Genomic DNA, 71,666 nt, shown 5'->3' with positions numbered 1-71,666 from the left:
GGGTAACGCGACCAGTGAGTATGGAGTAACCCGATCAGTGAGTATGGGGCCTGACAATGCCAGTATGAGCGAGTATGAGGCCTGATAATGCCCAGTCTGTAAGTATGGGGCCTGATAATATACCTGACCAGCGAGTATGAGGCCTGATGGTACATACCTGCCTAGTGAGTGTGGGTCTGATATATGCATACTCAAACAGTGAGTATACCTACTGTCTGTACAGACTGTATACATGTATGTTGCATACCTAACCGAGCAGTGTTTACTGTTTATGGAGTATTATGCATATGCATGCATACTTTATGGCCGGCCAATGGGCAGGCATGGGATGTGTCCGGTATCAGACTAGTTCAGCGAAGAGGGCTAACACTGCAATCTCTTCTTCGTGACAACGTTATTCGTGCAATCTCAGTTTCGTGATCTAAATGACGGCTATAGCATCACGCGATGTGTTAAGATGTAGGAGATGCCCGAGAAAACCGTATGTCTTGCTGCTCTAGCCTTGCAGCAGCAGTCAGATTAACGAACATAAACAGACAGATAGACAGACAGGCAGACAGACAGACAGACAGACAGACAGACAGACAGACAGACAGACAGACAGACAGACAGACAGACAAAGAGACAGACTGCACAAACAGGCAGACAGATAGCCAGACTGCGTAGACAGACAGACAGACTCCGCAAACAATAGATAGACAGACTGTGCAGACAAACAGACAGACGGACAGACAGCCAGAGTGGACAGATAGACGGACAGACAGACTGCGCAAACAGACAGTCATACAGACAGACAGAAAGACAGACAGACAGACAGACAGACAGACAGACAGACAGACAGACAGACAGACAGACAGACAGACAGACAGACAGACAGACAGACAGACAGACAGACAGACAGACAGACAGACAGACAGACAGACAGACAGACAGACAGACAGACAAACAGACAGACAGACAGACAGACAGACAGACAGACAGACAGACAGACAGACAGACAGACAGACAGACAGACAGACAGACAGACAGACAGACTGTGCAAACAGACAAACAGACAGACGGACAGACAGGACAGGCGGACTGTGCAGAGAGACAGACAAGCAGACATATTTACATACAAACGGATACGTAGGCAGACAAACACAGGCTGACAGATGGACAGACGGACGGATGGATATTTGAAACAAAGAATGGGCAACTACAGAGAGGCAGACGGAGACTTAGACAGACCGCACAAGTATTTGTAATGCAAAGTAGGTCTGCAAGTACCAGGGACGATTCGGACCGGGCCGGAACACGCTATGACCGTCCAGCGCAGACCGCGGCCTCCGCCACTGCCGGCCAGTCAGCCATAAACAAATTCGGCGGCCTTGTGCCAATTCCCGCGCGCGGTTGACACAGAGCCGGCGCTGTGCTGGGAGCTGGACGATTCCTAGAAGAAGACCAGTCTGCTGGGTCCGAGCAGCTGCTCAGTGGGACATGGACGAACCTGTGGGGCTTGTCAGACGAACTGCTGGTTCAGAGCAGGACGAACCGCCGCTCCCTAAGCGGACGAAGTGGTAGTTGTGAGTCTGAAAACGATCATGTGAACCGGGCGAACAGTTTGTTATGAGTGAAAATGAGCCCAGCCTTGCACAGCGCGATTACGTAGGCGTAGCATTGCTCTGACACTTGTGGTCTCCTGCGGCCATGACTAGTGCTCCGTTTTCCCACTGACTCAAAAGCGCTGGAAGACTTCCGAGGCTGCTCAGAAAATCGGCCGCAAGGCTGACTAAAATTCACAGGGAAGTAGACATTCCCCGATCTCGAAGTGTTTACGCATGCGCTCAATGCTCCCCACTCTAGAACAGTCGACTTCCGTGTTACAGATGTTTCCAATAAAGTGATTACCAACTACTCATTACATAAAAGATGTTTATTCAACTGCCAGACACTGACATTTCCCATAACTGCAGAGTGGCATGACGTCAATAGCTGACTGTGCAATCCGGGGTAAGCTCGAGCGACACCCCGTGCAGCGCTGCTCGCTGACATCGCACCCGGCCCGTCGCGGTGACGCCGGCGCAGCTGTCTGGTGTCAAGTGACCCGACTGACCCGACTGACCGGCCGCCGGCAGGTCACATCGCCTATCACGGCGTGGGAGCGCACGCGGCGTCGGACGAGCGCCGCTACCACGGCTACTACCAGTGGGTGGCGTTCGTGCTCTTCCTGCAGGGCGTGGCGTTCTACGTGCCGCACTGGCTATGGAAGTTGTCCGAGGGTCGCCGGCTGGCCTCCCTCCTGCAGGAGATGCACGTGCCTGTGGTGGACGCCGAGGACCGCTCGACGCGCCTCACCAACACGGTTCGCTACCTGCGCACCTCCCTGGGCTCCTACAGCAGCTACCTGACGCGCTTTGTCCTCTGCGAGCTGCTCAACGTGGCCAACGTCATCGCCAACATCTTCATCACGGACCGCTTCTTGGGCGGTCAGTTCCTGCGGTACGGACCGCGCGTGCTGTCCCACTTCATCACGGGCAGCGGCACGAGGGCCAGCCCCATGAGTGAGACCTTCCCCAAGCTGACCAAGTGCAACTTCCAGCTGGTGGGAGGATCTGGGAGCGTCGAGACTATCGACTCGGTGTGCGTGATGCCGCTCAACATCCTCAACGAGAAGATCTACATGGTGCTGTGGTTCTGGCTTGCGCTGCTGGCCGTGGCCAGTGTTCTGGCCTTCACCTGGAGGGTGGTGGCCATGTCGGCCACGGCTCTGCGCGTGCCCATGCTGCGGGCCACGGCGCGGCTGGCCGACCCGCGAGACGTGGCCGAGGTGGCCGAACGGCTGCCGCTGGGCGACTTCTTCCTGCTGACGCTGCTGGCCAAGAACATGGACTCGGTGGCGTTCCGGCAGTTGATGTCGGAGCTGGCGCGCGAGCTGGGCCCGGCCAGTGCCAGGGTCATGGCCACCATACCCAAGGAGATCGCCGACTCGCAGACGCTCATCAGACAGGCTGTCGAGAAGCGAGGGGCTGCCGTCGAGTAGCGACTGCCCGGTCTGCACCTGCAGGGGAGCCAGTGCAATACTCTGACCTTAGGGGGACGCTCAAGGCTCTAGCTCTAGCTTTAGTCGCCAACAAGAATGATTGTACAAATCAGGAATGACTTAACTCGAAGGGCCAACTATTGGCGATTGCTGCAGAATAGCAGTTGCGCAAGTTATGCAACTAGTTACGTAGCAGGGAATGATGCAAAGGTGCAGATGCATTACCCATGCCTACTTTATATGAAAATAAGTGTTGAAAAATAAAGCACAGAAATACAACTATTACCGTATCCCCATCAATGCCGGCCTGTGTATGTGTAGGTGCACGCTATTTGTATCGTTTGTAGGAACGTGTTCTTGCACTGCTGCATTGTTAGACCTGACTCATTTATAGTTTGTACCTTGATTTTAGGGTTTATTCTCTAAAAAGGACGACTACCAGAGCTACCTATATGGTGAGTTGGCCAAGCTCAACTTATTGTCAACATTGTGAATTGACCACATGTCAAGGCCACTGACAAATAAACGTTACCAAGGCCAAATGTTTCAGTTCGTGTTGCACTGCATGCAGCTAAGCCGAGAAAGAAACGTATTGATGCCAGACAAATATGTTTTTTTTTTTTTAGTGCAGAGCAGTTCTAATGACACCTAACTGAATGAAGCGCAAATGTTTTTGAGCGTTATCAGTGGTTTTAAGTGTGTGTCAAACACAATTAGACATGGCCTTTCCATCCCTCACACAGACCACAAGCCACCCTGTCGTTGTTGCGCCGTTCCGCCAGCTGCACGCGGTGAGCCGCTCTGCTGGCTCGCGCTCGCCGCCGGCGGCATGGGCAGCCAGCCGGTGCGGCGTCGGGTCACAGTCCCATATGTGCGTAGCGCGGACCGTACCGTTACGACTGGTCGACTGGGCGGCTGGCCGACTGCCAGCGATGGGCGGCGCCGCCGGCGGCGGCGCGGCGGTGATGGCGACTGAACGAGCCGCCGCGAGTCGGATGATGGGAGGATCAGTCTGTAACTTTGGTGGAAAGGGGATGATGAGGTAACTTAGCTTTAGTTGATGCTCTCCCGGAAGAAAAACAAACACAGTTGATGCTTGCGAACATCTCCGTACCTTACGCTGCAATGCATAGGAAGAGTCCGACCGGTCATATCAACATGCGGGAGGCCGTCAACACTGGTCTTTGTTGATTTTCCCAAGCAGCGGAAACAGGCACACGACTGTGGGCTTACCATAACATACCATCGGTGTCTAGGATACAAATACCGCTCTTTACTTCAGGCGAAACAACACAATTTTTGAGTCAGTCAACTGAACCTGGGGCTGCCCGCTAGCAACCGTAGCATGATATTCGTTGAGGTAAAAATTAATTTAAAAACAGCACCAAGGCTAATGTTGTTTGCTTTCCTTCCCAGCCGTCATGAGATCATGCCCCACGTCATTTCCTTCCTATGACGGGCGGCAGTGGCGTGCAGGTGTTGGCCTGGCGTGTGACCCGGCTCCGGGGTCCGCCCAGCCGGCACCACGGGTATCGGCCTGGCGCAACCGGTGAACGGTGGGAGGCGGGCACTGGGCTGACAGGAGCCGGCACCGTCCCACTGTGGGGTTTTTATCGATCCTAGCACGAATTTATTTATATCGCATCCTCCGCTACCTTAACTAATTTTATTTCACCTTCAAATGGTTAAGCTTAGGGTGTATGATCCCTGACAACATGGTTGGCTCTCCTGCTTGACCCCATCCCTCCCCCGCCCCCTCCCCAAGGACTTAGCACTGAAGCGTTTTCGGCTAGCAATGCATCGTGGGCGTGGAAGCGTTAAAAAAGTAGAACGAAACTACAATCGTTTTAGAAGTAGATATTTGATCATGTCTAGCCCAATCACCAAAAGGCATTTCGGGCTCAACCTTTGCACTTTGTTAGTCCTTGCACTTAAAGAGGGAGGGGGTCGCACAGACTTCTGTCCTCGACTTTTTCGACTTTTCGCATACTAACTCAAGCAAAACGTGGCGGATCACGACGAAACTTTCTATACCTTCGATTCGATCAATGTTACTCACACACTTAAAATTTCATGACCTTGACCTTAATAAAAATTTGACCTGTGACCTGTTTCACCAGACCATGTCAGGCTGGTATCGATTTGGCGCTTATCAGCGCACATTATCGGCGCGTTTTCAGTCTTGTTGTGGTTGTTAACTCTCCAAGGTATGAAATGCTGTTTGTTCTTTGCATTTTAAGGTCACGTTAAGGTCAAATCAAGGTCATTTACCTTAGATGACCTTAGTTGACTTTTTCAAGTTATACAATTTTTCTAGATAAGTGCTTGGAGCTTATTTCGAACTTAACACCCATTTGAAGATTTAAGTAGTTTTGGTGCCTAACGGAACATGCTACGAAGCCGTCAAAGGTAATTGACGCCTACCTTCTATGGATAGCCGGCAAGACACCTACTGGTCGGGCCTGACCTGACCCGGCCTAGCATGAAAACATCATCCTTGATCAAAACTAGCTTGAAATTCGTGATTAGCACCCCAAAACCTCCAACCTCACTTTACAAAGTTACAGCATTTTTCGATTTACCTATATCAAAGCTCTGTACTGAAGTTCAATAAGGTGAACATTGGCGGCGATAGCCAATAAAATGGACGCAGCGTTGCAAGGGTGTTGTTGTTTTGTTCAAAAAGAACATTTGGCGATAGAAAAATAATGTCAACATGGTATCACCCCCTTCCTCCCTCCTCCCAACTCCTATACTGACCGGAAACCCCCAGGCGGTGTGCTGCGGTCGGGTAACCCGCCGCGGCGCGGCCCGGCGCCGCGGCGGGTTACCCGACCGTCTGCTTTGACGTCTCATAGTGACTGGTTTAGGCAAATTTCGGCAAAAAATGAGAGCTGCCCCCGATGCAGAAATTATTGGAGAACATTTTGATATACATTTCCACGCGTAACACCGCGTATCAAACTTTGTAAGGCAATAGTTTGCTTGTCAACTCTCTGAATCAAGAAGCATTTTAACATTTTTAGCATTTCGGTCAAAAATTATACATTTGGATGAATTTTGGAAATTTTCGTGCATACCATCATCTTCCTTATAAGTCAAAGATAATGAAAACATGTCGCAACTATAACCTGCTGTTCAGGGAAACGAGTGAGAGGGCGTTTTATTGTAGTGTGCTTTTTCGCTGTATGCAGGTAGCACGACGCTGGTCAGGACGAAGCTACACTTTGAGAGTTTTTTTGAGGCATAAACAATCATTTTACAGACGATTTAAGGTGTGATTCGGATGCGCTGGACAATTCTACGTGGGATGAATAACAAAAAAGTGGAAATCGAAATACTTTAACTTGCCACTTAATGCGTGCTAGGATGGCATAAGTCCCCACGGTGCGTCCCGTCCCGTCAGTGCCCGTCCGAGCGCCGCTGACAGTTCTGACAGCTGACCCCAGCACCACTCGGCTGCCTGTGTGCTACCCACACGTGTAGCTCCTGCCACTGTTTGCCACGTCTGACCACGAGCACGTGTGAGAGGGCTCAGCGCGTGGGGCGGTCAGCAGCCCCGACCCACGGGCAGACAAGGAGCGCGCCGGTCGCAGACGCGGCCGGAGGCGGGCGCTGGGGCTGCCGCTGCGGGCGTCTGTTTATAGAAGCGCCGGTGCGGGCGCGGTGATGGATGGAGAGACCCTGCGACCCTCGGCCGTGCAGACGCCGCGCTGGAGTGTGGGGGCAGAGAGGACAAAAAGAGGGAGGGAGGGAGTGTGTGTGAGGGAGGAAGAGAGAGAGAGAGAGAGAGAGAGAGAGAGAGAGAGAGAGAGAGAGAGAGAAAAGGGAGAGAGTGACAGAAAGAGAGAGAGAGAGAGAGAGAGAGAGAGAGAGAGAGAGAGAGAGAGAGAGAGAGAGAGAGAGAGAGAGAGCGAGAGCGAGAGAGAGACATACGCCAACAGACAGAGATTTAGGAAAGACAGACAGATGGAGGTGGCTGTTGTGTTGTAATTATATGCCATCTTGCGCTAATTACCCGTGCATTTTCCAGAGTCTGGAAACATGCATAAAAAATCTCCTACAGTCCCCGTCTTGCCTAATGTCTGTGTTTAAAAGGAGCGTAAATACCTACATCAGACAGAAGCAGGCTTATTTTTCATCTGGCACGCCTTATCATGTGTTTGTTCTTTCTCTCCCTCCCTCTGCCTCTTCTCACTCAACCCCCTTCTCTCTCTCTCTCTCTCTCTCTCTCTCTCTCTCTCTCTCTTTCTCTCTCTCTCTCCCTCTCTCTCTCTCTCTCTCTCTCTCTCTCTCTCTCTCTCTCTCTCTTCCATCTCTCTTCATAACAAAATAGGGACGTGTTTCCTCTGCTCCAAAGTCCGAATGCTCCGCTGAGGACTGAGGTCATCTAAAAGAGACCGTTACCACGTACACAAGATAAAAGATTCTGATGAGGCATCCTTAGCTGTGTCAGTGTGACTTGCCTGCGCTGTTGCTCTCACCGGGGCCAGCCTAGGCTACCTCGCTTGAATTTGCATTAGGAAAATGGTCAACATTTCATATTTGCACAATTAGGTGGGTACAAGTCAAAATGCATGATAGTAAAGTAGGTCATCGATATCAAAATTCCGAGATAGGTATAAAAATTATAGCTTCTAATGACCTCGCTACATTCTGAGACTTTCAAAGGCCTCCGTCATCTAGACTGTAGCTCTGACACGGTGACAAAGTTGCAAAAAGTGATTTGAGGCTGGGTCATTCGAAGTGACCTGGTGACCTGACCTTGAAAGGTAAGAGGTTCAAACTTGCACTTCATGTGTAAAATTGATGAGTGAAAAGTCACAAGATATGTGGTATTCGACGCAGCTTGACAAGGCGAATGCGTTGGTACCACTGCCATAGCTTTATAACTATTTTTGTATAAGCTATTCGCAAAAGCTAAAACCTCAGCTCGGGGTCGTTGACCTGACCTCTGACCCCAGGTCATCATAACTATTTTTCTATTTTTCCCTAGGTCGAACACTACACAACCGTCCTCGTAATTTGTCTTTATCTCTTCAACTCCATTTTTGGCAGCTATTTGAAGTTAATCTATGACTCCGAAGTTTGTCGTACAGGGTTCTACGAAATCGACTCTGTGACGTCATCAAGGCGGCTAGGTCCAACTTCTTTACTTCAAAAGGTGCCAAACTGATGGAAGAAAAGGTTGTAAAAGTTTAGGCTTACTATCTCTAAGCGTTAGAGAGCTATCACCAATATTCGCGAAGCGAGAAGTCGGCCCAAAGCGAAGGCAATGACAATATAGGTATGTTGCTGGCTTAGGTATTGTTAGATATTTTGACCACGGTATTCGAGAGCCAAGAAAGAAACAAGCGATGGAAACACGCCATAAAAATCGGTTCAATCGTTCCGAACGGTAACCATGATAGTGGTCATGAACATAAAAATATCATGGAGCCTGTGAATGGCCTAAGTGAAGAAATGACAGTTGAGCCTGATGCATTTGGCCTGCGGCCAATGAGCTGCTTTGCGGCATTCGTTAGGAATTGTGTCCCCCAGGACCGAACTGTCCAAGTTCAGAGTTGTTCGGAACAGAATTGTTCTAGCACATGGTTCTGCTGGGTGAGAGGGCCCCTTCGAGTCAACATCGGGCTGCTTCGGGCAAATCTACTCTGGGAAAATCAAAATCACTCAGGACTTATACGGCCTTGCTCAGGACCAGCATTGCTCAAAGCTAGAGCAGGGTCAAGGGTCAAGGTCACTCCTGGTCAAAGGCATCGCACTTAGTGATCACTCCTGGTTAACGTCAACCATGGTCGGAGCTGCTCCTGCTGTTCAGGAGTGCTCCTCGTCAAGGTCATCCCTGGTCGGAGCTGCTCCCAGTGGCGGATCCAGGGGGGGGGGCGGCAAAATGGGCATTTGCCCCCCCCCCAAACGGCATGATTTTAACATTACGCCTATGGGCGATGCATGGAAAGAATCGATAAATTTTTATGGTTTGCCCCCCCCCCCCCAAACCTCTGAGCTGGATCCGCCTCTGGCTGCTCCTGTTCAGGACGGCTCCTGGGCCTCGTTTCATAAAAGGAATTACTTACGGCGTTCCGTCAATTATGCCAGATTTGGCGTATTTGATGCCAATTCGGTTTCATAAAGCCGGAGACCGGAGTAATTCACGCCATCGAAATTACGGAGCTTCATTTACGGCAAATGCTCGAATCCGGACCAATTGATGCCATTTGGGTTTCATAAAACGACGTAATTAACGCCAAATATTTTATCAAGTTCTTGATATCAGTGGTGTAAACTACGCACAAAAATGTTACGGGAATTTGAACTAATGTGAAGATTCGAAGCTAATTTCTAATATATTTTATAATGTTGAGCCCGGTGAGGAAGAAAGAACAGCCAAAATGAGAAAAAGAAACTGCAAATCTTCTGTACCAGTCGCTTTTTGTGGCCACTACCGGAATTTTGTTTATTCGCCGCGTCGCGCCACTTTCGTAGTTAGGCACTTCTGCTTAGCTGGCTTTCTGCTGTTTTTAATATATTGATTTAATAAAGGATGGCCATCAATATCAATTTTGTTTTTTCATAAATAATTTTTAAGATTTAAATTAAACATAATTGTTTTATAATTTCTCGTAAAAAAGTAAGTGTTGACATGAAATTGTAAATTGTAGGACGCTTGATAGATTACGGTAACTACGCAAATGTGCTTAGTTACGGAGGTGTAAACAATTCCAGTTGTGGCTTTGTGAAACGGCTTCATTTGCGCTCCGTAGTTTGAAAGGGTGTGAATTACGGAAAGGTGTAAGTTACGGCAGAGCTTTAAGAAACGAGGCCCAATGTCAACACTTATTTTTTTACGAGAAATTATAAAACAATTATGTTGAATTTAAATCTTTAAAAAATTATTTATGAACAAACAAAATTGATATTGATGACCATCCTTTATTAAATCAATATATTGGAAACAGCAGGAAGCCAGCTAAGCAGAAGTGCCTAACTACGAAAGTGGCGCGGCGCGGCGAATAAACAAAATTCCGATAGCGGCCACAAAAAGCGACTGGTACAGAAGATTTGCAGTTTCTTTTTCTCATTTTGGCTGTTCTTTCTTCCTCACCGGGCTCAACATTATAAAATATATTAAAAATTAGCTTCGAATCTTCACATTTATTCAAATTCACGCAACATTTTTGTGCGTAGTTTTCACCACTGATATCAAGAGCTTGATAAAATATTTGGCGTTAATTACGTCGTTTTATGAAACCCAGATGGCATCAATTGGTCCGGAATCGAGTATTTGCCGTAAATGAAGCTCCGTAATTTCGATGGCGTGAATTACTCCGGTCTCCGGCTTTATGAAACCGAATTGGCATCAAATACGCCAAATCTGGCATAATTGACGGAACGCCGTAAGTAATTCCTTTTATGAAACGAGGCCCTGGTCAACGTCACCCCTGGCCCTGGTCGGAGCTGCTCCTGGGCCTCGTTTCATAAAAGGAATTACTTACGGCGTTCCGTCAATTATGACAGATTTGGCGTATTTGATGCCAATTCGGTTTCATAAAGCCGGAGACCGGAGTAATTCACGCCATCGAAATTACGGAGCTTCATTTACGGCAAATGCTCGAATCCGGACCAATTGATGCCATTTGGGTTTCATAAAACGACGTAATTAACGCCAAATATTTTATCAAGTTCTTGATATCAGTGGTGTAAACTACGCGCAAAAATGTTGCGTGAATTTGAATTAATGTGAAGATTCGAAGCTAATTTTTAATATATTTTATCATGTTGAGCCCGGTGAGGAAGAAAGAACAGCCAAAATGACAAAAAGAAACTGTAAATCTTCTGTACCAGTCGCTTTTTGTGGCAGCTATCGGAATTTTGTTTATTCGCCGCGCCGCGCCACTTTCGTAGTAAGGCACTTCTGCTTAGCTGGCTTTCTGCTGTTTTCAATATATTGATTTAATAACGGATGGTCATCAATATCAATTTTGTTTTTTCATAAATAATTTTTAAGATTAAAATTCAACATAATTGTGTTATAATTTCTCGTAAAAAATAAGTGTTGACACGAAATTGTAATTTGTAGGACGCTTGATAAATTACGGCAACTACGCAAATGTGCTTAGTTACGGAGGTGTAAACAATTCCAGTTGTGGCTTTGTGAAACCGCTTCATTTGCGCTCCGTAGTTTGAAAGGGTGTGAATTACGGAAAGGTGTAAGTTACGGCAGAGTTTTATGAAACGAGGCCCTGGTCAGGATCGCTCTAGGTCAAGGTCTCCGGGTCAGGTAAGCTGGCACCGACGACTCACCTAGCGAAGTCTATTCCTGGCGTTTGATAAACAGGGCAGGGTCTGAAAGCCGTTGGTCGTTGTCGGTGGCACGGTGCCCAGGACGGGTGCCAGATCCTCAGCGGCCCCATGAATCGGCTCCTCAGTCGGTAGCCAGAGTGTGAAACGTCGCCCCGCGGAGGTGCAGCTGCCGAACGCTGTGCCCTGGACTGTGCCGCTGAGACCGTGCGTGTCTTCGTTGACCGGTTGTGAGTTGTGTGGCAGTGCCAGACGGAGGTGCGAAGTCGGTCCACGGTTTGGATAGCGACAGGTAAGGCCGCCGTTGACTACTGCACTTTTCCCTTTCCTTCTACGAGGGAGGTCGCGGAGCTAGCTCAACGGCAGGGGTAGCTGGGAGTATGACGGTGACGGCAGCGACGGCAACGAGCGGGGCCGGTCACCGCGTTGAACTGACCAAGGTCGGCTAACGTGTCCTTGACCGAAGGGCACAGTGCCAGAGCGGAGTGACGCGGGACTCGCATAGCATCGCGCGACACCGAAGGGCCGACGAGGGTAAACGACTCGGCGCTGCCCATCGACTTTCCGAGAGGCGAGATCACCCACTATTGACTCTGAAGTGTGATCGCTCCGGAGACGGATCACACGGAACTTCTGTGATGTGGGACTACAGGGTCCCGACTCCCGACTGTGAGGTCTTGACCGTTCGGTGGGGCCAACTATTCCTAACTGTGAGGCGGGACAATCCTGTCTATAGCTCTGAAGTTGGTCCTCTCAACCTCGGCCACAAAATGTGGTTGACGCTCAGTCATTTGGTGAAGGAGAGAAGGATGACACCAGGCATATTCAGGTGGGTGGAACAGTGTGAATGGTCCGAAGAAGCCGTTTCAAAATCTTCGCTGCTTTTGAGATTCAATCAATCGCCAGCAGCCTGCTCTAAAGTATATATTCCTCCGGCCTCGCCAAATCCATAGACGCAACTGGGCAGCCATCCCATGCGAGTCTTGAGGGCCGGAATTCGTGATGCAGTGCCATCTTTCTCCTGACTCTGGCGATTCCCCAGAGACCGACATACGCAGGTTGAGTCACCAGTGCAGCGGCGGCTCCTAAGGGAGTGGACTGTCGCCAACAGTGCTCTGTCACCGGCACTGCTTTTGTTACGGGCCACGGCCATTGGATGCCTCGCCATTATGCTTGCGAAGACGATTCGCCGGGACTAAATTGCTTTGACCATAGCGTTATGAATTGGGAGAACCATCTAGCGACACATAGGTCTATTTAAATTATCGGAGCTTTTTTCGAGACACACAACCACAAACGATGACTACTGCCACAAGGGCGCTCTCTCGCCCCTGCCCTCATCTTACCTCACCCCACCGGTCGTCTCTCACCATTCGTGTTACTGGAGCCTCGGTGTCGTGGTGTTTTCCAACCGTGATACGAGACTTAAGTGCAATCTTAAGCTGAAATGCATGCCTGCACCCTCCTTTTGAACATAACAAAATCCGGTAACGTGCCGTGTTGCTGGGTGAGAAATGTGAGCATCTGCTCGAATGTATAGGTATGTGTGTTGTGCACCCGATCTATGCGACGCCACACTCTCGCATCAGTCACGTGTTGATTTTACAGTAACACGTATAAAACATGCACGAGTATTTATTCAGCCGATAAGAATCACGGCACCCTAGCGTGCATGACTTACGGATGAATTAAAACGAAGTGTCACAGGAATTAGTGAATGTCCGATGGGGTTAAGAACGTTAAACAACCATAATACCCCACAAATGCTGAACAGGCAGAGGTAAACATCGCTACTGCTAAGCAGGATGCTGTGCATCAGTTGCAATAGATGACATTGAAACGTCACTACTCGATTTATTTCATACAGTTATCGTGGTAAGTTAATCCGAGACAAAAAGTGTGAGTTAATCCCTATGCAACAATTGGAGGCCACCTCAGTCACCCGCATGGGCGAATTGGGTGACTCAGATCTGTCGTCATCGTTCGACGGTCCTCTTGCGTCACTGTAATTCGGTTCTCCATGACGTCACTGTAATTCGGTCCTCTATGACGTCACCGTCCGTCCGTCTGTCCCCCGCTGAGCTGTCACGCGTCGGGCGGGTCGCGGTCACGGCCAGCGGGCCTCCGACGGCGCCGCCCCTGCGTCGGCGCCGACGAGAGCTGCGCACCACGCGCCGATCGATCGACGGGCAGCATCGACGGTCCATGTGGCCCAGAGGTACGATGTGGGCCGTGCCAGCGAGCGTGGCCAGTGGCGCGCGCGGCGCCAGCGCCCGCCGAGCTGTGTCATTTGAGAGGACTGTAGCGGAAATACGCAGTGGGCTCACTAGCAGACGTGAGTATGTGGATCTGGCTGAGCATTCATTTGTAAACAGTGAGGTGAATGACCTGACGGGGAGGTGACTGACCTGGCCTGATGTTGGTTTGTGTTAAGTTTGTTGTGCGTGCAAAGTGAGTCCAACTAAAACTTTGTTGACCACGTGCGCCCGTGCGGGGCCCGTTTCTATTATACATTTAAAGAGCTTCTGGGACAATTACGCACAAAGCTCGCACACTGTTGGTGATTCGCAAGCCTCACATCCTGAGATTTCACTTACCGCACGTGCAGTGGCTGCTTCTGCATCTCAGCAGTGCACTGGGTCGATTGCGCTCAAATTCGGTACGCTGTTAGGGGCCCTTTGGATGGTCGATCCATCTAAGTCAGATGGGGCCACCCTTCGCACGTGCGGAAGTGGAGGGTCCGCTTCCAAAGCCCATATCAACGATTGATCGTTAAAGGAAGACTGCCACCTTCAAAAAGTTTTCTCAGATCGGCCTATGATTTATTCCCTGGACAAAACAAAATTTTAGAATTCACCTGACAAAGTATCATCACGTGAATCGCGAAAAAAATTGTCGATTATCATACAATTATCAATCGGTTAATGTCTAGCGACAATGTTTACACATCACTAGACTTCAAGGTCATAAGATTATTATATTTTATTTGAAAAAGTAAGGTATTTTATGATTTACTAATATATGATTTCATAAGAAATTGGCCATGTTTAATTTATTTTGCATTTAAGTTCGTAAAACATTTAAAAATCATGGCTCATTTGGAATGGGTCTGGCGCCCATGTTAAACCCCATTTCCCACACTTTTTTGGAAAAAATGAACTACTGAATATATAAGTTTAACTTTTATTTTGACACTCCAAAATTCTTCTCTGATCTCGAAACAATCAAAGTTTTGACATATATTTACCAAAAGATAAGAAAATTCATGTTTCAAAGTTATCGATAAACAGGTAGAGATGTCGGTTTTCTTGGACTAAAAAAATGGCATCAAACTGAACTTTGGTCTCCGATTTCTCGCAAACGGGCTCGAATTTCGGAAAACCGACTTCAGTCTGGGACATAGGTGGCTCAGCTCTAGTGAAAACCGTTTTGTGGAAAAAAGGTGGCAGTCTACCTTTAATCCATTGCGTTATGACTGTAATAAATATATGACTGTGTTTGTTTTATCATTGCAGGAGTGCGCGCCAGTGAGCATTAGAGCAGCTGTTTGTGACCAAAGAGGAGAGACAGAAGACACCAATCACCAGCCATGGCCATCACCAGCCTCATGGGAGATGTCGCGATGACCATCAAGGGCAAAATGCCCGGTCAGGTCAACATTGACAACAAGGTGTTCCAGCTCCACTACCGACTCACCACCTTCCTCTTTCTCGGTAAGTTTACCGGCAGTTGTATAATGCAGCCTTCACCGAAAACAGTCACCGGAACACATGCCGTCCTTATCCGCATCAATATAAGTCTTTTGACATTCAGTATCCTTCAGGTAACAGCTCATGGCTAATGGAGTACACTTCTCTTTCGCACAGTTTGCTCAGGCATCAGCACCCTGAGGGGTTTTTGCATCTATAGGAAACGAATTTGCTGATAAGATGCATAGGTGTTTCAGAAATTGCGTCACAACAACAGTATCTATGTATGCCACCCATTTCTTTGGAATTTGTGTACAATCAGGTTTTCTGGGATTAAGTTGTCCGAGTTCTGGCTTGCACATGTTTGCTAGGCATCAGACCTCGCCCAGTCCTCTCTCTTAAATTGTTGACGCCCAGGGGAGGGGTGAGATTGGGGTGACTGCATGTCGAATGTCGATTGTCGATCCGATCCACCTTGCCATGAACTCTTTGCATTGCCTGTGATTGGAAGCCATCTACCAAAAGTTCGTTTTTGGCGAGACTATTTGTCATGTCAGTCTCTTTCGCCACAACTCATGACCAACCATTGATCACAATGTTTGCACTCATATACGATTTATGGATTTATTTGTGCCCCGCGTCAGTACTTGACATAGCGATTGGGATCATCAGCGGCACTTAAGCAGATTTTCACAGGACACGTTTTGCCCCAGTAACGCTGTGGATACCTGACACAAAGCACGTCATAGGGCTTCTTTCAGCCCTTATACCCAGAGGGTGGGGCTTTAATCCCACCGTATGTGTTTTGCGTAGGTATGCAATACCGGGTACCTAAGCAAAATAATGTTGTGTGATCTGACACCTTGAGATGTATGTAGCGAAGGTGTTATTTGACAAAATATAAAGAAAGAAGCCTCGTGATAGCACTGACAGTATTACCGTATTATTCGTGTAACAAGAAATAACATATTCATTGGCTACGAAGGACGTAAATAATGCATGAGAATCCGTACAAGATCACTCAACGTGGAACAATCTTCCGGTCAAAGCCAACCGCGAATGGTCGACGTAACGGCAATAAAAAAGATTTAACGTGGGGCGCATTTCTTTATACGAAAGATGCTTTGCTCAGGCTTAACCTTTTTAGTTCGTCACTTTGCTTCTTTTATTCCCGTGCCCAGTGGCAACCAGAATTCAAAAAGGTTTGCCGCCACCCTTCGGATTTTGTTTGAGATATAGCTACCATATAGGTGCATAAGGTGAAAAATTTCCTTTGCCGCAGAGGCCATCGAATGCACTACTGATATGCAGCCATCGTTATACATCTCATCAGATAAGTGTTAACAGATCATCCGTCATTCGGAGAGCCGAGGGGACACCACCCCTCATCTTCATGTAGATATCTAAATTGTCGATTGGTAACCCATTGAAAAGCATCCCGCAGGTCGAATGCGCCTTTGAAGTCATCCGGCCCGCGACATATCATCGGCAGAAAAAAATAAATGCTCTTTTATCCTAATGGCACAGTGTGCCCAATAGTGTCTATTTCACTTTTTAACCCAGGACAAAACATAAACATTCTACCTAGCTGTTATTAGCTAAACAATCTTTGTATTACGTCGTCATGTTTTCCAAACGTTGAATGTGGTTGTCGTGTATGGGAAAATGTGAATGTTATAACATGAGTCGGGCTGCCTCTCGACACTTCGTGACGGTTTCATCGGGCTCCGACCAAAAATAAGTCACCGACCTCTGTGTTGTCAAAATCATTGCTTGGCGAGGATTTTGCAAATTGCTGACGAACTAGCTCTTATGTCTGAACTATTGTCTGCTTTGAGTGTGCTTACGTGCGTATCTAGTTCTACCCCACCCTATACTTTCAGTTGCGGCCTTATGTAACGCCCGTCTGTGTGCGGGCCCGCACTCGGCGATGGTGGTTGCGTGAGTGACACCCATATGGCTTTGTTGGTCCTGCACACACACATTGTACTACCGATCAATAACGCACGCAGGAGTCATACTACGCCTGACTCTCCCCCACACGTGTGTATGTCAGACGTAAGTGAGCTGATAGTGGCGAAACTGAAGGGAGTTGAGTGTTGAACAAGGGTGTGGTTGACCGGATTGAGGGCGGATGGAGCCCATGCACTAAACTGAGGGCGGAATGGAACATAGGGAAATAAGGGGGCGGGAACCCACGAGCTAGGGCGATATGGAGTCAACTGAGCCACGGCAGGAGGTGGCTATACTCAGAGTTGATCAGATTCCATCATGTTGAAGATGGCCTGGCTGAGCGCTGAACGAGAAATCCAGTGGAATGGACGAGTGGCTGCATTTTTCATACAGATTTGGCTCGAATGTTTGAATGGACGGATTGACAGAGCCGAAGCCACTCTACATAAGTAGAGCTCGTTGCATCGGACCCGACCCCTACCTTCAAATCGGGACAATTCCAGGTATAGGAAGACTTCGGATGCCGAAATTTGGCGCGTCAATGAAAGCTGGGCTATACACTGACTGACTTCAACTGGCTACCTACAGCTTCTCCCACCAGTCGCGGACCATCCCCGTCAGGAGTTTCTTGAAATCGAGTGCAGGAGCATATCAAAACCTACGCTCTACCAACCGATCATCTACGGGACTGGCAATGAACGAGTAACACGCCCACTGACATGGGCTTTCAATAAGCCGTAATCGCCCCGCCATATGTGAAAGGCTTTGATGTCAATACATACAACACATGCGTACATACATATAGGCTTTTATAGCAATTAGAGTAAACCCAGACCATACCTAACTCGACATGGGCTTTCTTCTATACTAGCTACAAATAAAGTTACCATCCACATCCGTCCCTGCCTTCCTGCAGAAGTCTAGAGGTGGCAAAAGATGAAAATTTTGGGAACCAGACTCGAACCAGACCCGGTTGGACATTTCTGGAACCAGTCGGACCCGGTCTTAGTTGGAATCGGAACCATTTGGACCCGTTCCCCAAAAGTCAATTAGTACAAACTACTTGTAGGTATCATTAGTTGGCAGTTGCATCATGTGAAACAGCCTATTTCCAATTGGGAATACTCATGAGCTACTGTGTGCAAAGAAACTTTCACTTAATTCACTTCATATTTTGCAATAATGTGTAGTGTGCAAGATGTAAAGTTTATGGTAGGACCCGGTTGGACCCGTCATAAAATTTCCAGGAACCGGTCTGGACCCATATGGGTCCAGACTGGTTCTTTGGACCGGGTCCTCGGGTCCACATTTTGCCACCTCTATGCAGAACTAATGCATCATTGTCCCCTCGCGCCTTTCTTTCCGCGGGCTGGCGGTCACCTCCACCAGAAAACCGGTAATGAAGACAGTTCCACACCAGGACCACTTCCTCTCCTGGGTGACCGTTGGAGTGGCAGGGCGGACTGTCCCATCGGAATATTTCCAGCGCACCGAGACGGTCTCTGCACCACTGCGGCACACAGTTGGTGGTCAGCTCAGTCCAGTATTCACTCTAACCTATCATCTTTTAGCTCTGCGATAGCCTTTTTAGGCCGAAAGTGCTTCGTTCCCGACCAAGCAAGCAACCACTAAGTCACCAACAGACTTTATTTAGCCACACAGATATCACATTGCAGCATTCTTGTTTTTGTTTAATGGTAAGACTTCTTTTACCCACTTGTGCCAATTTCAATAGTGATGAAGCTCGACAACACATCACCGCAGATTGAATTGATGACCTTAGGAAATATGTCCATAAATGGAACGTCAAACAATAGCGTGTGCCATATCCACTGAAAAACATTACACCCAATTGCTGTATCATGAACGTGTCACCAGCACGTGTCGCCCTTTTCTGTCGCCGCAGGATTCTCCATTCTGTCGACGACGACGAGTCTGATCGGGCACCCGATCAACTGTTTCTGCCGCGACTGCGAGGAGAAGGGCATCAGCAAAGAGGTGATCGACACCCACTGCTGGATTACCGGCACATACACGCTGCCCAACAAGAGCGCCGTCACCATGCGCAAAATCGGCTTCGAGAGCCGTAAGTGTCTGGGGGTGTTTTGCCTAAAATAGTCCCTGAGTGTATGCTCAATTATAGACCTTTATATACCTACCTCTATACCTGTTTATCTGTATAGCTCTGCTCAATAATGTAGCAAACCATTTGTTCCATTATGGTCAATGATGTCATTTAGGGAATAGCATTGCCAAGCAGACATGTGCTTGGATCCGGGAAAATGGATCTGAGATCCGATCCCATGGATCCCGATCCGAGATCCATTCAGATCATAGATCCAACCCCTCAATTTTGTCGAGAGATCTACTGGGATCATAGATCTGACCCTTCAATTTTGTCGATAGATCCACTCGGATCATAGATCTGGCTCCCCAATTTTGTCGTGAGATCCATTGGGATCATAGCTCAAAGGTGCACAAAATGTTTAAACTTTCTTGCATAAAGAAGTTATAAATACCAAAGTATGGTTAGAAACAAACAATCTTATACAAAGGCCATATTAGTAAAGGGCATCCAGTTACATTATATAGAATAGGTATAAAATAAAGGAGGCTCATGACGGCCACAACTTGAGTGAATTGAGTGACATGAAGATTGTTCACAATCATACCAACAGAAAAGTTTGCATTAACAATTAAGATACAGGTAAGTAATGACTAATGAAGAATACATTACTAGGTACATCACAATTAATGTTAGAATCTACATACTGATAAGACAATCTTGCATTAGACAACCATGAGGCTTTCCAGCTAACACAATTAATTGATAAACAATAAAAGATGATATTGACACCTGTGGCTTGGCTAGGTAAAGGTATTTCAATCTATTGAAACTAATATTTGATAAAATAAACTGAGATATCAACAAAAGTATAAAAATATTCAACAGCCTGGGGAACACGCTGGGGAAGCGAAATATCAATTGTAATGGCCTTGGATATATACCGTAAAATGACTATTCAGTCTCTAAATAGAATTGGTGACGTCATTTCAAATAACAAATGAGCTAAGTGTTCTACTTTTGAGTATAATAATAATAAATAAAAAATCAAACTGGAAATTCAAAAATCTGTTTTTTTCGTCAAAATAATGTTCATTTTTTTCTGCCTCACATAATTTTACGTTATGATTGTTCGTGAATATCATCTTTGTAGCGTTGAATTTAATGACGTACACGTAAGCTGAAATAATATTACATAGCCCTTGAGCGGGAGACATTCATTGCGCGAGTGCTAGGTACAAGTGCGCCTTGCATCTTTTTTATTCACTTTTCAAAAAATCACAATATCTTACGTCATTAGTCAAAAGGGCCTATAACGGGGAACCTTTTGGAATCATTACGGTTTTAGTCAGATTAAGATTTTTCATTGGTAAAACGATAATGACGTAATAAAACAATATTACCAAAACGTGAGCTGTGAATTTCGTTTGTCGTTTTTGGGAGGCTCTCATTACGACAGCAGCATGGCACCGCACTTGGCACGTTGCCAAAGTAGGTAATCTGAAGAAGTTAATGCCTCTTTTGAATTTGGAATTTTATTAGGAAAGTATTAGAGGTTGGTTCAGGGGTGTAGGATCGCAAAATAGGTTGGGGGGGCTGAGCCACGGACGCCGGTGGGGGCGGCGACGAAAGGTGCTGTCGGGGGGGGGGGGGGAACCAGCAGTGGAAAAGGTGTTGACCGGGGGGGGGGGGAGCGTGGACCGTGGTGGTGAAAAGCGGGTGTATGACTTGAGTGATATGACTTAATCTCTCCCGCTGCATCCAAGTTCAGGCTTATAAAATAAGGCGTAGGTATTATTTATATTCCGGCTCAACGTTTTACAACCACATGTCCACATTTATGCAGTTTATGTTCCCGCTCTTTTCAAATGCGAAGTGATGCCACTAAAACAGTATATGTATGCTCTTCTTATACTTAACCCTCGCCCCGCTGGGGGGTCAATTTGCCCCCCCCCCCCTGTGGTTTTCCCTGAATAACAAGAAAACGGCGGCGCTACGCGCCGCCAAATTTTTAGTAGGTACCTTACCGGGCATCAACTTGACACCTTCACACAAAATTTCAAGTCTTAGGTCACCTTATGACAGGAGTTATTGAGGTCAAACTGAGGTCATGTTCGAGCAAAAATGAGCAAAAAACATAAAATCTTGAAACGCTCACAAAAGCTGCAGTTACTAAGCAATTTCAAAGTTCATTATATGGTCATGTAGAAAAAAGACTGCGCTACAAAACTGCTATCTCGGATTTTAAAAATTGTGGAATTTCGACCCCCAAAATTCAAAAAGTTGATTTTTTAGAAAAACGCAAAAAAATCCCAAAAGTTTTTTCACTTTCGAACAAACCGGAATATATGTGATATTCCCTGCGCTCTTCTATCTACATACCAATATCACTCAAAACTCAAATGATTCCTTTTTTGGTGTAAATGGGGTGTGGTCTAAAACGATACCCACTTTACGCCCTACTTAGACCAGAAGAACACCATCTTAACCCTCTCGAAACCCAAACATACACCCTGTACACCTGTCGAACACCGTTCATACACCCCTCTTGCACCCTTTTAACACCACCAGTAAACCTATATGACACCCGTATCATACCCACTTGTACCGGGTTTACACCCCCTGAACCAGCTTTATGCCACCTTTGCACCTTATGTGCACTCTTTTTACTCTTGTGCTACACCACCTTGCACCCAAATTACTCCTGTTCTACACTCCCTTTGCACCCATTTTACTCCTGTTGTACACCCCCTTTGCACCCATTTTACTCCTGTTTTACACCCCTTTGCGTCCATTTTACTCCTGTTCTACACCCTCTTTGCACCCATTCTACTCCTGTTCTACACCCTCTTTGCACCCATTTTACTCCTGTTCTACACTCCCCTAGCACCCACGGTACACCCGGCTAGCACCATCCATGCACCGCTCCCCAACACCACCGCTCCCCACCTTTTTCATTCGCAGACCCGTCACCAAAGTCAGCCAGCTGGTGCAACATTTATTACAACGAAACTTAAAACGAAACGCATAACTAAACTTAGCGCATACGAAACTTAGCGCGGCCGCCCAGCCGCGGTGGCCGACTATGACGAACAGTTTCAGTCTATCTTGAAGGAACTGCTGGTCTTGGATGTCGGCCGGGGGCCGCTCAGTGGCTAGGAGTAGCACTCTGATTTCTTGGCGGTCCCTTGTTTGATAGTTCTCGTTGATAAGCCTCTGTTGAGAGAGGTAGTTCCGCCACTGCTGGTTAAACTCGGGCGGCGGGAGCACCAGCGGAGGTGGGCCGTCCATGGGGCGCTGAGAAGCCGAACCCGGCCGAGGTGTCGAGTCTGGTTGCGATGGCTGGGCAGCGCGGCCCGGCCGGGGCGGCTGTAAAAGAGTCGCCACTCGGCGGGCGAGCTGTTCCAGCTGGTCGTCACCCAGAAGCACCGGCTGGGTGGGCCTCGCGCCCCCGGCACCGCCTTCGGATCGATCCAGCTCGAACTGTAGCTGGCGAGCCACCTGGCTCCTGGTGTTCCTCGACGGCGTGTCGGCTGCTGAGAGTCGTTGACGCGATGTGGAGGGCGTACCTGGGCGGTCGTTGCCCATCCGCTCCTAGGAAGGGCAGAATCTGGCCGCGGGTAGGCACCGTGGTGCGTCCCGCTAGGCCAGAGGGAGATCCTGCGTCGCACTCCGCACTCACAGCCCACTTAATATGTAGAGGTTTTCACTTTTCACCACCCAGCACTTGGGACGCTCCCCTCGTCGGAGCGTCCTGAGTCGCGGTCACGGCGAAACTGAGCCGTTAACGTCGGCCGAGGGCCCGCGCAGGGGCCTAGGCCGCTTCCCATTGGTCGGCCGCGCTGACGTCATGTCGGCAGCCGTTAGAAAGCGCGCGAAAAACGGCGTTGCTTCCTTGTTCAATGAGTGTAAAAGGGGTGTTTCCAGAAAGTTCTTATCCCGATCTATTCCCTTATTACACTCCGATCTGGGCATCGCCATATGGTGTACAGATGGTGTTTCAACGATGGTGTTCGTATAGTGTAAAAAGGGTGTTTCCAGAAAGTTCTTATCCCGATCTATTCCCTTATTACACCCCGATCTGGGCATCGCCGCCCTAGGTGTACAGGTGGTGTTTCAACGATGGTGTTCGTATAGTGTAAAAGGAGTGTTTCCAGAAAGTTCTTATCCCGATATATTCCCTTATTACACCCCGATCTGGGCATCGCCATATGGTGTACAGATGGTGTTTCAACGATGGTGTTCGTATAGTGTAAAAAGGGTGTTTCCAGAAAGTTCTTATCCCGATCTATTCCCTTATTACACCCCGATCTGGGCATCACCTAGGTGTACAGATGGTGTTTCAACGAGGGTGTTCGCCTGGTGTGTTGATGGTATATTTAGCGGATCGGTGTATGAGCGGTGTTAAAAAGGTTCATGGGTGCAAACAGGGACTAACAACGGTGTATAATGGGCATCAGGTTGGCGTACTTCTGGTGCATATCTGGTGTAAAGTGGGTGTAATCCCAACTTAAGGTGTCAATGGGGTGTAAATCGTGTTTTCAGTGTATAATTTTAGATCGATACCTCTTTTTTGGCCAAGTTATACCGAAAAAAACTGTTCAAAATTGATGACGTCAAATTTTTGAACTCAATTTTTGGCAATTCTAGAGCACGTAGCGCAAAACAAAGACCACCATTGAACTCCCCGTGACGAGCTGCATTAAATAGATACCCTTTTTATGCAAAAATATTAACTTTGAAATTTGACCTGACCTTGACCTGACCTTGACCTGACCTTGACCAGAACATAATCTAAACTGACTCCAAAGGCTGCCTGACCCACAAAATCGCATTTGGCATATAAAATGGACCATAAAACATGCATAACATGATATTTTCATATGGTGACCCTCAGTGACCTGACCTCTGTGACCTGACCTAGTATCAGTGACATTAAATAGCAAAATATGTGTTTGACAAACAATACCCCATCGATGATTTTCAATGAAATGCACTTTACTCGATTTTACAACGCATTTCTCGAAATGCCTGTAAACGGTGAAAATTCGACATTTGACCTGACCTCTGACGTCATCGGTTTGACCTAGGTCAATGAAATTGGGTCACAAGGCAGTTCCCTGTTGGGGCTATGCAAAGCCATTTGCTGCTTGTCGCTAGGTTGCGTGGTTCTCGAGATCTTAGGGGGGAGGGGGCCAAATTGCCCCCCCCCCCCCAGCAGGGTGCGTTGCTCGGCAGACCCCAACGGGGCGCGGGTTAAGGCTGATGGAGATTCAATTTATTGATTGATTCAGTATTTAGATTCCTATCCCCTAGTTTGGCGAACTGTTTAACCCGCGAGTTGCTGGGGGGGGGGCAATTTTTGGGGGGGCAATAGTGAATATTTCTTCTTCACTATTTCTCACTCACTATCGACCGACTTAAAAACCCAGAAGTTGATATTGTTACCGCACTTTTAGCCTAATGCATTAGAAGCTAAGGTAGTGATCTCTCTTATTATTAACTGTTAATGAATCGGCGGCGCGAAGCGCGGCGAAAATTTGCAAAAAAAAAACATTTGTCAAAACACAGCTCTAAAACACAAATTTTATGACCCTTTTAGCATGCTAGTACAAGCCGGAGTTCCTTAACAGCTTACACATATGAATTTTGATTCAATTTGACATTGTTGGTGTTATTACAGTCACGATCTTTCTTATTGATTGGTGTAAGAATCGGAGGCGCGGAGCGCTGAGAAAATTTACAAGAGTAATTGTCAAAACAAAGCTCCAAATCACACATTTTACAACTCTTTTAGCATGGTAGTACAAGCCGGAGCTCCTTCACACTCCACAGTACACATATGAATTCCGAACCAATTTGACACGGTTGGTGTAATTACAGTCACGATCTCGTATTGACCTGTGCGTACAACAATTTGCACACAAAAAAAACACACACACAGAGGGGCCTCCTCTCTACAGAGGACCACCGCTGTACTGTGGGCCCCCTCTTTTCACAGGGCCTCTCAACTACAGAAGGCCTCCTCTCTACAGAGGACTTCTCTCTACTGAGGGTCTATCCCTTTCAGAGGGCATCCTTTCTTCAGAGGGCCTCCTCTCTAGTCTTTACAGGGGGCCTCCTCTCCACAGAGGACCTCATCTCTGCAAAGGGCCTTCGGCCTCCGGCTTGCTAAAACCACAGTTGATTTTTATGTGTGTGTACCTTCCTGGTTTTGTTTTGCTAGTATGTTCTTTTTGATGACTCGAAAGTCATTTTATAAATTAAATTTACTCCCTCCATTGCAATGCACACTTTCAAGGCCCCCAGTTAGTTTTAAGGCCAAAATTGGGTAGTCGTAAAGCAGAGAGGCACTATACCCAGACCCAGACTCCAGAGATGCTTTCTAATCGGACCAAACCAAACCAAACCTAACCAAACCTGGCCTAACTTCACTTACAACCTACAACCAAAAACCTGCACCTACAACCTAAAACCTGCCACCTAAAACCTAAAGCCTACAACCTACAGTCTAACCTACAGCGTCTCTCCTTGGTTGCAGAAAGAAGTGTGACGCCTGCTTTACTACTCCCCAAAATAGTACCATTTAACCTTGCCAAGTTGAGCTTTCTTTGATTTGTCCATATTTTAAAATGTTGGGGGGGCTGACTGGCAAGTTGGGGGGGCTGACCAGCCAGTTGGGGGGCTGAAGCCCCCCCCCCCCCCAACTGTATAGGATCCTACGCCCCTGGGTTGGTTGCTACTCTTTCTCTTACTAAATCGAAACTGGGTTTTCATACCTGGTTGAATAAGTGGGTTGCTGGATTATTTTGAGCAAGACTAACCTTCTTGGCTTCCAGGTTTGATTTCCCAACATCTGTCCATAGGCGACGGAACGGGAGGGGGGGGGGTGGCACCAGGGCACCGTGCCCCCCATAGATTTTTGCATTTTAACATTAGCCCTACTGGCGTTGCATGGAAAGAATGGGACCAAAAGTCTGCAGTGCCCCGCCGCCACTGCATCTGTCTGTACTGCTTGTTCATTGAATTAAAGTGGCTGTAGCTTGTTGGTATGATTGTCATCAGTGCTGTCATGAAAAAGTTACAACTGGTCACAAAAAGTAGTAATGTGCATGTTCTTGGTTTATATTAAATGTAGTACAAATGTTCTTTATTTAAAGGGACCCTCCCACCTTAACATTAGTTTTGAGTTGAGATAGCCAAGTTTGCGGCCAGGCTCAGAAACCACCATTTATCCTGGTCGCAACCCCCGCAGCTTTATGGTGTTCAAGAAATTTCTTCCCTTTACTTGCAGGGTGGGACCAGCGTGGTCCCTATCTCTTAACCATTACGGGAATCTGATGACGTCATCAGGCTTTCGAACGTCCGTTAAATGTTTGACTAAAACGTTTTGTAGCACGCGGTGGTATATGCTGCTTTGCGCGCAACAAATGCCGCACTTTCAAATAAAGTCGCTAGGAACAGCGGAGATCCCAAAAAGTAAACAAAAGTAAAAGTCTAATATCTTGAAAACCGGTGAATATTTTTCGATGAAATTTGGTAGATATTCGTTTTTGCTCTTTCTGAACCGAGCGACATCACTTTCATGCCAATTCATTAACTTTTTTGAAGGTGGGAGGGTCCCTTTAAAGTCAAATTTATTGATGATACTTAATGATTGCAACTGGTCTTAACCATGTCCACAAGTGACAATTCTCAATTGTATTGCATTGTAAGGTGTAAAATTATGTAGGATAAGGGTTTCATTGGCTACATCTTGTCGTGAGATCCATACAGATCATAGGCCCTCCACAAATTTTTGCCCGCTGGATCCACAGAGATCATAGATCCGACCCCTAAATTTTGTCGAGAGATCCATTCAGATCATAGATCCGACCCCTGAATTTTGTCGACAGATCCACTCAGATCATAGATCCAACCCCTCTATTTTGCCGAGAGATCCACTGAGATCATAGATCCAGCTCTCGGATCCATGCACATGTCTGTTGCCAAGTCCAATAACCATAGGTGAAGGTCACCGATAACGAATGCACTGTCAACGTCTATATCGGCTCTTACAGGAGCGATACAGAACCAGACAACACGTACATTTTTAAGCACGAAATGCCTCGCGAGAGTGCTGGGGGAAATGTCCCGCCTACATTTAGGATTGGCTGGCTTTTAAAAAATAGTTATCGATGTATTGAAGAGTAAACCCCCGTCGCTCCGGTATTGAAATATTGACCCAAGGCCCTTTTGTTTTGCAGATTTCTACGGCCTGGGCACTCAGGAACCAAACGAGTACCGCAAGTACCACCTGTATTACCAGTGGGTGCCGTTTGTCTTATTCATACAGGGCGTGCTGTTCTACCTGCCACACTGGATGTGGGAAATTAACGAGGACGGTAGGGTGCACGCGCTGGTTCATGACATGCGTCTGCCTAACATGGACAAAGACACGCTCAAGAAGAAGATAGGCAATCTGAGCATGTACGTCAACGAAACACTCGGATCCTACGATGGCTACTACTTACGCTTCCTCTTGTGCGATTTTCTAAACATTGTCAACGTGTTCGCCAACATGTTTCTTATCGACCACTTCATCAACCATGAGTTCTTGACCTACGGCCCGCGATGTGCTCGCTACTTCCAAGACCCGAGCAAGGTGGACGTCAGCCCCCTGACCTTCACCTTCCCGAAGCTGACCAAGTGTGAGTTCCAGCTGTACGGCGTGTCCGGCACCGTGCAGAACCTGGACGCCCTCTGCGTGCTGGCGCTCAACATCCTCAACGAGAAGGTGTACCTCTTCCTCTGGTTCTGGCTGGTCATCCTCAGCTGCATCACCTGCGTCGTCTTCTTCTTCCGCACGTCACTCATGTTCGTGAAGCGATTCCGCGTGCCTCTCTTCCAGCGGCGCGCTCACACACTACGATCACAGGACATCAAGGACGTGGTGCGCAACATCAAGGTCGGCGACTTCTTCTTCCTCAGTCTGTTGGCTAAGAACCTGGACATCACGGCTTTCCGGATGTTCCTGGCGCATCTGGCGCGGGCGATGAGGAAGCAGGGTGGTTTGGGCCCGGCTGCCAGGAGCGCTCAGGGTCGGCGACTGCCCACTGGTGGTCACACTGGTCAGAGTCAGCATCAGGAGGGTCACGTTGCCAGACAGAGCGCTCGGGATGGCGAGGCAGCACCGCTGGCCCCGAAAGAACCAGCGGGAAACAGCACCGTCAGTACCGCAGAGATCGTGGCTTACCACTTGAATGACGTGTGAATGATCATAATGACTGTGAGTGAGTAACTGAATGAGTGGGTGGTGAGCGAGTGAGCGAGTGGGCGAGTGGGCGAGTGGGTGAGTGAGTGAATGAGTGTGTGAATGGAATGGATGAGTGAGTGCGTGGCTGCGTGAGCAAGCATTTTTCTAAGTAAAAAAGAACAACGAACGGAAGGAGGAAGGAAATGATATGCCGGCGAATGAAAGATGAATGGCTTTGCCCACGTTTTTACAGTACCTATACATACACAAAATTTTGGAGTTGAATGAGAATGAGATTTTCACAAATTGGAAGGTCATTTCGGAAGCTTGAATTACCTGGTGAGAAAGTGAAAAATGAAAGTGTGTTGAAAGAATGAAAGATGGTCGCGCTTATTCTAGTGTCATTTGCATTCTATGTGCTTTCAGTTAAGCTCTATCAAGCGCCTTGCAACACTGTGCTTTTCATTTCATTGCCGAGTATGACAAGACAGCATAAACCTATCATTTTTAGGAGCACAATGCACGTGTAAATAGTTATATGTTTTTCTTGAACAATGTTTCAGTTAAACTAGCACAAAGTTATCAGAAGTTCTGCAACAGAGGATAGCGCTCGCCTCGTATCTCAGTGGGCAGGCCGTCATACGCCTGACATTGAGCCCGGCGGCGCGCGGATCACAGTCGTTCAGGCGTTCAATGCTCCTCAGATGAAGGCGATTTGCGGTTGGCGGGAGCAGCCGCAGCCAATTAAAGTCGTTAAACGGGCGGTGACCGCAACTATCTTGGCACGCTCCAACCTTTGTCTCTAAATCCTCGCAGATCTCCCGAGTTTGGTAAAATGTGACTGTGGTCAAGGAGTGCGTGATACGCCATTGTGCAGCGTGCACGCGCTCTGACTAGTCGATCTTTTCATCCTAGTTATTGGTATGTACTTATTTATTATGAAAACAAGTTCGGGTGTTGATGTCGGCATTGATGCAGCTAAATTCTAGATTTTGGTTTTATTACATGCTGTTTGAGACTGAACATCTGAACACTACTGTCGGTAATCCTACTTAGTTGTAGCCAATTATTTATTCATTATCAACAGATTTACATTTATCATTCTATTTAAGCAGTGCTAGATGTCCGTATATCCGTGTGCCCAGTTAGCCCATCATGCGGTTAGTCCTTTGGCCGTTAGCTGGCATTGAACCTTCCATGCTAGTCATTGTGCTCCCTAAGCGGTTTGTTCTGTAGACCAACAGCCTTATGCCAAAGATAATTCTCGTCTACTGTAGCGTGTGTGTCAGTAGGTACGAACATGCGCGCTTTTGAGAGGAATAACTGATTGATGGTGCAACAATGTGACACACGTGGGTCACATTGGGATTTGCCATGGAGCTCCTGATGAGCTTACCGCTTAATGGTTGTCGTAACAAAGCAGGGTTCTGGGAAGCCGAGAGGGATGGGGTAGAGGGTGATAACGACGAAAAAATCGCCCCCGGTGGTTAGGGTACACCACCGGCCAGCATGGGATGATCGCGGATATTCGCACAACACTGGACAGTGGACACACATCCAGCTAAAGGATAATTTATTTTATGTGGACACACTTCCTCTTCCAAGTTCTGCTGTATCAGGTGTTTTAGCGTGCCAATGCATTCAACAGGGTACTTGCCGATAGTTAAGTCAGGTCAAGTCACTAGTACTCTACTAGTCAAGTCAAATCTAGCCCTGCTCGGTTCCCCATTTCACAAAAAGTTGATCGCAATCATTGAATTCTAGTCATGTTTGTACAGCTATTGGTCGCGAATGTTACGTGGCAGGGCATACTTAGATGCAGGCCTTGGTGCCATCCGGAGAAGCGATGCATGATTGCAACCTCCACTGCAATAACTTCGCCCACACGCAGATGGTCGTTTCAGATAATTCATATCAGCATTTTATTATGTCATAGATATGTAGATATAGCCGGATATAATTTTCTTTATCTCTCTATTTTGTATTAGAATATTATCTATCAACCTTAACTTAGATTCGACGTCAGAAACCAGCTGAATAATTCAATAGTGCGAGTTTAATTAAGTTTATCCGACATTGTGATGGGTGGACATTATTGTATTTGCAATGCACCTTTGTTTGCATTACCCTACAGCTGCCCATTAGTCAGCCCAAGTATTATCGTAAGTAATGTTTGACTGATCTTTCTCAAGGCTAAGGACCAAAAGGCGTTGATAACGTACTCTGCTACCGGCACGGCACATTATAGGACCTAATGTGCATAACCTCATCAAGTGACCAATGTCATCCATAGTGTATAAATGTTCAATCAGAAAAAAAACACACTGGATGCACTAATTAATAAATCATTTTTAAGCTTTCTCTGAACGTAAACGATTGCGAAAATGTCGCGATTTCTGAACTATTTGCACACCGCACAGGCTGTTGAATGCAAGCTGCAATCATGGGGGGTTGTGGCGGTTATATGAGCGAGCGCTAAATGATTGTTGATGTCAAGATGTGTGCGCTGCCCCTGTCTCAGTTTCGCTCGTCATACTCGTACGCTACTTGGGATTATGGATAGGTAGGACTGTCGGCTGTTCTGTGTAAATTTTGAGCCGTGTCTCTATGTATGTGCGTTTTATTGTGTTAGAGTATTGCTTCCTCGCATGTAGTTGGTTACTAGTTACCTATCATCAACACTTGCTTTATTGGTATTTTTATTGCCAGGTAATGCGTGCCTTTCTCATCAGTCATCCATCCATGGTGAGACTGTCTCCATGGAACTTGTTTTCGCCAAGCTGTCACAGAGATTGACAAATGATACGGCATTTTACTGAAAGTCGTACCTGTCATCGCTTGCAATATGAGAGTAGATGCTACAAAGGACGCCAATGAATGGTTCTCTGCTGTCATTTCACCTCCAGAGACCTGTCGTAAAACGTGTAAATGGTTTTGTTGATCTTGATATGCTGATCTGCATGTAGCAAATATACTTATGTACTTAACCTATGCATTAGTTTTGATTTCGACGTCATCTGGTTCTGTGCAGAAACATAGCGTACCGTGTTCAATACTAGAGCTGTTCTAATCTAACCTTAGGTACTCTTTGTTGAGCGCAAAGCTGAGCGTGCAAACCAACCCTTTCAATGCTCGACTGTTTCTTCACGACGACTCTACTGTTGGTTCATAGCTGCAAGTAAAAGACCATGGCCAAGGAGCAATCAAGCCGTTTTCTTATATGAGAACTTGTACTGGCCCTTGGTACATACATCATTTGTGAGCTAGTGGAAGGAGAGAAAGAAAGGTCAGCTTACTTTCTCTTATTGCTGAATTACCAATCGAAACATTAGACATTAGCCGAGATAGATTAACCCTCGCCGGCCGAGGGGGGGGGGGCGGGTGCCGCCCCCCCCCCCCGTTAGGGTTTTTTTCGCGATAGCTCCGAACACGCTGGCGATAGAGAGCTGAAACTTGGCACACCTGACCCTTGATTCAAGCCGGATCTTTTGACACCAACCGCATTTTTGGGTCAGGTCAGGTCACTGACCTATGACGTCATAAGTGAACCTCTGCACGGTCTTCAGATGTCGCAACTTCGCAACGCCCTCACTGCCAGAGGAGATGTCACAGGGAAATGAAACTTGCAGGATCTAGTATCCATTATGAGTCTCACAATTTGCATATCTCGGATTTTTCCTAAAGGTCATATGAGGTCAGGTCATTTTCGTGACCTCACCATTATAAGTCAATGGGGAAAAATGAAAACTGCTATTCTGGCGCCGGGAACGATCTCCAACTATCTCAAGCACACAGAATCGTGATTTGATGCACTCCTTGCAAGGTTAGATGCGTCACTTTTGCAATGTTGACCTTGCGTGACGTCATTTATGACGTCATCAAGTCAAATTAGTTCTTCGTCAATAACTCTTGATCAAATTGAGCTAGCGAGTCGCGGAACCCACCAATGGACTCAGGAAGACCTGCCGAATCGAATGATATGCGACATGACCTCTTTCGACCAACTTCGTGACCTGGGGGTGCTGACCTGACCTTGACCTGAGGTCAACACCCCAAGTTGACCTGACCCGAACAAAAAGTATATCATTCGACGCGCCTGAGCAAGGCGAACACGATGCTGCCAAAATCGCGGCTCTGCGACCGTTTTTGGCGAAGTTATTCAACAAAAACTGAACCGTACCTTGGGGCACTTGACCTGGCCTCAGAGGTCACCGGTTGACCTAGGACCTTAAAATCGGGTACCAATCTCTGCGTCTCGTAACGGCGCACACGCTCGTTTTTTCCGCGACGCGCTAGCTCCACCAGGGGCGAAACGGCGAGGGGGGTCGTACCCGCCCCCCCCCCCCTCGGGCGGCGCGTATGTAGAAAACCAATAGGTCCGGCGAGGGTTAATTGCTGCCTTTTGGTGCACTGCATACTAGGTCACGATGTCAATCCAAACAAACTATGCATGTAATACAACTGTGACCTTATACTGTAAGCTTGCAAATACAGAGGCATGTTAAATCTAAACACAAAGCTTCAGCTGTTCAGTTGAGTTGTTTCTCAGTAATAAACACAACACCGTGTCATTCGTCATGCATGGCTCATTGCAATTCAGAGGTATAATGTTTTGATATCTTGCACTTTCGAGAAGTGAGCCTGAATTCATCAGTGTCGGCCGATTGTTGCACTTTCGCCAGCGACTTTACCGCTATTCAGACTTCTTATTACGTTTTTTCATGCTGGCGCTTGTAAAAAGTGAATCCGGAAACCCTTTTCATTTGCTATCTTGGACCTACCTCACTATGTAGCAATACCCAGTATCAGCGACATTTCGCTGCAAAGACAGCCACAATAAAACTACGGCTGCTATTTGCTAACAAAAAAAGTCCGCCACAAGGACAATGGACCACCCAAATTAGAGCCACTGTAGATGCTGCCCCTTGGAGAGGGCCACTGCCCAGTGTAAAAGTGGGCGCTGGTGGTCCGCCCCTAAAAGTGTCACTGAAGGACAGTGTCAGTGCCGACTCGCCCTTGTCTGTGCCACTGTAGTAGTAATTACACCCCCGTGTGTGCCGCAATGGGACGGTGCAAACTGCTAACCCGTCCCGGACATCAGACATGCCAGTTGCCGCTGTATGTAGATGTTGGTCCGCCTATCACAGTGCCACTGCATGCGCCGGCTGGCAACAGACAGGGTCGCTGGCGTGCTGGTCCGCCCCAAACAGGGTGTGTGCTGGTCTACCCCAGACAGGACGCCGGAGCCCCGCCACCCAGTCGGCCGGCCCGGCGGCGGATGGCCTTGAGCGGTCGCTGTACCGGCGTCGTTCGGGCCGGGCGGACGTGCCAGCCACCCCACCCGAGCCTGTTCTCCACAAAAACGCCACTAGCCGCCATTTGGCGCCGTGACGCCCCGTGGCCGGGCGGCGCGGAGGGCCGGCAGGTAACAGAGTCAGGGGCGCCGGTGGCCTCAGTGTGAAGCGATGCCAGTCGGTTCCCGTGAACGAGACCCATCTGGGTCAGAGCCGTAGACGGTTCGCCAGTACTGGCTGACCCCAGTGCCGGATTGGAGGTCAGCAGGTCGTGGGATCTAGCAGAAATATCGGTCTTGTGGCAATAGAGTAAACTGGGCTGCTGTGACATATACCAGCTGGACGTTCACGGCCATCGGCTGATCAGCGCAGGTGCCTCACAGCGTTATATGTTTGGCTATGCTGGCCTTGACCAACTAAACCTGACGCCAGCCAGTGGTCATGGGGTACGGCACTGGACGGCCGCTTTGCAGGCGCGCGGTGCATGCATTCATGGTGACGAAAACAACTCGGCAATAGTTACCACTGGATGGTCAACATCTCTACAGACTCTCAGAGTTCAGACAGATTCTTATCAAGTAAACTGCGCATCACCATAGGCATTTTTCTAGCTAACAACCTTACTCCCCCCCCCCCCCCGAACCCTTCCCCACTAGTTAACACTTTTTGGGACGATAATGCCACGATAGCGAGAGAACCGATAAAAATCAACCTAATGCGCGTGTTTAAACACACAAACACGCGAATTCATTCAACACACATTGAACAATGCGAAACATCCCGTTTAGTCATGTGTGTAATTTACATATTCTTTTCTGATGCTAATGATGCTTATATTATAGCATTTCCCACGCAAGGCTGTGGTCCGTTTCAATAATGTTTTGGAGTGCCTGAACAGCTTTCACGTCGCGTTTTATATCCCCTTCTGGTTTCTCATGCGCTCCATTCTACTATCGAATATGTTTGATTTCCCCATCTCCATTTTTCTATGCTTCTAAAATATTAGTATTATTGAGTGAACACTCAGCTATTTACAGACCACATAGCTGCGTTTGAACTTTGTCTTCAGAATCTTTGCCCTTCACCAACATATCCGCTCGTCTTTTTCCTGCTTGGTTTGGCAAACATGTTCAGATAACTTATCGTCCGGCACAGACACATTTTCCGTTGATTTTTTTAAACCATTTGCAGTTCTGCACTCAGTTCTGCAGATGCCTCCCTATAGGTACTTTCTAGAGGTGTCAATCGGATAACAACTTTTTGGTATACCGATACCAAACCGATACCGACTTGGTATTTGGTATTTCAAGGCTAATACATTTGGTATTTTGTTGGTATTACGAATCGTCGGTAATGTATAGGCTGTAAATTCGGTAAATAGTTGGCATTTTCCTCAGTTTCCCAAGTAAGTTCGGTTTCGGTATTTTTCCAGGGTTATAATTAGTATTTGGTTTGGTATCGGCATCACGATTTTCCGTAATTGACATCACTAGCACTTTCCTTTTCATACTAATTTAAATGCTAAAATTGTGCATAGTTATATCAAAGACACAGCTAAGGTAGTAAGAAGACCAGTATAAAGCATGGTTAGTAAAGCGGAAACATCAATGGCACAAAAACCAAGTTCTTTTGTGATCGATAAATAGGCACAGGTGAAGATATAGAGGATTCTTCATGGCTCCGAGTGGAAGATAAGGATATCTTTCCAAGCGGGTTACTGAAAAACCGAGCGACGAAGGAGCGAGGTTTTTCTGTAACACGCGAGGAAAAGATATCCGATCTTCCACGAGTGAGCCATGAGGAATCCTATATCTTTCTACATATGTTGAGGTTTATTCTTAATTAATAAAATATTATATTTGAATGCATTCATCTATATAAAAATAGATTCAGAGTAGTATGTTCTTATTTCATAAGTTTCATCCATAAACAACCATTAAAAATGTCGTTCGGTTATTGACCCATCATCACTTGAACTCTTGATTTTTCGCTATGAACCCTCGAGACCTTATCTTTGCATCTCAGAGGGATGCAGATACAACAAATTCTTATCTTTGCATCTCAGAGGAGTGCGAGATAGAAATATCCCTGCACTGTAGACCCAATGGCAAATAAACCTCAACTAGAAAGATAAGTGAGAGACGAGTAATAGGATAGGAGATGAGTAGGAGCATGAAGGCTATTGGAAGACGACACGGGACGGGAATATGAAACAATGAATGAATTTATATTTAAAAAAAATCATACTACTAAGTCGTTACACTTTGGTTACACTGGAACACATATTTGCTTTGGCTTTTTCATTTGTATATAGGCAATGAAGCAATGCCTAAATTCAAAAGCACGTCGTCAATGCATTTAAAATGGTCTTCTATACTTGCGTGTACCACTAGGCACGTGCTAGATCAAAAGTGTGTGAATAAATGTGTGAAGCCTGTGAAGCATATAATTTTCTATTCCACTATTTACCGTTTTATACTGACGTAGTTTTAATCTGAGAAATGTAAAAGAGACTATTTCGGTTGCCGATTAATGTATCTATAATTAGTTTGCAAAATGAGTAATCGAACGATTCTATCCGATTCGCATTGTTTCACTTTGTAATTGAGATGAAACTTTATTATACGTGAATTTGCATTATTCTGATTTCTGTGAGCGTATGATTTGCTCGCTGGCTCAACAAGACAGCCAAAATACATCAAAAGGTCCTGGTGATAAAACACTCGTGGCTGTCATGTCAGCCATGCCACTAGAGCTCAAATCAATCATTAGGGAGCAGTCAACCCTTTTGTTTCGCTCAAAATTGACTTTAAATTGCATTTGCACTTTTTGACCAAATCTCCCTCGCATTTAATTCGGTGCTGTGCGGGGAACGGTCCTCGGCGGCTGGGCGTAGCTTGCGGTACCGCACTGGCTGTTCCCGCCCGGCGTGTCCAAGTCCCGGATAATCTGTCACCCAGCGAGCCAGCTGATTGGTCGCTGGATCGCCGGCCCAAACAGACATAGCCTCGTGGAGGGCCGCGCAGCACCGGCGGCCAATGAACGCGCTCTTTGCGGGGCACGCTGCGCGGCCGGCGGGCGCGGGCTGCGCGCCGGGACGAGCGGCGTGCCGGCCGTATCGCCGGGGGCCGCCGGGCCGCCAGTCGCCGGCCAGCCCTGTGCCTCTGTATAGCAGTGGTCAGCTGCTAGACTGCGCGCGCCGCCCGTACCACAGCGCCGAGCCGGGCCGGGTCGACACACAGCGCATCCCGCCCACCAGCCGCCGCCATGTTAGGGGTGTTCGGAACGCTTAAGAGCTTCTGCAAGATCCGGGACGTGTCCAACGACTGTCCCGTGTTCCGGCTGCACTATCAGTTCACCACCGGCCTGCTGGCGCTCTTCATCCTGATCCTGACGGCCACCCAGTTCATCGGCAACCCCATCGACTGCATCAACGATGGCGACATCAGCACCCACATCATCAACTCGTACTGCTGGATCATGTCCACGTTCACAATGCCGGATGCCTTCTACAGGTGAGTCTGCTGCTCGGGGAGGGAGGGATGGGTCCGGGCGGGTCGGTCCTTGCGGGCCTCGGACCTGAGCCGGGAGCTGCGGTACCTTTGGCTGGCACTGAATTGTCCCACCTCTCCTGTGGCTAGTTCTATGGCTGGAGAGGTCCCCCGGTGAAATAACCTAACAAAAAGCTCCCCGCGCGAGAAGATGAGATGATCTCGACCGATGGTCATTTATGGCTCCACGATAGAATCAGCGGACGTAACAAATAATAAATCACACTGCTATGTTTTTTCGTATGTGAATTCCTTCGATTCATTACGCCTCTCTAACAACTATTGGTTTTCCCAACAACTTAAGGTTTCGCAGCAATCGTATCCTGCACCGCTTCGCACCGGTATTTGCATCAAAGCACGTGTATGACTGGAACTGCTCGCATATTTCATCATGCATTGGCCAATTACCATCCCTGGCAAGAGGCCGCCAACAGCTGGAGCCTGGAACAGTCTGTGACGTAGCGCGGTACATAACTTGCCGACTGCGCCTCCGTGTCGGCCTCCCGGTCCGACCCACGGAGCAGCGCCCAGCGGGTCCGCGTGACCCCGGCGCGGTTCGGCGGCGGCGCCACCTCTCGGAGTCGAGGCCAAGCAGGCACCCGGTCCGCCCGGTCCGTTCGCCTCGCCCGCCGGGAGGCCAGCGCTTTGTTGACCGATCAGCCGGCACCCCTAGCCTAGCGGGGTGCTGGCTGACGGCGGACGGCGCGCGATGAGGCGTTATAGCCGGCGCCGGCCGGCCAGGATGTCCCCGAGTCATGTCGAAGTCCCCGTAGTCTCGGGCCGTCTTGGGAGACTGCGGCGCTGCATAGGCCACTATCACCGGCTCGAGCAGCCAGCTTCCCTACGCTTGTCGTCAGATGGCAGCACCTGCCGACGCTTCTCAGGGGCGTCAGGGAGGGACGAGGGGTGGCAGGCAGCGGGGAGGGGGAGGACGGGCGACGGCTAGCGCATTTTGTACGTGCTTCTAGCTATCCTCCCTATTCAGTCATCAGACCGAGCACATGCATCGGGCTGTGAGCCTGGTGCTGTGAGCCTGGTGGGGAGGGTTGTTGGGGAGAGGGGTAGACGTCTCGGGGAGACCAAAGGTGCCGGCCGTGAGCGCTGAGCCAGTCTGCTGAGCTGATGCTGACGGCAGCTGTCGGTCACCTGATCGATGCTGACGATTGAGATTCGTCAGCAATGGACCGTCTGTCTCTGTGCTGACTGCTGATAGGGTAAAACACTGAAGGGGGGACTTGGTACGGGTATCAAAGAAGGGTTATAAGCACCATCAGTCACTTGCGGATCAAGGGGGGGGGGGGGGTCGGGCAAATACCGTCCCCTCGCAGCGCCCAAAATCTATTAAAAATTGTCGTTTTTTTTTAAAGAAAGAAAACTAAACAACTTTTTCGGAAGAAAAGTGCTTAAAACTGCGCCCCGGTGCATAAAGACACGAAATCCTACGAGTTTTTCTTTTTTAGGTATTTGGAAAAACGTTTTCGAGGGTATCTCCCCCCTCCCCAAGCGTTCGAGACCGCCTTTCTGGATTCGCTCATGTGATCAGTTGCATAAGCAAAGGCTTCGTACGTTTAGCTTTATTATCAACGGCTTCGTTCGTTCAGCTATTCCTATCATCAACGGCTTATCGATCTGGCTAACGACAGGAAAATCATACCCGTCGTATTATTCAGTTCATCATTAAACCGCTACTGAAATCTGATTTTCTCAACAATACCCTGGCTCCGATGCCTTGATACTCTGGTTTCGCTTTTCGGAACAATCACCTGTATGACCGCTCGGTGTTCCCTCAGGCAAGTGGGTGAGGAGGTGGCCCATCCCGGCGTGGGAAACGTCGGCTCGGCCTGGAACGATGACGAGGCTACCAAATACTACACGTACTACCAGTGGGTCGTGTTCGTGCTCGCCTTCATGGCCATCCTCTGCTACGCGCCCAAGTTCATCTGGGACGCCATGGAGAACAACATCATGGGCACCGTCGTGATGGGCCTCAACTGGGGCCTCAAGACCGAGGACGAGATCACTAAGAAGAAGCAGACGCTGGTAGACTACATGCTTCGTCATATTAGGGTGAGTATGAGAGGGAAAGGGGAGTAGAACCGAAGGGACCGGATTGCTCCGCTGGTCCGTCACCGTTCTTTTTGCGCATACGAGCAGATTTGTGGAAAGGTCAAGGATGTGGACGAGGGCTGGGAAGGGCGGCTGGAGGGGGAGACGGGTGGTTATAAGTGCTCCTTTGCGTATCTTCTGGGCCACCCGGTGACAAGTGGCATTAAAAGCCTCTGCTGAGTCATTTATAAATTAACTGTTTTAGTTATGATGGTTTTCTCACCAAGGATGCTCACCAGAGTAAAATCTCATTGATTTAGATATTCTCGTCAAATTAAAACGTTGTCATGATAAAGCAACCATAGTCAACCAAGGTGGTTTTGGCCGGTACCGAACGTGCTGTAGCTGAAGACTTAGATTGTCAAATTAGGTGACATCCGACTGCATCTTTGTCTTTACGATCGAACCCTTGCGTTTCCTCATGTGCGATTGTTCGTCAGACGTATCACATCGCATCACATTGTCCCCAGTCTCACGACATGTACGTGTACCGCTACTTCTTCTGCGAGCTGCTCTGCCTGGTGAACGTCATCGGCCAGATGTACCTGATGGACGCCTTCTTCGACGGCGAGTTCTTCACGTACGGCTCGCGTCTGCTCAACTTCTCCGAGATGCCGCAGGAAGAGCGTGTCGACCCCATGGTGAGTGAGGCGCACAGCTGCAAGGACACGTTTGGCGGAACCAGTCCCCTGCCTTCCTTGTCGGTAATCTCGGCTCGTTTTCTGAGTGAGACACTTGGCTTTTGGCCCTGTTGATCCGCGGCTGGTGGCTTCTAAGCCTTCCACGTATAGCGTATGCCGCATAACCACTAGTAAGTCTTAGTCCACAGACTGAATGATCACTCATTCACTTAGTCAACAACGTAAATAAACACTCACAAGCCAACATACCCGAAACTGGCCTACGCTCCTTGCCTACGCTGGCCTAATGTCCTCCGCAGTTGACCGACCCCTGACGTACCGCCGTTTGTCCGTCCGACAGGTGTACGTTTTCCCGCGGCTGACCAAGTGCGTGTTCCACAAGTTCGGTCCTTCGGGAACGGTCACCCGCCACGACTCGCTGTGCGTGCTGGCGCTCAACATTGTCAACGAGAAGGCCTTCATCTTCGTCTGGTTCTGGTACATCATCCTGGCCACCATGCTGTCGGTGGTGCTGCTCCTGCGTGCCATCATGATCTTCGTGCCGGCCGTGCGCCCCAGCCTGATCCACATGAAGAACCGCATGGTGCCCAAGGATGCCATCGAGGTGATCTGCAAGAAGAGCTCTCTGGGCGACTGGTGGCTGCTCTACATGCTCTGCTTCAACCTGGATCCGTTCGTCTACAAGGATGTCATCGCTGAGCTGAGCAAGAAGATCGAGACGGCCGAGAGCAACGTGCCTCAGAGCAAGTCGTCCATGGTCTGAGCGGTCGGTCCTTCAGGCCGGTCCGTGCGGCCGGCCGGCGGCTCCGCTAGTGGACATGGCCTCGCCTTTGGTGCTGACAAAGGGGCGGCCATGTTCCGTGAAGGGACGCGTCGTGAGCGCTGTTATGTAGACATGGAGATTACTACAGCTATGTGGTTTGTCCGTCAGATGTCGGGCAGTTTGTCCGGGCTGCGGTGGCGGAGGACTGGTGACCGGTCCAGTAACGGCACCGTCCCCGCGCCCCGAGCACCAACACCAACCAGCCGAGCATTCCGGCTCAGCCGGTGCAGTTGGGCGGTTTGCATGGTCTGAATGTGCGATGGTCGAAACTTTTATGCTGCCTTCTGGGGACCAATAATATGAAGCAACTAGTGGCTCAAGATTAGGATTCCTTTGTATGATTTTTACGACGTTTTTACAACCGAGCTTGCGCGGTGCGGGGAGTGGTTTGTCCGCCGGCGCTGCCCGCCGTTTGCATGTATGACCGTGGTCGCCGGAGGCCGGCATCCAGCCGGGCGAGGCGTGGTGCAGCGCCGCAGGGCTGCTTTATATCTACATCACTGGCACCCACATGGCGAAAGGATCTCACGCAGACTGTTCGATCCGGGCTCAGCAGATGACAGAAGGCGCCTGCGTTGTGTACATCGCTCGCCAATCAACTAGTGTGTGGCGGTCGCTCGACTCTGTTCCGCCAATTTCTAAATTCTCAGCATCGCTCGGCGGGCTGAATGTTGAATGTGCGCCGGACCGAATGAGTCGGGTGGCCTGTATTTTTGTACTGATTCGTCGTATGCTCTACCAGGTAAATACGTAGATAATAAAGGCTGCTGTGATTATTCAGAAGTCTTTATGGACGCAGCGCCACCTCGCTGTGACGGGGACAACGAGGGAGGGCATTCGAAACCACTCGTAAAGCTTTACAAAGTGGCTAAGGCTGATGTATGTAACAAAATGCTTAATGGTCGAGCAAATAAATGGCAAGTTGGTGGGGTAGCCGCCCCACAAACAGCATAGGAAGCTCCGCTCCGGATCTGGCTGTTCCGAGTTTAGGGCGTTACGCGTCGCGGTTTTTCATTCACATGCTTATTCATTCACATCCGGGCAATACATGCTTCTGGGGTTTTCAGTCGACCAAACCCTTCTCTCCGGTCAAAAATCCCGTCCGTCCCACCAGGGCCCGCACCATAAGCGGCACCGTATCTATCGAGCAACGGCGTCCGGGCGGGGCCCACTTCACACCATTAGAAACCATCAGAGTTGGCCAGCATTCGCTGGGAGGACAGTAGCTGCTCATAACCCCGACCGGCCGAATGAGGCCACCGAGGTCGAGCTCACGACTGTGGCGACATCTGTAATGACTTACAGTGTTTACCTCCGCTCGTCCTCCGACTATAGGCGATGAATAAAAGGGGTTACGGACAAAAGTACGTATCGCTAAAGTACGTAGGACAAAAGTACGTAAGCAAAAGTACGTAGGATTAAAGTACGTATCGCAAAAGTACGTACAGTATTAAGTACGTATGGACAAAAGTACGTCAGGGACAAAAGTGCGTATCGCAGAAATACGTACAATATAAAGTACGTATGGACAAAAGTACGTCAAGGACAAAAGTACGTATCGGAGAAGTACGTACAGTATAAAGTACGTATGGACAAAAGTACGTCAGGGACAAAAGTACGTATCGCAGAAGTACGTACTGTATAAAGTACGTATGGACAAAAGTACGTCAGGGACAAAAGTACGTATCGCAGAAGTACGTAGGGTATAAAGTACGTATGGACAAAAGTACGTCACGGACAAAAGTACGTATAGCTAATGTACGTAGGGTAAAAAGTACGTATGGACAAAAGTACGTCACGGACAAAAGTACGTATCGCAGAAGTACGTAGGGTATAAAGTACGTATGGACAAAAGTACGTACGTCATGTGTTCTTTGGACATTTTACTTTAAATTCCACCCCTCAAATTCATTCACTTATGATCGGACTCCCAGCTAGGAAGTGCTTTGTGAAGCAACTGCAAATGGGGCATTTTTCCCCAACCCCAGGGCAAAACACCCCCACGGCCTGAGGCAAGAAGCCCCATTCACTAGATTAACAGAAGAGAGGATCTTTCCCCAGAACCCTGCCAGTTCCGAGAAACATCGGTGAGGCGTTTTACCTCGGCGGGGCGACTTGCCCGCCCCGGTCTACCCTATGTGGACAAAAGTACGTCACGGACAAAAGTACGTATAGCAAATGTACGTAGGGTATTAAGTACGTCCCCACCCTTGGGTTAAAGGGACTATCCCACCTTTAACATGGGGTTTGAGTTGAGATAGCCAAGTTTGCGGCGAGGTTCAGAAACCACTATCTATCTAGGTTGCAAACCCCGCGGCCTCTTGGTGTTGAAGAAATTCGTTCCCTTCATTTGAAAATGGGCCTTGTACAAGGCCCTATCTTCAACATGGAGCGACCGTTAGTGTGACGTCACATCGTTTAGTCATTCTGATTTAAATGGGTTTGTTCGTTGAAAAATCGCTTAAAACTTGGTCTGAACTTTGTTGTGGTGCCTACAGAGTAAAAAGAATCAGCTTTATGACAGTAATGTGGCCTGGGGAAGGAGGAAATTTTGGGCTATGACGTCAGATATTTGAAAGTTTGTGTTTGGAATATGGGAAGCCTAAGATGTTTAATGAAAAATAAATGCCAGAACCGTGTTCCTGGTCATCCAATCTATAAAGTCGGGCACAATTTAACTGGTTTTAACAACATTTTAGAAGGTGGGATAGTCCCTTTAAGTTGATCAATGTGTAATACCTTTCTGATTCTTTATTTAATGAGCATTTGTTACAAGGCATAGCAAAATTTCTTGATGAGCAAATGGGCGAAATGGACAAAGCTATATTATTTGGTATATGAATTTATCATGAGTTCCCTGCAGTATGGCAACAGAGCAGCAATAAAGAAAAAGTGGCCCAACTTACACGACTATACCCTACTTCTAACATACATACTTTATACACTACGTACTTTGGCATACGAACCGTACGTACTTTTGGCATACGTACTTTTTACACTACGTACTTTTGCATACGAACTTTTGCGTACGAACATTTGCGTACGTACTTTTGGCATACGTACTTTATACACTACGTACTTTTGCATACGTACTTTTGCGTACGAACATTTGCGTACGTACTTTTGGCATACGTACTTTATACACTACGTACTTTTGCATACGAACTTTTGCGTACGAACATTTGCGTACGTACTTTTGGCATACGTACATTTTACACTACGTACTTTTGCATACGTACTTTTGCGTACGAACATTTGTGTACGTACTTTTGGCATACGTACTTTATGCACTACGTACTTTTTCATACGTACTTTTGCGTACGAACATTTGCGTACGTACTTTTGACATACGTACTTTATACACTACGTACTTTTGCATACGTACTTTTGCGTACGAACATTTGCGTACGTACTTTTGGCATACGAACTTTATCGCCTACGTATATTTGCGTACGAACATTTGCATACGTACTTTTGTCCTACGTACTTTAGCGATACGTACTTTAGTCCTAAAATCGAATAAAAGCTACCTACATCAGTAATCCTTAAACCTTATGCAGCTTGGTTTCTCAATGCTTCCTTGCGACGATAGCTCGCTAGTCCACCAACATCAGGCTGTGACGATAGTCATTATGACCCGCTGAGGAGGGCTCGTCTTCAGAGGTCCAGCTGTGGCGGTAGGTGGCGCACGACGGGCCGCTGCGGCGCCAGTGCAGTGTAGCACCGGCCCCTAAGGTCCCGGCAGCTGCGCCTCAGAGGGTGGCGCTGCTGTAACCGTCGTAGGTGTCGCCCCGTTCGCAAGGTCTGGTATGGAGGTAACTGGGAGAAAGGTTCAGCACTCAGCAGGCCGCCTCTGTATCGCAAATGCCAATGGGAGGGTAATGGATACGAAATATGGAAGATCACTGTATTTTCAGTTTATACGTTCTTACTTCCTATTCATCATCCTTTTTAGTTTTTTTTTTTAACCGGAGAAATGATAAACGGGACTTGGAATGTTGCACGAGAAACTATCGTCGAAGAATAGGGTGAATAGGTAAAAAACGCCCCCCCCCCCCCTTAAAGGGACACTCCCACCTTAACATTAGTTTTGAGTTGAGATAGCCAAATTGGTGGCCATGGCCTGCAAATACCGGTTTGGGCACTCACAACATCGAAAAATGCTTTAATTCGAAGATATGGAATTTCAAACTTGCAGTTTTCGGATTCTAAGGGGCTAATGCATTGGAATGCCCCCTTAGAATTTGTGACGTCAGCGGAGATCTAACGATTTTTAAATCTTAGACTAAAACCATCGTTAACACGTGGTGGTATACGCTGCTTTGCGCGCAACGTCTGCCGCACTTTAAGGCTGCCAAATTATTGCTTCCAAATAAAGTCGCTAGTAACAGGGGAGATCCCAAAAAGTAAACAAAAGTAAAAGCCTAATATCTTGAAAACCAGTGAATATTTTTCGGTGAAATTTGGTAGATATTCGTTTTCGCTCTTTCTGAACCAAGGGACATCACTTTCATGCCAATTCATTAACTTTTTTGAAGGTGGGAGGGTCCCTTTAAGCACGAAACCTTCTGACACTCAACCCAACACAGATTACTCAAACCTTTGGGCACCATCATGTAGCTCATTCTTGTTACTACGCTTTGAGACCAAGAAAAGACACCTGCGTGTGGTATTTAACCCCTCAAAAAGGTTTTCGCATAGGGGAGATCAATGGGGTGGGTTGTATCAGTTTTTACTCCAAGACCCATAACCTCGTAACTATCCGTGATAAACTCATTATTTCCACACTATCTCCTTCCTTGATTCTTCTGCTTTTTTGTGCAAAGTAACTTTTCCGCTACCTCTATCAGTTTTTCTTCTACGGCCTGCCGAATAGTAGGTACAATGTTTTTGATACAACTTGCCCCATGGCTTGGGTGAGTTGTATCACATGGTGGGGTAATTTGTATCACTATTACACGTTACAGGGATTGTGCTTGCTACTGGTTTTGAATATAACAAAAACATTAAATGGGGTTAATACAATGTATATGCTCAAAGGCTTCACTTTTATTAGACCAAACTTAGGTCAATGCAATCCGACCGAAACATCGGAACGTCAAACGAACGAAACATCAACAGACTAGACGCAAAAGTGGCCCGTTAACATGGGCGTCGCCACCACTACGGACACTACGGACAGTGTCCGTACAAGTTTTGGAAGGCTCGGAAACTTGTACGGAATGTCCGTACAAGTTTTGTCGACGGCAAAAATGCAGTCTTCGCACATGTTTGAAGCAGGTTAAAGCTTATCAGACCCCCTATTTGTGGTTAAAGGTAGTGTGCCACCTTTGAATGATTTCCCATTTTATTTTTCCTAGGATAAGAAGCTTCTGTTTTTACCTAATATCGCAAAAAAAATCAAAAATGGGCCTAAAATAGTGCTTTTTTCGCCTAAAAGTTTATCGGTTTTTCGATATGTATAACAACTGTAGTGGGCTGACCTGCAAACAGGCGTCGGCAACAATCACGAATGCGGCGCACATGTGACAATAAGCAAAGGTCATTATAGAGTTACGACGTACGGGAATGAGTTATCAGCTGTCTAATCGTAGACAACACAATGTCGAATTTAAACTGTAAGCCTGTATTGGTATTGTTTCTTTAATTTGGCTGTCGAACATTTATTTATGGTTGGAAATATTATTTTATGTAAAATAATTGATATGAAACAGCCGTCTCTAAAGTTATGACCCCATCTCACCACATGAAAGTGGCAGAAATGACAATGATCAGCTGACGCATTTTTCTTGGCCGAAGTCAGAGCGCGCGGCCCGACGCACCACCACCGCGCCCAAAGCCAGGGCACCGGTAACGTGAGGTAGCCGAGTCGGGGCAGCGTGCGCTGACCCAGGCCGGGGCCGCGGCTTTGGGCGCGGTCTACCGCATCCCCGCGGGCAGCCCCGGGCTATCACATGACACCGGGAGGACGCGCGGCCCCGGCTTGGGTCAGCGCACGCTGCCCCGACTCGGCTACCTCACGTTACCGGGGCCCTGGCTTTGGGCGCGGTCTACCGCACCACCTAACAGGCGTGTTCGAAACCGCAGGAGATGATGATGAACGGGTTTATCGAAACTTGATTGGATGAGCCTATCGGTAATAGCGATTTCAGTGTGTGCATTTATTGTTCATAGTGGTGTGAAATGTGGTTGGGGTACGACCGACAACCCGTCGGGGCGAATTTCGCACTGGGCTACTCAAAATTTGAAGAATTTAAGACGTTTCCATGAGTTTTGAAGGTATGGATAAGTTCTAAAAATCCGGTTCTCCTTATCTGGGCCATTAACTCCATACGGTCCAGGAAAGCTGGCACACTACCTTTAAAGTTACGATCCAAGGCCGCTCCAAAGTCAATGTCACGCAAGAGTAGGTATAGGTATAGGGTGTGACGAAATTATTCGGACATCTTTTTTATTAGAACTCAGCCCGGCCGCGAACGCTAAAGTGGTTAGGAGAGTTGTCAAGATAGCGACAAGGAAACGACAACAATCAATCTGCAGATTGACTTGTATTCTTGGCAAGGCAGATAAAGAAGGCCCACATCATGGCCCACCACTATCCACCCCTTAACTTGGTTCTTCTGCCCATCAAACTGAAAAAGACAACGCAATGGACGGGAAAATAGCTAGTGCAACACCTTTGGCCTCACACCAAGACACGTCCACTGCACTGGTCGAAGGAAGACATGAGCGTTTGGTGGAGTGGGCAGCTATTCGCGCTGTATTGTCCTTTGAGCCGTCAAAGCGGCCTTGTGTTGGCTGCCAGTAACTCAAACGTGCCGGCCGTCACCGGCGTCAAACATCCGGCCAAGATCCAGGTCTGGAACATGTTCAGCTTATGTGCGATGTTCCAGCTGTGCATTGTGTCACAGAAGACCACCTTCAGTGACGATTATTACCGAAGCAGCATCCTGGCAAACAAATAATTGGGGCCGCTCATCCGGACGGCACGCGAGGGCTCCATTTCTAAAAACGCACTGGTGTTTGATTCAAGCCACGCTGCCTTCGTGCAGGTTGGAGCGCTACATTTAAGTCCGTAGGAGAATGAGAAGTGACGCCGAGAGAAGCTCTTATCCTTTTGGACTAACGGGCTACGACTTGGAAATAGTTGTCATCCTGATTTCATAGAGATCTTAAGGATTTTTGTCCAGCGGGAGGTGAATAAGGGGACACCCGGCACTGCAGGACCGCCCAACTGTATGTGAGCACATACATGCTAATACGGCGTCTGTCCACATCAAACCTACTGCTTGAAAACCCAGTAGCTGGAATGTTCCAGGGATTTTTAATTATGATTTTATGAAAGCTGGCGATATCTTCATCTAAAGGAAAACCTCAGGCTGTCTTGTTTCTTAATCGCAGCGGGAAGAAGGTTACCGGATAATTTCGTTACACCCTGTATCCTTCTAAATGCTATTTTACTGATACGTCAGTCATATGACATTTAATCATGTCACTTTTGTCATCCTGAGGCTCTAAATGAATGCTTAGATCAAAAGGAATGACAAAATCGTGGCCAGTGACTTCAAATACAGCAAATGAGACTGATCATGTGTAAACGTCAACCAAAGGCCATTCGAGGTCACATGAGGTCAACATAAAACTTGACCTTTTCAAACAACCTATATGTCATTCGACGCGTCTTGACATGACGAATGCGTTGGTACCACTGCTTTAGGTCTAGGACCTTTTTTGGTGAAGAAATCTGCAAAAAAGCCGCAGCTCGGGGTCGCTAACCTAACCTTTGACCTAATATCGCTAACCCTTTGACCTAATGTAGGTTGGTATCAAAAATGTGTTTGTATTTTTTCCCGAAACCACTAGGCATTCGGGGCTATCGCAACTATTCGTCCGAGGTGTGTGTGTGTGTGGGGGGGGGGGGAGGGGAGGACGAAAAACACCCACCCTGGGTCCGCGTGGGTTAACACATCTGACGAGTATTACGGCTGACAGAATGTGTCCGTACAAGTTGGGGACCCGTGGCGACGCCCCTGCCCGTTAAGAGCAAAGAAGCCAGCACATTGTGCCGAAATGGAACGAGTATTGACTAGCTACCTGAAAACGCGAGCCAGGGCTTAGTTTTCGCGATCAAAAGCAACATACCCATACATACATACATACATACATACATACATGTTACAACATACCCCACCCGGCTCTGATACAACATGTACCTCGCCGCCATCTTGGAAAAAAACATCCTCGTGCTCAAAAACAGCGGACAGCTGGAGAAATCCATTTTCACTCACGCAGCCTTAGAACCTACCCTCACCACCGCTACGGAGATCTTTCAAATTCGTGCACATCTAAATGCCCAAAACACACATTTTCTTTCAACCTATTTTTTTAGAATGACATTAAAAAACATAAAATCGGCTCTCACCTTGAGACGCGTCCACCAAGCCACACGACAGAACAGGGAAAGATGGCGCCCGGAAAACCTCGTCGGCTGGTCGTGTCACGAGCGCCATCAATTGGATAAGTTTGGCACAATTCGCCCTGATACAACTTGGACATGATACAACTCTCCCTGCTCTCCCCTACCCTTACAAAAGGGCGTTTTGCCCCACACCCTGGGTAATACGCCCACACCCATGTGCAAAGCGCCCCCACCATATCCATCAACAGAACATGATGAACTTGGCAGAACTTGACGTCATTCTGACGTCATTTGTGATCAACCTATCATAGCCTTTGGAATAAAATTTTGTTACAATGTGTAAAAGGGATGCCCGGAGGAGTCCTGAAAGTTTGCACTGAAAACAATTTTACCCGAAGCTGGCGAATTAAGCGTTGCTCTGCGGGTGGTATATGTGTATTAACTCGCCATGTCCAGATTCTAGCTAGAGGGTAAGCAGACTTGCCTGCCTTATTACTCGTAAATATGCACCGTACCCACAGTCTGCAGTAAGGTAGCTACTCAGCACCGGATATTGTCCCCGCGGGTGTCGAGTCATTGGCATAGCCCTCACTGAAAGAGTTGGAACTACTCGAGATATCGTAAACGCGTATCTGTGGATGGCGAACCTTTACATAACCTGCCCTGAAGGAGTTGGAACTACTGGCACAACTAGATGGCGTTGTCTCATACAGTTTTAAATCACAGCAATTTTTAAACTTTTTTTGCACCAATGACATATTGGCACATTGTTTGGCGGTTTCAAGTGGGGGCGAAAGTACAATTGTTAGGGTGCATCTTTAAAACCTCTGCAATATTCATCACGGGACGATTGGCAACGCCTTTTCTTCCGAAACTACCAAGTGAGACCATTTTGATTCTTATATAGGCAGGGGCGCGGGAACTACTTTCCGACTGGGGGGCACACCATAATAGAGATTAACCTAGGGTACCCCCAAATCTAGTTTTCTCACCGGTTTTAGGCCACTTATTTTTCACCCCTCGGCTTTTTCAACAAAAAAAAGAAAACATTTGCAAAAAAGTGTGGTATTCCGTCTCAAAGCTGTGGGGGCATCGCCCCCACGGCCCCAGAGTTGGGGGGGGCAAGCTGCCCCCACTGCCCCCCCGGCTCCCGCGCCTATGTATATAGGTCACGAAAGCAGTCGCGAAACATACAGGCTAAGGTGATCGTTAACTTGCTTCGGCAGTTGGCATTTCACGGGTTTGTTTTGAGAGCTCTCCTACGCGCATCCCCACCCCTCACATCCAACTTTTTACCAGTTGTTCCACCTACTCTCCTTCACTGCCTACAACCGCATCCAGTTGCCCCACGATGGGGAAGCGGCGCCGTCAGCGCCAGCTATCCGACTCCTTATCCGATTCCGACTCTGACTCCCCTCTGAATCCGACTCCTCCCTCTGCCATGGATACCGACTCCCGCCCGACCGTCAACCCTCCCTCCTCTACCCACCCTTCGACTGATCTACCCGGTACCGACCCTCGCTCGTCCACTGACCACGCCCTGACCGCTGACCTGACCTCTGACCCCGCCCGGCACTCTGACCCTCGCTCGTCTACCGACCTCGCCCGGAGCCATGACCCTCGCCCGTCCACCGACCACTCCCAGAGCTCTGACCCGCGCACGAACTTGGCCAACGCACCTGCCTGTGCTTCTGTCGATCGATCTCCACTCGAACCGTACTTGTCTCTCGACGGCTCTTATCTGGTAGTGAAGGCTAGCGATAGTGACTTCTCTTTCCGGAAGATCAACGTTTTCTGGCCTCAGAAGCAGCTCGCTGCTATCTGTGGACAACATGGCCCCGACATTGAAGCCCCAGCGAACGGTACGCTAGTCATCAAAACTCACAACCGGAGAGACACCAAGGCACTCCTGAAGACAAAAGTTTTCTGTGGCAAGGACGTAACGGTATCCCTCCACCAGGCCCGCAACTCTTCTAAAGGCACGATTTTCGCTCCAGAACTCCGTCACATGTCCGAGGATGAGATCCTGTCAGAGCTGAGGGGAGAGGGTGTGTCTCACATCCGACGCCTCACGACCTTCCGTGATGGTCAGCGACGGGACACCAGCCTGCTCGTTCTCACGTTCGAAACCACGACCCTGCCCGAAAAGATAGCCATTGGTTGGCTCAAAAAAGATGTCCGGGTGTTCATCCCAAATCCACTCCGGTGCTTCAAGTGCCAACGATTCGGACATGGAAGCTCCACTTGTCGTCAGGCTGCTCGCTGTCAGAGATGTGGTGAGGCCCCTCATGAGAACTCCGAATGTTCTAAGCCAGTCTCTTGCTTGAGCTGTGGTAGCACAGATCACTCCGTCTCCTCCTCACAGTGCCCCACGTGGAAAAAGGAAAAACGCATCTGCGAAGTCAAGGCTAAGTCCGGCTGCTCTTATCCCGACGCCCGCCGACGCGTTGAGGCAGAAGCTGCCACCCCGGCTCCCGGTCGGTCTTATGCCAAGGCCGCCACTACTCAGTCCACTTCGTGCAGTACGCAGACGGACCCGATCTCGGCACTTCCCCCTCTGCAGTGTCTGAAGCCCTTGACTGCGTCGACGACCACATCCACAAACACCAGCGACGCGACGGCGACCATTTTTGGTGACCCGATGCCTTCCTCTCCTCCCGAGTCACAGCCTGAGGCTTCACCAGAGATCGCTCAGCAGAACAAGCCCTCTGCCGGAGCTGCTCGCTCCACGGCAGCCTGGACAAAAGTCCAGCGCTCGAAAGGACCCCGCCCCCAGCCCCCAGGAGATGATCGACAGTCTACAGGCACACGCACATCACGTCCACCTATCAGAGTAGCAATGGGCCACAACCGTGCGTCAAGTTGGGCTTCGCCCCGTCGTGGTGTGCCTAACAAATACTCTCTCTTAGAAACACAATAAACAGCCTACTCCAGTGGAACTGCCGAGGCCTAGTTTCAAACTGGGCCGAAAGCAAAATGTTCTTTTTACTTCTAGCGCCCATCATTATTGCTTTGCAAGAAACTTGGCTTCTTCCAACAGACCCCTACAACTTTTCTTTATTTAACTACTCTCTGTACCGATACGATGAGACTGATGGTGAGCGGCGCCACGGTGGCACCGCTTTATACATTTGTAATGATTATATTCATGATCAAGTAATACTGAACACTCCATTACAAGCTGTAGCTTGTACAATAAAAATGAACGGATGAAACATCGACGTTTGCTCTATTTATATTCCACCAGACACAGATAATAGTACTTTGCATAGGCACCTCACCAACCTTATTTCGCAATTCAAACACCCCTTTCTCCTGCTTGGTGATTTTAACGCGCATAACCCGCTTTGGGGTCGTGACGCGCTAATAGCAGACGAGCGGGGTGATATCGTCGAACGATTTATTGATGATCACCAGCTCGTTCTTCTCAACAAGGGACAAAACACATTCTTCTCGCTATCTCATAATAGCGAATCGGCGATCGACCTATCCATATGCTCTTCACAAATAAGTGTTTTATTTGATTGGTCCATTGATAATGATATCCATCATAGTGATCATTATCCAATTCAGTTACAAACAACATTCTCCTCTGATGCTGACGTTGTTCCCCGCTCTCTTCCTCGTTGGAATCTGAAGAAAGCTGATTGGGAAAAGTTCCAGAACTTCTGCGAAATAGATCACGAACATTTTCAGGCTCCAGAACAAGGCATTAAATTTCTCACAGATACCATATTAACAGCGGCAGAAGGATCCATCCCGAAGACGAATCCAGCATCAAATCGTAAACGAGTTCCATGGTGGTCGCAAGATGTAGCTCGTGCAATAGCAAAACGTAAACGAGCTTTTCGTTTATACTTACGCCATAGAAACAACACCACACTTATCCTCCGAAATAAAGAGAGAGCAAGGTGTAAAAAGATTATCCGAGAAACCAAAAAAGCCTCTTGGAAATCTTTCCTCACCCAGCTTAACTATCGCACACCGTTAAGCAAAATATGGAATTTAGTACGCTCACTATCGGGTAAGAGATGCTTCCCTTCTCTTCCAATCTTACAAGTTAATAACATGACTATTTCAGAGCCACAAAACATAGTAAATACCATCGCGCAAACCATAGCTCAGCATAGCTCAACACAGCAATACCGACCTGGATTTCTCGAACATGCTCGAAGACATGTTCGTCTTCCGCCAAATGCATTCATGTCTGACAATACGGAACAATATAACACTTTATTCACTTCATCGGAGCTTCGAGATGCAATCGCATCGACGGGGAACACATCTGTCGGACCTGATCAATTACATTATCAGTTCTTCCGACATCTTCCAAACAGCGCTTTCGATTTTATTTTACACACTTTTAACGACTTATGGGAAAAACAGGTTTTTCCAGAAGAGTGGAAGGAGGCTATAGTTATAGCATTGCTGAAGCCTGGGAAAAATAGGAAAGATCCAGGGAGTTATCGTCCGATTTCTCTGACAAGCTGTTTCGGCAAAATATTCGAACGCATGGTCGGAAAGCGTCTAGAATGGTTTCTGGAAAGCAGTCAACTATTGTCTAAGTATCAAAGCGGGTTCCGAAAACATCACAGCACTTTGGATCACATTATACGGCTCGAAACAGACATACGCAAAGGTTTTAAACATAAATCACACACAACTGCCGTTTTCTTGGATATTACTCGCGCTTACGACATGGTTTTCCGTCCATTCTTAATACTTAAGCTTCACAAACTTGGTATTCGTGGACACCTCGCTCACTACTTGATTGGATTTCTCACTGGCGCTCGCAGTTTTCAGTTACGTTTTCGCTCCATTTTTTCAAATACCTTTTCTTTCGAAAATGGTTTACCACAAGGTAGTTGTTTGTCTCCACTGCTGTTTAATATCATGATAAATGATCTTTTTGACAACACTCCATCCGACATACAACACTCACTGTTTGCAGACGATTGCGCAATATGGTGTACTGATACCGATTCGCAGTACTCCATTCCACGTCTGCAATCAGTGCTTAACAAACTTGACGAATGGTCCTCTAAGAATGGTTGTATTTTTTCACCCACAAAGTCTGCAGTGATGGTTTTCACAAAAAACACTAGAATGCTAGAACCTTCTCACCTTCGTTTATCTGGCCACATCATACCACGTGTTAACTCGTTCAAATTCCTTGGAGTAGTTTTAGACACTAGGCTGTCTATGGCTAAACACGTGAAGTATGTTAAAACAAAATGTAGTAGAAGACTCAATTTATTCCGATGCATATCAGGTACCGATTTTGGGGCAGATCGGCAAACACTTCTTCAATTGTATAGAACGATTGTATTACCAATAATAGAATATGGCTCTGCTGTTTATGCAGGTGGAAGTGACGGCGTATTAAAAGGACTTGATGTGATCCAGAACTCTTTCATCCGAATCGCAACAGGTGCGATGAAAACAAGTCCAATTCCCTCGTTGCTGGTTGAATCTGTTATAACACCGTTGCAGTTTAGGCGAATTGAGCAAACACTGAGATACGCTAGCAAAGTTAGGTTCCATCCAGATCACAATGCATTTAAGTCGTTACAAATTCTCCCTTCTATACATCACAACCGTATTGGCCCAGCGGAACGGCGTTCTGGGCTTACAATTGCATCAAGGATTAAGAAATTCTGTCGTGACATTGACTTCGTGCAACCAAATATACTTCCTCTACCAACACTACAACACCCTCCTTGGTTAGAGAAAACCTGGAAGGTTTCATTTCTCATTGATAACCCCAAAACCACCTTCACAGACAGTGAATTACAGCAGAGATTTATTCAAACACGACAGGCATTCTCCACACATAAGTTCATTTACACAGATGGTTCCAAGGCCGGCGATCGCGTTGCCAATGCTGTCGTCGATCCGTCAGAATCTCATGTTGTGAAAACTCGTTTACAGAATGGGACTAGTATATTTGTTGCCGAACTTCACGCAATCCTTATGGCAATCGACTTCGTCAGCGAAAGGCCTTGGATGGAAACTATGATTTGCTCCGATTCGCGATCTGTGATTCAATCATTACAAATTGCACGTCCATCATCGCCTCTTCTCATACATATATACAACAAGCTACACAATATGTCAAACAGAGCAAAACGCGTGCACTTCCTTTGGGTGCCAGGACATTGCGGCATACCTGGAAACGTCAAAGCAGACGAAGCAGCGAAAGATGCACTTTCTCTCGCAAATATCACAAATATCCCTGTCGAGTATCAATCTATTAAATCGTCCATTAGGCAGGCGGTTTTTAAAACATGGCAAGAACAATGGGCACAGTTGCCACAATATAATCATCTCAAGCACCTGAAACCCAAAATTGAAGTTTGGTACACGTCAAACCGAGAAAATAGAGTAGAAGAAAGGGCTTTGGCGAGAATGCGAATAGGTCACACCTTCTACACTCACGGTTACATATATTCCAAAGACCTTCGTCCTAGATGTGAATTATGCAATTGTGCACAATCAATAACCCACATCATTGTAGAGTGTAGAAAGTTTTGTACACAAAGAGCAAGACTCATAGATATATGCAACCAAAAAGCACTCCCTTTCACATTGGCATCTCTTCTTGGTGATTCTGAAGAAGCATTGATTGACTCCCTCTTCTCTTTTCTCCGGCAAATCGACATTCTAAACAAGCTATAGTTGATATATTCATTCTCCACGTTATGACGACATGACAAGATAACATTAAATGGGCATGAAATGGTCAATGTTGACCGAAATGCCCTTAAACCAAATAAATAAATAAATAAATAAATAAATAAATCGCGAAACATCTTCTTGATCTCAGGCGGTCTGTAAGACTACCGGTGTCTGGTTCATGTCGAATTTTCTATGGGAATTCGATTTGACCGTTCCCACCGACGTGAAATTTTCTCACCGATGTTTTCTAGGTGTGAGATTGTCATGATATGGATAATTTCCCTCATATATGGTCAAGCGTGGGAGTTTTTTTGGCCCTCGTGACTTGTTCGGCGAAGGGTAGGCGTGGAGGGTAACCCCTTTTAGTCATACCTGCTCCGAGCGGATATAACCGCTGAGGCAGATACGGCTACACTGCAATGGGACCTAACTGTACTCCTGGGAGGGTGGTTAAAAATGGTTGCGGATAGGGGTACCCGCGAAACACCGGTTTACTCGCCGGCCCTGGGTTAAACTGTTTTCAGTGTGGTGACGATATTTGCAGTCGTTTAGGATATACATATGTGTCAGCAAAAAAAGGACAGGGAGAGGCCTTTTCGGCCCCGACCTACAGGGCGCTACCCTGCACTCTCACCACCGTGCAAAACGCCCCCCTTTCAGAAAACTGGTGGCGTCTTGCCCCATGCATCGAGTGGGCGTCTTTCCCCATCCACTCCATTTCCGGTCAACAAAATGTTGACAAAAAACGCGCCACTAACGCCGCAGCATAATAAATTCAATAGAATGACAATAAAACGCAGTTTTGAGTGATGTGCACAATAGCAAGTTTTGTGATATAGGTAAAGAGGGCACCAAAATATTAGGAATCTTCTGTAAAAACAACAAAAACAACACCCAAAACCAACATCAGCACCTACCCACGCTGCTCCTCAAGACGCAGAACCGGAAATAGAGACCTACGTAAACAAGCAGCTGACTGTTCTGAAAGACAGGATAAAACATCTATCCATCGATAAGAAATACGATTTTTTAGGGGAGGCGTTTAACCCAGGGGTGCGTTTTTCCCACAGATACCTATTGGTCTTCCTTATTGGTCTTCCTTATTTCCGGTCAAAGGACTAACAGCATGTCAGTAAAGGTAATTAGAGGTCAAACTTTCCAGGCTAAGACGTTTTTAGAGTAATTAATTTGACATTGTTCTGGTGGTGCAGAGGGGTGGGGTTATAGGGGGAGGGGTGGAGGAATTTCGGTCACACTATACAGCTTTTTACTAGTGTAGTTTTACACCGCATGTTGCATCAATATCGTATCCCGTGTTCAAGTTTTATTGCAAGTCTCTGTAGGTCAGGCGATGGGGTAAAGTTACTGTAAGCCGTTTTCACGACGGGCTATTTGGCGAATGCACCAAATTTGACCAAATCTGCACCAAATCTATTTACAATCAATATTTCCGTATCATGAATTTATTTCCGTGTTTCAATCGAAAATAATGTCTGATAATTTGAGAAATGATATATGTATACCATTTTTATAAGCAGCTAAAACTGATAATTTTTAGAAACACATTGAACCCAATTTAACCAAATCTGCACCAAATCTGCACCAAATCTGCACCTTCTCTGCACCAACTGTGTACCAGATGGCCGTGGCTTGAAAACGGCAATTGCCATGGGTGGAGAAGCTGCCCCGGCCACCCCGGCCATGGCCGGGGTAACTTTTAGCCCACCCCAGCGCGGCCTGGGTAACTTTTCATTTATTAATCCTAAATGCTGTCTCCATATGAGGAAAAAATTCGATCTTCGGATGTTGACTGTCACGGGCGTAACACCTATTGCAAATCGGGTGGATATTTGCTGAACTTACCATAATCTCCAACCCTAGGACCCGCGTGTGGTCACCATTGCCCAGATTGCTCTCAAATCCTGCTCAATTTCGAAAATTTAGCGCGCCTTAGTTAGTTCAGAACGACTGCTTCATAAAAAGCTAAAGGATTTTTTTTTATATAAATACGGCCCGAACCTTTCATGGAAGGATTCCGAAGGACAGAGCCCCCGCTAAGCGGAGCTTGCTGCGTTGGCCCTGCTCAGTGCTCTCTACCTTCCGATCGCCCACTTGAATCCTGACCCTTAACAGTCCGAAGCTGAACGTGCGCACAAAGCCGCGCACGGCCGGACTCGACTGGCCTGCCACCAATCGCAACCATGTCCGTCAGGATGCTCATCAACACCGAGCGCCCGTTGCGCTTCGAGCCGGGACTGTTCTAAACGGGACGCGTGCTCTCACCCTCACCACGCGGAGTCCAATGCTCTACCGACTGAGGTATGTACATATGTACGAGGCCGGGAACGGTCGACATCCTTGGATCGAACTCTATTTGTCTTATGTGAGGTTGAGCCGCCCAACATTGAAAAAGGTTGAAAAAAGGTCCCTGGATGTCAGTGACCCACTTTAGTGTTTTTACTTAAATGTTCAATTGTTTCTGTAAAGCTCCTACGAGGTGAGCTGTCGTCTTTTTGTAGCTGCTTTCAGACAAAAAAAAAACTGAAAACGCAACATTTACTCATAATGGCAATAATATGGTTTGGGTATGGAGAGAAATTGCATTAGTTTTAGCAAAAAAAAATCACTTTAAAAATTGCCTTTTCAATCATACCAACAAAAATGTTATGATACGATGTCGGATACAACGCCTATCCTTGAGCAAACACAGCATCCATGATGTTGGGGTTCAGTTCGCCACTGATCTACGTTACTGCGAGCATCACCTATACTGACAAATATCAGTGCTGCGAAATGAAAGACATGCAGATAAAAGTAGGTATGTGTTGCACCTCAACTCAACAGATAAAATGGCGAAATAAGCGAAAGCTCGACTAGTTATTCTTATAAAGGCACTGTTGTCTATCGACTGATCCATTTCCAGATCCGGTATGCCCTCTGTTCCTCCACAGTCGCTCAGATGGCACCGGAGACAGATCGCATCCCGCCGGCAGTTTTCCGACCGTGACATCACATTCGCCGCGCCCAAATCTGCGCCAGAGCCGCCGTCACTGCGTCAGATTAGCATTTCTGACGGCTCTGCGGTTATTGCGACTCATCGTCGGTGATTGTTTCCTTTTTATTGAGCCATTCCTACGCCAGACACACGGGTGTTCTTTGCCATACAATACGTTTGATAGAAGGAATACGGACTGATTTGAGACACGCAGCGCGTTATTGATGTCGTCGAGACCGTATAGCCGTAGACGTGATTAAATGGATTATACGTATTCATCGAACGGAATTATTGGCTTGAATCAGACGCATTTTTATGTATGTGAGGGGCGGCGGTCTGATCGATTCCACCGCCGCGCGGCGTCTCGGCGTTCGATTTGTGCTGTAACGACTGTCATTGACAGGGCGGGCGCGCGGGCGCCGGTGTTTTTTGCCAATAGCATTATGGTGTTCCATCATTGTGATGCTTCCTGAGGGAGAGGCGGCTGAGATGTGGTTGAGTCATTCATGCCACCGGGTGATCTAGTCGTACGTTCCCGACGATATTGACGAATACATCACGTCCAGGGCCCAATGGTCGTCGTACGCTGTGTTCTCTATGTGACATAACGGGAAACAAACGGAGAAAGCTCGCAGAAACTCAATGCCAGATTACACCGGTAGCCGCAAAACCGTATTTTGCATAGAAATCGACCGACAAAATGACGGCACTCATAGGCGCCATCACGAACGTCATCCAAATCTGTTTGAACAAGTTGTTCCTACTTCCTACCTAATTCGCTTCCTTTCAATCTCTATAATTAAGATATGCCTACCTTCTCGTAACCCACGTGAAGAAGTGTTTGACGTTCGATAGCACTGGTTCAACGCTTCTAAAAAATATATAATATATCGCTGTTGATTTCCAGGAAGCATCCAAACATCCAGCATTTACTTTAGTGACTTGTCTGATAGCCGCTCTTGTTACCTCTGTCACCACTCGGTGTTCTTGTCTTTGACCAATCAGCTCTCGATATTGTTGGTTTTGACCGGTCATTGACCGGTGAGCTGCTGCCTTGTTACCTCATCTGGCCAGACACCGTTGGCGGTCTCGTTTTCTCTGACCCGTAGACGGTAACCGCCGATCTAGTTTTCTCCTATATCGCACCGGTCATCGCTCGGTTCCGACTCGTCTGCTCGTCTACTCAGACCCCGCTCTTCTGTTCCTCTGCTCGTCTACTCAGACCCACGGGCGTAGGAACGTCATGAAAAGTGGGTGGGCCACCCTGTCAAGGGGCCTCCTTTTCCAGGGGGCCTCCTATTTTCAGGGGCCTCCAACTTTTGCCTCATAACCGCGAAAGCGAACAGTGCGGAAAGTCCGCACCATTTTTAAAGCTTCTTCCCCCTCCGATTTTTTTTTAGAATCTATTTGCCGCAAACGGCGCATGACCCCTGAAAACCCTTACACAAATGTCTTCCTCGTTTCCCAGGTGCCCCCATTAGCTTCATAGGCGCCCTCTTTGGCATATAAGCGCCCTATGTGCCTATAGTCATAAGAGACATCCCTATATGTCCCACAGTCGCCCCGTTGTTGCATACAGGGTGACACAAAAAACGGTCATCACCAAATTTCGAATAACTTCGGAAGTCTTATTCAGATCATCACCAAACTTCGGCCACTTAAGGTCACACCTATGTAGCATACATCCACTAAGTTTCAAGTCTTCACTACGAATACTTTTAGTACAGTGTGTGTTTTACTGACGCTCCACAATGTGCTCCAGGTGAGCGCCACGGCGCTGCAGGGCGTAGGCACACTTGCATCCGGCGGGCAAAGTTGTCGATAACCTGATGGCTGTGCACTTTACAGAGTGCAATGGCCTCTGGAGACAGTGCTCAGGGGGTGTGCTACCCCTGAAACGTTATTCTTATCGGGTTATCGGCAACTTTGCCCGCCGGATGCAGTTGTGCCTACGCCCTGCAGCGCCGGGGCGCTCACCTGGAGCACATTGTGGAGCGTCCGTAAAACACACACTGTACTAAAAGTATTCGTAGTGAAGACTTGAAACTTGGTGGATGTCTGCTACATAGGTGTGACCTAAAGTGGCCGAAGTTTGGTGATGATCTGAATAAAACTTCCGAAGTTATTCGAATTTTGGTGATGACCGCTTTTTTGTGTCACCCTGTACAATGTGCGCTTATCATAGGCGTCTCTCTTTTATGGACACTTGAAGGCGCCTCTCTTTGCCATGCCGGCGCCCCTGTTTCTTATGAATGCACCCCCATGGCATTGATCAATTGCAATTTGCAGACCTCTATTGCATGTGGACGCCCATATATGTAGGCCTCAGAGGCGCCCCTCTTTCGCATTGAGGCGCCCCTATGGGCTTCATAGGCGCCCCTCTATTGCACGTAGGTGCCCTACTGTCTCAGAACCGCTCCACTTTGGCATGCAGACGTCCATCTTTCGTACGGAGGAGCCGCTGTGGTTCTTAGAGACGGCATGGTGCTCCCAGACGCAGATGGGGCTCTCGGAGTCGACAGTGTGGGACCTTCAGTCGCTGATGGGTGCCCGCCAGATGTGGACCCTCGGAGACGCCGGTATGGGGCCCTCAGAGATGCCGGTATGTGGCCTTTAGAGACACCGGTGTGGAACCCTCAGATACTTCAGTGTGAAGCCCTTACAATTGCTGGTGTGGAGCTACGAATGCGCTGGCTTAAATCCCTCAGAGGCCGGTACATGGACATTAGAGCCCAGTGAGAGTTTGTGTGGTGCCTTCAGTGGCCTTGTGGAGCCATTAGACATCAACATGGTGCTCTCAGGAGCCGGTGAGTCCTCAGAGTCACCGGTGTGGGGCCTTCAGAGCACCGAGATACTGGTGTGGGGCCCTTAGAGGTGTCGGTGTGGGTCCTTCAGATGTACATATAGAGCCTTGAGATGCACAGGTGTGGTGGCCCACAGAGGCGCCGGTGTGGGGCCCCCAGAGCCACCGATATAGGGCCCTAAGAGACACTAGTATGACCCTCAAAGGCGCCGCTGTGTGGCGCTCATAAACACTGGTGTGGAGCCATCACAGGCGGGTGGAGCCGTTAGAGGCCGGAAAGGGCCCTTAGATGCCTACAAGGAGCCTTCAGAAGCCGGCGTGGCACCCTTATGGGGATAAGCGTGTCTACTTAAAAGCCCTTGAGGTGCTCTCATGAGCTCTGTGGGGCCCTACCTAGCCGAAATATGGCCACGGCCAGTTGCCGCCGCATGGCTCTTCAGACTATCATTCTCAGGGGCCTCATCTGCCTAGTTTGAATAGAAGGGCCTCTCAGACCATCAGTCTCATGGGCCTCCTCTGGCTAGTATAAATAGAAGGGCCTGTTAGACCATCAATCCTAGGGGCCTCTTCTGGTTAGTATAAATAGAAGAGCCTCTCAGACCATTAATCTCAGGGGGCCCCTGTGGACAGTATAAATAAAAGGGCCTCTCAGACCATCAGTCCCTAGAAAAGTGTAAATGTGGATAGAGGCCAGAGGGCCCCCTCAGATTCATTACGAGTGGACCTCTCTGACTATCAGTCTCAGGGGCCTCTTGTGGCCAGTATGCATATAAGAGCCTCTCAGACCATCGGTCTCAGGGGCCTCTTCTGACTAGTGTGGATAGAGGGCCCTCCCAGACCACCGGTTTCAGGGGCCTCCAGTGGCCAGTTATATGAACAGAAGGGCCTCACAGCCATCAGCCTCGCGGGCCTCTTCTGACTGGTGTAAATATGAGGGCCTCTCATACCATCAGTCTCAGGGGCCTCCTCTGCCTAGTGTGAATATAAGGGCTTCCCAGGCCATCAGTCTCAGGGGACTCTTCTGACTGGTGCCGGATTGAGGGACCTCCCAGACCGAAAGTTTTGGGGGTCTCCTGTGGCCAGTATGAATAGAAGGGCCTCTCAGTCCATCAGTATCACGGGCCTCTTCTGCCTGGTGTGATTATAAGGGCCTCTCAGGTCATCAGTCTCAGGGGCCTCCTCTGACTACAGTGTAGATGGATAGGCCTCCCAGACCATCAGTCTCAGGGGCCTCTTCTGACTATTGAGGATAGAGGGGCCTCCTCTGACTAGTGAGGGTAGGGGGCCTCGGCTAGACCGCCAGTGTCAGGGGCCTATTCTGACTAGTGTGGATGGAGGGGCCTCCCAGACCAGTGTGGATATTGGGGCCTCCTCAGATCCACTAGGGCCTCTCAGGCCATCAGTCTCAGGGGCTTCGACTGATAAGTATGAACAGAGGGCCTCCTTGGATCCATCACGGCCCCTTGGAGTCCGTGCGTGGGGATTCGTGGAACTTATTTTTACCGAGTTTGTTTATTCTGGAAGGTGACGACGTCCTCTCAAATCGAGACGAGGGGCCTCGAGTAAAAAGTGGGTGGGCCAAAACACATGGTTGGCCCCCCCACCTCGAAAAGTGGGTGGGCACTTGCCCACCTGGCCCCCCCTGTTCCTACGCCTATGCTCAGACCCCGCTCTTCTGTTCCTCTGCTCGTCTACTCAGACCCCGCTCTTCTGTTCCTCTGCTCGTCTACTCAGACCCCGCTCTTCTGTTCCTCTGCTCGTCTACTCAGACCCCGCTCTTCTGTTCGTCTGCTCGTCTACTCAGACCCCGCTCTTCTGTTCGTCTGCTCGTCTATTCAGACCCCGCTCTTCTGTTCCTCTGCTCGTCTACTCAGAGCCCGCTCTTCTGTTCCTCTGCTCGTCTACTCAGACCCCGCTCTTCTGTTCCTCTGCTCGTCTACTCAGACCCCGCTCTTCTGTTCCTCTGCTCGTCTACTCAGACCCCGCTCTTCTGGTCGTTTGCTCGTCTGTTCCTCTGCTCGTCTACTCAGACCCCGCTCTTCTGGTCGTTTGCTCGTCTACTCAGACCCCGCTCTTCTGTTCGTCTGCTCGTCTACTCAGACCCCGCACTTCTGTTCGTCTGCTCGTCTACTCAGACCCCGTTCTTCTGTTCGTCTGCTCGTCTACTCAGACCCCGCTCAGTGTCGTCAGATGCCGACATGTCGCCCCGCCACGGCACGGGTGCACGCCGGTCGGACAGCAGCGTCCCAGCCGACGCTGGCGGCGGTAGAGCACCCGCAGATTGCGCCGCGCCCCTCTGACAAAGGCAGCCGGCCGCCGCCCAACTCCCTCCGGGGACTGGGCGCCAGCTGCAGGGAGATTGGTCCCGGCGCCCCACCGGCCTGCCAGCCGGCCGCACGCGCCCCTGCAGAACACCGTGGTAAAAAACACCTGACAGATGAACTTCCAACGACGGGAAGGTAATCCACACTCGAAGACACTGTGGACAATGCATAGTCATTTTCCTATCCGTGCTCCTCAGCTAGTCCCTATCTTATCTTCCTGAAGTTCCATAGGGGACTTAATTAGACGGCCGACACAGGGCCAGGGTATTCTCTGAATCGTGCCCGGCGCAGTTTACACCCCGTGTTCATTGTATCGCGCTCAGCAATAATTGGATATGTTACCCCGACGGTTTCAATAGGACCACCCCGACCGATGCAACGGAGCACGTAAACATCTTGCGCGTTCCCATATGATTACCGACTTGTTATAATCCCATAAACTTAACTAAATTTTTAGCAACATGAGTGCCAATTTGCTTGAAAAGCCAACATTTACATGCATAAGGCAGCTTTTGCCAAATTGTCAGGAAACTCAGAAGATTTGTTTTCCGATAGAAAAAAACACAATTCTAACGAATTGTGTTTTAACTTTTGACAACAAACCTTCGGTTATAAATTTTTAAGATACAAGACATCATTTAGCGCGCCACTATATACACGTAAAAAAGCGAGAAGTGCCATTTTCACAAACATTTCAAGTAGCCCATCATCAGCATAGAGAACCTCCTGTTATGTTGAGCTTTAGTGTCTGAATATTCGTCTTGATGATCGTAGAAATGATTCTTTCCACATTTAAATTGAAGCGTTTTCTGAAGAAAAAAAAACTCGTAATTGTTCCAAAACAATGAAATAGCAAACCGTCTGGGACAGTTGTTGATGACGCTGTTATCTGCATTGTGTTTCGAACAATGCTTTTGCATAGTAAATGAATGTCTTTGGCGAAGAAACGGCTTTCTCTTTTATTTTCATTTCATTATTCTGCTAAAGGAAACACTGTGTCTTTTTGGGGTTGTAATTTTGCTGGCTAAAGGTCGGAGAGGTTGTGTATTGATGTAAAAGAAATAAAAGCTGGCAGTGAAGACCATGTGGATTGTTTTACCCGGTCTGAAAAATGAGAAGGGGAAATTGAGATGATAACCCAATGGACACTTCCGTCTCGCTGATTCCGACTGTTTCGACGTTTTTTTTTTCTCTGGTCTGCATGGTCAGTGGTCACCGCCCACCGGTAATCAGGATAAGTATCCAACTCCCATACGAGTAATCCCCCACAGATGACCACTATGCAAAGCTCGGCGGCTTGTCCTTTGAGTCGCGTATTTCGGGAATTGGGGAGACAAGTCTTCGCATCTTACCAATCGCTATAGCCGCCTCAGCGCAACGTCTTCCTCTTGTGCTGCCCCATTGCCCTTCAGCATATATTCCAGAGTGCATATGTCAGTTGGAGCTCGAATCCTCGAAATTCCCATTTTGTCTCATGTCCAATTCGGATTTTGGTTGGACCAAGCCAGCTGGCAATGGACGAATTTGTTATTTGACAGCTGCGGTGATGATCAACAATTTTGGACCGCGGCGCTTCCTAGCAGTAGCATTTAGAACAAATTGACGTTTATAATTCTAGTTTCTGAAACAAGCACCACTATTTTCCATGCAGACTTCGGTCAGTTTTAGGACAAAACCATGTTTGTGAGTCTTGGACCGATTTCGGACAAAAAGGAGCCAGGATTTTGGACATTGGACGGACATTGGAGACAAACCTTTTCTGAAACCGTTACTATTCCAGATCAAAATGACGAACAAAATGCAATGATAACGTCATCTGGCTATGACGTGGGCGAGAATTGGGTATCGAAAGCGGAGGTCTGTGTCAGTCGGTTCATCGCCATTACCCTTCTAAGGGCCCAGCAACGGCGCTACGGATTCGGGTAACGTCGGCTGGGCGGGGCAGGTATACGATCCTTTGTTCCAACCGTATCCGAGGCGCCTGAAGGTTTCGTGGAAGAGGCGTCATGTCTTGGCGGCTGAGATGCAGAGCGGTCGTTAACATGCCGTTCGTATGATGGTGAAAGGTTTCAGCTATGACGGGATGGTCGGTTGCCATTTTTTTTTTCGCATCGTGCATCGCTGGTGGCGGCTGCGCTTCCCTGATACTGATACTGATCTCCCAAGCCCGATACGGGCTGACCGGAAATCCAACGGCTCAAGTTCGCCGGCTTCGCACAGCGGGTAAAATTCGATCGACGCTGAACCTGAGACGCGGAGCCTGATTCACACGATGGTTAGCGGGGTGGAGGGGGGGGGAGGGGGGAGGAGGGTGACTATTTACGCAACACCTCAGGTCATTTGCGAACACATACAAAAAAACGGAGTTGTGCGGCTGTTACACTTGGTACACTTGATTCATCTTTTCTGCACATTTGGTAAAAATTACAGACCGAGGCCATGTCACTAGGCAAGCATCCTCAGGTCAAATGACCTCCCCTCAACAAATACTTATGCTTGGCCTCGCTTTGCCTTCAGCGACCGAACGGTTCCTTTGAAGTTTTCATCTATTAATGATTTATCGGTCGATGAGTATTGAGCAGTCATGGCGTCATATTTCTGTTTGCCGTTTTTATGATTTTAAGCTAAATGATTCTAAAACGAAATGTTTCGAATTAATTTTGCTGCGTAAGACGACTTCTTCTGGAGCTACTCTCAAGGGTTTTTACGCTTTATCTTCTCTCCACATGACACATGACACTCCGGTCAGTGGAAGCGGCAGAACGGTCGCTGGCTCCAAACGGACCGGAACAGACCTCTTCTGCTGCCCACACAGGGCACGCATTGCACGCTCGGCTCGCCGAGCGCGCCTTCACGCTCGGAATAGGTTCGCGGCTCGGCCGGAGCGTCGGTGTGGCCCGACAGGTCACCGCAGCCACCGGTACCGACCTGGCCAACCACTGCGCCGCCCCAGTCGGTCTCCAGACACCGCCGACGATCGTCGACGCGCGCTCACCTCCGCTCTTCGTCGGCTCCGACGACTTGGCCGGACGGACGGGTCTGCGTCGGACGGGCGGACGGACGGAGTCGGGTGGAGATCACTCTCCGATCGGCGGATCGGCGCCACCCATCCGGACACCAGTGCCGGGTCTGTCGCTCGGCCCGCGGGTCGTGTTTCAGGATCCCATTGTCTCGGCTGCGTTACCATGTTGTCAGGCGATGCTCCGAGTGTGGATTTCGTGTGACGCGCCGGCCGAGTCGTTCGTTGACCTGATGCAGCGGCGAGACCGGGGCGCCGTCAGAGCAGCAGCAGTCGTCCGCCGCGCGTCGGCCGACGCCGCCTCTCCCCGCAGCCATGCTGGACATCTTCCGCGGCCTGAAGAGCTTCATCAAAGTGAGCCATGTGCAGACGGACTCGGCCATATTCCGCATCCACTACTCGGTGACGGTGCTGATACTGCTGGCGTTCTCTCTGATCGTCACCACCCGGCAGTATGTCGGCAACCCGATCGACTGTATCCACTCCAAGGACATTCCCGAGGATGTGGTCAACACGTTCTGCTGGATCCACACCACCTACCACGTGCCGTCCGCCTTCAAACTGAAGATGGCCACGCGGCCCGGCGAGACCGGCTCCGTCATCTACCCCGGCATCGGACAGCCCAAACATGATGCCGACATCAAGTACATCAAATACTACCAGTGGGTCTGCTTCTGCCTCTTCTTCCAGGTAAGCGCTCCGCTACTCTTCCGTCAAGTAAAGTAGCGGCGTAACATCTGCGATTATTGTAGTCATTGTCGTGAAGCACTGAAGGTTATTCAAAAATGACCAACAGGAGTTTGTGCAGATTATCTGAGACCTGAGTATCTGAACTTGATTTTAGTTATTTCAAGAACTTATGGAAAAAATGTTGAGAGAGAGAGAGAGGGAGAGAGAGAGAGATAAAGAAAGAGAGAGAGAGAGAGAGAGAGAGAGAGAGAGAGAGAGAGAGAGAGAGAAGCATGGAAAGAGAGGGGCTGATCAATGCTCATTCATGCAGTGCAGAGATATCAAGTAGAATATTCAATATGAGAAAGTCGTCAAGAGGTGAGATGTAAAGAGAGCTGGGTTCCGCTCACACTAGCAGCCTTCTGGATTATTTCAACACTTGGCGCAAAAAAAACCGCTTCAAACTAATTTTTGCTTAGCGAACTGACGCATTCAAAGACTCGTTCAAGTCCGTTTCAGTTTTGGGTTATTAGAACCTAAGGCTAAGCGAACCGCATTTATGCTTGGCCGTTCTCGTTCTCGAAATGGTTTCGGGTGCAACGAGCAGCGCCTCAGCATACATAGTTTCAAGTTTCGATTGACCGTGACCGTGTCCCCCTGACAGCTCTCTGTTTGACCGCCGGATCACGTCGGATCATGTCCTTACGGATCACGATCCGTAACACAGCCCCACGACCCCCCCCCCTCCCCGGGGAGCAGCGCATCAGCACAGTGATGTGCCGCATCGGGCAGTGCTGCATTTCCGCCACGTTTTGGCAGCGACACGTATGCGGCACGTGAGCGCCGCGACCCCGTATCGACACAGTGGGTATTGTGATCGTCGTGTGCGCGTGATCTGTCTCTTCCAGTCGGTTCGGATATACCATGAGTGAGCTTGTGTGCTCTCTGCTACAGGCAGCATGCAGGCTGAATTGCGCCTCTGGACTTCATTAGTTATTCAGTTATTAGCTTTCGTCATGCAGCCCTCATGCAATAACAACCGTCTCGCATAAAAAAGTTGTGTACCTACTAATCTTTCTCCATGTCGGTACAGCGCAACGCTTGAAATATGAAGTCTCAGGGGCAGTATGTTTAAAATGGACTTTCCGTTCACGGAAGTCAACCATAAACATCAATCGTGCCCCAACAGGCGGGTATTGTAGTTAAAGGTATTATCAGGGTTTTTTCCGAAATTTCGGAGTTACTCAGTGAAACGTGTAGAAGAAGGTGGCTGAGGCCCCAATCCGAAGTCATTCGTCTCAAAATTGTCTAATTTCCAAATGGTGGGCCTCCAAAGTTGATCCGTCTGCCAGCCAGTACCTGGAGGAGGCAGTACCAAGTACTCGGATACATTTCCCTATAAGTCCATAGGCTTAACACTAGCTAGAGACTTCTAGAGATATTTTTTATGCCAGATAAGGCCGTCGCATACCAGATAAGGCCGCAACGGCCGTTCAACGTTACGTGGGAAAATGGGAGAAATCTTAAGACTTTTTTTCTCTGACGTCTCCACTCCAATATCTCTAGCGCAACTGGCAAGCGTTGTTAGCATTGGCTCGTGTCGTCGTAAATAAGATTTGTTTGACGGATATTCCGTAAGTTGAGTGTGTTGTTGTAATTTCTGAGGCTGTATGAGTTGGACGGAACGGCGCCATCCCGCCATGTGCGAAATCTGTGCGAAACAAAGCTGTTCCTATTCATATTTGAATGTTCAAGACTTGTGGGCTTTGTAGCCAGTGCGTGTAGCTTCTAGATATCCTGTGGGTTATCAAAATAATTAAAAAATTATGTTGTGTGCTTTCAAACTAAGCTCATCCCGAGTGTAATTCAAGAATGTCTTAGTTCAAGCAATTAAACTTGAAAGTGATATAGCTCCAGCAATGAAGAAGCTTGGATGGAACGTTGAATCAAAGTTACCTATCATTTGTAATGTTAATGCTAAGTGCTGAACGTTACCAATAATTCGAGACATCCGTTGTAAGATGTATGACGCAGATCAACTTTGATCAAGTGAAGAAAATAGATTTCAGATGAAATAATGTCAATGTTCAAGGCTGAGCGACTGGCAGATTTCGGAGTGAGCACGAGTGGCCTTGAGACATTCTGTTTCTGTAGGTACTCAAAATAAATAAATTATCATGTTGTGTGCTTTGAGGTTAAGTGTTATCAGTGGTGCTTCATGGTTGTACTTTGTTGTTGGTGTATGGGCATATTTTGAGCACATTGCAGCATGATATTGGTGGTGAGTAAAGCAACTGATCTCCGCAGACTTTGCACTTACTTGCAAAGCCTGCGGACTGACTTTGCAGACTGGCTGACAATGAGCAATGCATTGCTGACTGATATCATTTATTCTGTGTTTGTAGCACAAAGTACAGAAGTGGCACATACATTGTTACTTTGAAAACCTGATGTGAATTTGATGTAGAAAATTGGTGGCTGACGTTGAGTCCTTACGTATTGTGACTTGTGAGTAGTGTACAGCTGGTGCATTGAGCACAGACTTGAGACCAGTGACGTTTGTATCAGTAGACTGTGTTTGAGTCTACTTATATGGGTAGTCATAAAGCAGGTGTCACACTTCTTTTTGCAACCAAGGAGAAGCGCTATACCCAGAGTTGCTTTGTCATCCAACCTTACCCAACCAAACCTAACCAAACCTAACCTTACCTACAACCTAACCTACAGCGCCTCTCTTCGTTCGTTCATGGTTGAAAAAAAAAAACAAGTGTGACGCCTGCTATACTACTACCCTTATATGGCCTTGGTTTGAGTGTGGTGACCGAGTAAGCTGTTGTGTATAGCCATGCAATAAGTGTTTTGAAATATATTTTTGGGACAGTATTGAAATGGTGTGTTTTGGCCATCTGGCATGGATGATGGAAAGCCACTAACTCAACTTCAGGAACGCTTCTTCTTTATGCTCATCTAAGGCACAATCATCTATTTTCTCTTCGCAAGGATTGATTACTAATTCACTGTCAATTATAACCTGGTCCAGAAGGTTTCGCTGGGCCACACGGTTCATACAGATTCATCCACAGTGCTCAGCAGTGCATGTTTTCAGATTTCAACAGACTGTAATTGTTTCTGTATGTACATATGCATCATGCAAGGGTACAACAGATGCGGTATTTGGTAAGCAGTTGGCAGCAAGGTGGTGTTTGTACTTATTGGCAGAACCAGTTGAGCAGGACTAAAACTATCCTAGTTTCTCTCCAATTTACTCAGATCCGTCTCAACACATTGAACATATTGAAAGCGTCCATCCATGAAGATGTCTGCATGTATACTCATTTCCGAGAAGGCACGCTCGTCGCTCATTCATTGCCGAGCAGGCACGTGCGTGCCCATCGCCGGCGCGCATTAGCGCGCGTCCATGGCTGGGGCGCACGCGCGCGGCCATGGCCGGCATGCACGCGCGCGCGCCCATCGTCGGCACGCAACCGCGCGCGCGTCCATAGCCGGCGCGCGCGCCGCGTCCTTACCCGGCGAGAACGCCGCGTCCGTACCCGGCGCGCACCCGCGCGCGTCCACAGCCGGCACTGACAGACCCTGACCGACGGGCGTGCTGCCGTCGGCGGTCCTGACAGATGGGCGGCGGGCCCGGCTCCCGCAGCTCCGGCAGCGGGCGGCAGCCATGGTCGGCATACACGCGCGCGCGCCCATCGTCGGTACGCAAGCGCGCGCGCGCGTCCATCGTCGGCACGCAAGCGCGCGCGCGTCCATAGCCGGCGCGCACCCGCGCGCGTCCATAGCCGGCGCGCACCCGCGCGCGTCCATAGCCGGCGCGCACCCGTACCTGGCGCGCACCCGTACCTGGCGCGCACCCGCGCGCGTCCGTACCCGGCCCGCACCCGCGCGCGTCCACTGCCGGCACTGACAGACCCTGACAGACGGGCGTGCTGCCGTCGGCCGTCCTGACAGATGGGCGGCGGGCCCGGCTCCCGCAGCTCCGGTGACTGTTCCGGCAGCTCCGGCAGCGAGCGGCGTCTCCGGCAGCGCTCAGCAGCGGCGCCAAGCAGCAGCAGCGGCTGAGC

General features: G+C 48.4%; 4 protein-coding genes across 6 annotated transcripts in view; all 4 read left to right on the top strand.

The window, feature by feature from the left end:
- Positions 1–3,558, top strand: part of LOC122385350 (innexin inx2-like) — an 11,643-nt gene extending 8,085 nt beyond the window's left edge. For both annotated transcript variants that reach the window (XM_043373565.1, XM_043373567.1), the window contains exon 4: positions 2,118–3,558. In XM_043373565.1, the coding sequence (XP_043229500.1) occupies positions 2,118–3,022 (905 nt within the window). In that variant the 3' untranslated portion in view covers positions 3,023–3,558. The remainder of the gene's footprint in view (positions 1–2,117) is intronic.
- Positions 3,559–11,471: 7,913 nt separating this feature from the next.
- LOC122385361 (innexin shaking-B-like) lies at positions 11,472–31,256 on the top strand. 2 transcript variants are annotated; one of them, XM_043373585.1, is made up of 4 exons: positions 11,472–11,615; positions 14,839–15,036; positions 18,872–19,051; positions 27,277–31,256. In XM_043373585.1, exons 2-4 carry the CDS (start codon positions 14,913–14,915, stop codon positions 28,281–28,283), a joined length of 1,311 nt encoding a protein of 436 aa, XP_043229520.1. In that variant the 5' UTR covers positions 11,472–11,615; positions 14,839–14,912; the 3' UTR covers positions 28,284–31,256. The 2 variants fall into 2 exon arrangements, with proteins under 2 accessions (XP_043229520.1, XP_043229521.1); XM_043373586.1 differs by lacking the exon at positions 11,472–11,615 and adding an exon at positions 13,591–13,658.
- A 5,423-nt stretch (positions 31,257–36,679) lies between these two features.
- On the top strand, positions 36,680–41,456 carry LOC122385357 (innexin inx1-like). The gene is made up of 4 exons (XM_043373578.1): positions 36,680–37,074; positions 38,901–39,177; positions 39,687–39,857; positions 40,198–41,456. The coding sequence occupies exons 1-4, from the start codon at positions 36,827–36,829 to the stop codon at positions 40,618–40,620; spliced, it is 1,119 nt and encodes a 372-aa protein (XP_043229513.1). The 5' UTR covers positions 36,680–36,826; the 3' UTR covers positions 40,621–41,456.
- Positions 41,457–66,939: 25,483 nt separating this feature from the next.
- The window catches only part of LOC122385346 (innexin shaking-B-like), a 25,978-nt gene continuing 21,251 nt past the window's right edge, over positions 66,940–71,666 (top strand). The window contains exon 1 of the mRNA XM_043373558.1: positions 66,940–67,608. Within this exon, the coding sequence (XP_043229493.1) occupies positions 67,234–67,608 (375 nt within the window). The 5' untranslated portion in view covers positions 66,940–67,233. The remainder of the gene's footprint in view (positions 67,609–71,666) is intronic.

The sequence above is a fragment of the Amphibalanus amphitrite genome, unplaced genomic scaffold, assembly GCF_019059575.1.
Source record: "Amphibalanus amphitrite isolate SeventyFive unplaced genomic scaffold, NRLGWU_Aamphi_draft 000215F_arrow, whole genome shotgun sequence".
In the NCBI taxonomy this organism is placed as follows: domain Eukaryota; kingdom Metazoa; phylum Arthropoda; class Thecostraca; order Balanomorpha; family Balanidae; genus Amphibalanus; species Amphibalanus amphitrite.
This window is presented reverse-complemented; position numbering and strand designations above follow the sequence as displayed.

What these genes read in the sequence shown, in the direction of transcription:
- LOC122385357 (XM_043373578.1), top strand. Translation starts at nt 36,827, where the DNA reads ATGTTAGGGGTGTTCGGAACGCTTAAGAGCTTCTGCAAGATCCGGGAC. An exon ending in ATGCCGGATGCCTTCTACAG is followed by an intron (nt 37,075 to 38,900) that starts GTGAGTCTGCTG and finishes GTGTTCCCTCAG; the next exon opens with GCAAGTGGGTGAGGAGGTGG. An exon ending in ACATGCTTCGTCATATTAGG is followed by an intron (nt 39,178 to 39,686) that starts GTGAGTATGAGA and finishes CATTGTCCCCAG; the next exon opens with TCTCACGACATGTACGTGTA.
- LOC122385361 (XM_043373585.1), top strand. Translation starts at nt 14,913, where the DNA reads ATGGCCATCACCAGCCTCATGGGAGATGTCGCGATGACCATCAAGGGC. An exon ending in CACCACCTTCCTCTTTCTCG is followed by an intron (nt 15,037 to 18,871) that starts GTAAGTTTACCG and finishes CTGTCGCCGCAG; the next exon opens with GATTCTCCATTCTGTCGACG. An exon ending in CAAAATCGGCTTCGAGAGCC is followed by an intron (nt 19,052 to 27,276) that starts GTAAGTGTCTGG and finishes TTTGTTTTGCAG; the next exon opens with ATTTCTACGGCCTGGGCACT.